The 72,089-nt window shown below is 38.5% G+C and overlaps 3 protein-coding genes and 1 pseudogene across 4 annotated transcripts; 2 read left to right on the forward strand and 2 right to left on the reverse strand.

The window, feature by feature from the left end:
• Positions 1 to 4,641: 4,641 nt before the first annotated feature.
• On the reverse strand, positions 4,642 to 8,473 carry LOC105048897 (uncharacterized; annotated as a pseudogene).
• Positions 8,466 to 9,813, forward strand: LOC105048873 (uncharacterized). The gene is made up of 4 exons (XM_010928346.4): positions 8,466 to 8,633; positions 8,718 to 8,891; positions 8,964 to 9,089; positions 9,604 to 9,813. The coding sequence occupies exons 1-4, from the start codon at positions 8,628 to 8,630 to the stop codon at positions 9,658 to 9,660; spliced, it is 363 nt and encodes a 120-aa protein (XP_010926648.1). The 5' UTR covers positions 8,466 to 8,627; the 3' UTR covers positions 9,661 to 9,813.
• A 22,965-nt stretch (positions 9,814 to 32,778) lies between these two features.
• LOC105048896 (uncharacterized) lies at positions 32,779 to 34,849 on the forward strand. Its single transcript, XM_010928378.4, has 4 exons — positions 32,779 to 33,097; positions 33,180 to 33,362; positions 33,448 to 33,573; positions 34,071 to 34,849. The coding sequence occupies exons 1-4, from the start codon at positions 33,092 to 33,094 to the stop codon at positions 34,125 to 34,127; spliced, it is 372 nt and encodes a 123-aa protein (XP_010926680.1). The 5' UTR covers positions 32,779 to 33,091; the 3' UTR covers positions 34,128 to 34,849.
• A 10,008-nt stretch (positions 34,850 to 44,857) lies between these two features.
• On the reverse strand, positions 44,858 to 60,205 carry LOC105048872 (type II inositol polyphosphate 5-phosphatase 15-like). 2 transcript variants are annotated; one of them, XM_010928345.4, is made up of 11 exons: positions 58,892 to 60,195; positions 58,124 to 58,376; positions 57,123 to 57,939; positions 55,300 to 55,424; positions 55,043 to 55,127; positions 52,417 to 52,582; positions 52,246 to 52,283; positions 51,892 to 52,159; positions 51,585 to 51,708; positions 51,143 to 51,503; positions 44,858 to 45,661 (listed from the first exon to the last, which is right to left on the reverse strand). In XM_010928345.4, exons 1-11 carry the CDS (start codon positions 59,892 to 59,894, stop codon positions 45,311 to 45,313), a joined length of 3,591 nt encoding a protein of 1,196 aa, XP_010926647.2. In that variant the 5' UTR covers positions 59,895 to 60,195; the 3' UTR covers positions 44,858 to 45,310. The 2 variants fall into 2 exon arrangements, with proteins under 2 accessions (XP_010926647.2, XP_073117327.1); XM_073261226.1 differs by lacking the exon at positions 44,858 to 45,661 and adding an exon at positions 45,816 to 46,341 and having other exon boundaries at positions 58,892 to 60,205.
• Positions 60,206 to 72,089: the final 11,884 nt, after the last annotated feature.

Below are 72,089 nucleotides of genomic sequence, written 5' to 3' on the forward strand. Positions count from 1 at the left end.
CATCACATCTTTAACATGTTGGACCCTTTAGAAAAAGCATGGGAGATGCATTGCAAGTTTATTTAATGCTTTAGAAAGGCAATTTATCATTATTACATAACTAAAGGGGGTGATGTTGATATTAGCAGCAGAAGAAACCGAGGGCGACTTCAAACTCCAGTTTTATGGGTCCCAAGGGCTTCGATTTTGGACCCATCTACAAAAGGGACAAAGGGAAAAGAAACTACCGGACACTGGCGTGAACAGGTGGAGATGGAGCATGGGTGGGAAGACTCCGCTTTAAGGTTTTAAAGCAGATATAGGGTAACCTTTTCTTAAAGTTGGCCATAAGGAGACTAATGGGGTGCTTTAACTTTCAAGGGATCAGGGCAGTGTGAAGCTAAGCAGCGTGGATTGGGACTGTATCTTTGGCACAAAGAAGGGTTCACCTTCCTTTCAGCCATTGGATCATCCACTGTATAAATCTTAAAGCACATTGAGTTCCATCATTCATCGATTTGAACAAATCTCAATGCAATCAGTGAACGATCTAACGGGGGATTCACATGAAGGAAGGTGAATCCTGCCTTCATGCAAGAGATAGAACCCCAGCCCAATCAAAGTTACAGCAGTATGAAAGAATTCTTTCCACCAACATATTCACATAGAACTCTGTAATCCTGCGCTTATACAATTTGGAGGGCACGAAATGAATTCAAGAGTTTTAGAAGGCTAAGTAGGATTTTAGACTTTCTAACTTTAAAGTAATTCAGCAGTGCAGTATATGTGCTGGTTAATCCTCTTTTCTATCCTATCCTTCTCTTTTTTTATCTTAAATCTGCTAGGGTGCAAACTAGATGTTGTTTGGGAAAGCTTTAATCCTTTCCCGTGTATTTTGTAAAGTACCTTCTAGAGCATCATGGTTGACAAGAATTAAGTTGAAGAGTAACTAAAGAAATAATGCAGATTTTGCAGCTATTTTATTGTATTTCTTGTACAAGCTAAGAAAAATAAAATTTGAGAGATGTGATTTCAGGCAGTAGGTACTAGTACAATTAGGGGTTTCAAAATATTCCTAATGATAACTATTATGATCTTTTTTTCTCTTTTGAAAAATAATGGTCATTTAATCATTATTAACATTAAATAATCAGAAAACAAGAGGTTCTTTACAAGACCTTTCATGAGGTGCAACCTACAGTCTAGATTTCAATTATAATGTTCTTAATACATAATTAACATTTAAGAACTTTAATTTTTTACCCAAAATTCATCGTAGCAAGGACTAAGAGTGCCAAAGATTTGTTTTGATAAAATCTGAAGTCTCTGGTGAAATCCTGGACTTCATCCAAAAGCCTCATCGAAAGATATTATTTAGGTTTTTTGATCTTATATAAGTATCCAAGATCTTTCCGATAAATAACCGATATAAGAAAAATATACGCCCATACATATCCTTATACTCTCCCCATTTTAAGTCATGATGTCCTAACCAGGCCAAGGGTCCAAATTCATGTATCTATTCATAAAAACTACGATCGGCCTATGGTCAGCTCAATGAATCCAAGCTGCAGTATCTCCTAGTTTATATAAATTATGGGTTGGATCAGTTCTGATATTATTAGTAATAATCCAAGACCTCATCCAAAAGACTAGCTGAAAGCTATTATTTAGGTTGTTACAAATAGTATCAAAGTAGACTTAACTCATAGTATATGTAAACTCGGGGAGTGGATCCTGTCCGTAACTTATATGGACTTGGAGATACTGCAGCACAGGTTTATTGAGCCGACCATGAGCCAGTAGTCATGTTTATGAATGGATATATAAATTTAAACTATTAGTCTAGTAAAGATATCAGGACTTAAATTGGGAGGGTATGTGAGAATTTGTGCAAATATATATTTAGTCTCACATCGATCATTCACTAGGAAGATCTTGAATACTTATACATAATTAAAGAACCTAAATAATATCTTTGGACTAGCCTTTTTGGATAAGATCCTGGGTTCTTATATCCCCGAGGCTATCAATGATGTAATCTTGGCCATGTAAATTCCTGTCTTAGTGGACTTTGGTGAGGATGATATTACTTTTTTTTGATATATCTTTAATAACATAATTGGATCAAAGGGATATTATAATGTAATAAATGAATATCTATTAACCTTCGTGTTTCTCATCTTTTTTTATTCTCTCCCCCACCCTCTCTCTCTCTCTCTCTCTCTCGGTTGGGCATAGTAGAGCTTACATCAAGAAACGATGTAGAGTCTAGGATTCATAGCATCCTAAATTCATGTTCTCTAAATTAGATATTGGTAAATTGGGATGATTCTTGTTAGGGGATAGAGATATCCAAAAAGACATGAAATTTTAACTTAGATTCCTGGGCTATAAGATGAGGTTATGGTTCAGATTTGAACATAGTCTGAGCTTATTTGATCTAGTTTTAGAAGTCATCTAATTTAGACACAAAAATGAGACAGGTCGAGTCCAACTGACTTACATGTATTGAAATTAATCATATTGGGCTAATAAAAGAATAATTGAACCTTAAAATTGTTAATTGCAATGGAGGGGAAACGGAATTGATGGGAAATTTGGAGAGAATTGGACCAATTAGTGAGTGGGCTAGATTGGGTGAACCTTGGTTAGCCCATTCAAGTCAACTGATATAATTAGCAAGAGATTTAATCAATTATACCTAGAATTGGTCAATTGAGGATGGAATCAAGTATTAAAGAGAATTGGATTTGAAATAGGAGTTACATCGAGATAAATGAATAAGGGTTTGAAATTATGGAAACCGGGTCAATTGATATAATAGTGTGTAATGCAATTTGATCAATTGAAAGATGATTGACAATCTTTGGCCGCTTGAAGAGAGGAAAAGAGGCTTAGAGAGACAATGACATACCAAAACTAAGTAGCTTTTGGTTTAGGATTATGATCCTTACTGATCTTATATTTAAGAGTGGAGACTCCGAGGTTTCTACAGGAAGGTTTCTCACCATAAGGCTATGAGAAGACTTCAATAAGCATTGAGAAGAAGCCGAGGTTGATTCAGATTCAAGATTCATATGATTGTAAACACACCACCATCCAAGTTATTCTACATTACAATCCAAAGACCAAGGGATCAACTTTGACTTGGTCTTGAGGACCAGGGGATCTGAAGGCAGCCATTAGAACCAATAACATCACAACTATCATCTAAACTCTTCCAATGGCATGCACTAGGTCCACTATCTGAAGGAAATTCCTTTTAGAAGCATGTCCCGAGATGAGATTTCATGTTTTAGAGGTTTGAAGATTTTTTTTTCCCCCTTAATCTAGTTGAATTCCGAGGACAACTGCTCATTCTTAATAATATATTGGATCCTAGAACCTATAAATATCCTCTACATATCGAGATATCGTCAATCAAACAATTTGCTTTTCTTGACTACACACTTACTCATGGTTGCTCTTAATATTTTTGCGCGTGGGTTATGCAGAAACTTTGCTAGATCTTGAAGCACCCTAGGTAGATTCTGAGGATTGGTGGTATGATCAATTAGTCCCTGGTTGTAGCGAACTACAAAGGAGCTGGTGGACTTCGACAGTGACAAAACCCTCTTAGTAGTGAGGTCAAGGCCTACTAGTTGTCCTTTGTTAGCTCTAGTTAATTTTCCTTTATATTTTATATTCTCTCTCAAACTTCTCGGTTTAGTTTACATCATTGTTTTAAAGCAGTTTAGTCCTTCATTTTTTACCCTAATTTTGTACTAAGCTTTTTTAGATTCCATTAAGCAATATCTCAACTTCTACAGTAACTTTGTCCTCTATTCTATTGTCCAATTTCTTTGAGCCTGTGAGGTCTATAAACTTAATAGCTAACAGTACATTCATCTACCCATCTACTCATGTGTGCGGTTCAACATTTGGCATGCATTTAGTGTTCATCATGTATGAAGTTTTCTGGCCTTTTTTTTTCCTTTGCAAAATTCCGGTCTAGACAGAATGGGTGAGATTCATCCACCTGATTCCTTTGTGGGATTGTAAATATTCAGTCAATTAAAAGCATCTGCCATTACTAATATTCACTCTCACCATTGACTAGCATTTTCAGTGGAAACAGAGGATTGTGAGTGCAATGATCAAAAGCCAGATTGCATTTGTCAATACATATCATTCTAGGGCTTGATTTATGTCTATTGTACTTCCCATGCTCTACACCTGCTAGCCCTCTTTGTTATCATGGGCCAAAGTGTTGAATACAGCCATGCTTAGTTCCTTGGAATTATAATCACATGCATGATTATATGCAAGGAAAGATATCAGAATCATTCACATAGGATAAGACTAATATGGTAGCCTTTAATCATGATATCTTAAACGAGTTTAAACTGATAACTTTTTGATGAACAGCCCATGTGATGATTATGATTGCTCCAAATCCCACGCTGACGATACAATATATCTCTTAATGAATGCAGATTCCATGAAGTATATCCTATAGCTACACTAACACCTTAGAAGAGCCTTATGTGACATGTTTATTTCTAATAATTAGTAATACAAGTACTTAATTTCTTCAGCTAATTCATCTTGATCTATAACTCACCCTGAAGCTATTTCAAACTTAGATCTCAAACTTAGCATTAATTAGCTCTATTGCCGCTAGAATCTGAAGTCTGCTGAGATCACTAAGTGCCCGAGGTGACAATGTTGACGATCACCCATCGAGGTAAATTTTAGGAGCACAACAGGTGGAGTGCTTGTAGACATGACCACTGCATGCCTTAGTTATGGGGCTGACTTGAAAAGCAAGTTTTCTTATTGAAAATCTTCTAATGCTCAAGTCACTTAAATTATATGAAATAGTAGAAAAGAGAAAAAAAAAAAAGATAAAGAATGTGATGGATACTCTATCTAGAGACTAATATGAGAGTCCTCCATCTCCTGTATTTATAGAGGAGAATGGATGACCGTTATCGAGATAGACCGAGCATGGGCCAGTTGCCTAGCAACGTGCTCTATCATAGGACTATTGTATGGTAATGGATTTCCATATTACACCACGATTATAACCATTTTAATCATGTAACCGCGATTGAATGGGCGCAACTGCTGTTGAGATTATGGATCTGACGGGATCATAACTTTTAGTTTATCATGATTCGACATGAATAAGATCAGATATAGGGATGATAATTTTTTCCCATCCGGTTAATACCCAACCTGAATGGGGCAGATTTTACCTAATCTGATTAAGAGACCGAATGCATATGTTTTTAGAAAAAATATTCAAAGTGGGTTTGGATTAAGTATGGATAATGATATGTCCTACCTCGAATTCATTCCAATAATACCCCTTGTTTAAATAAATTTTTATCTTTCTCCCTTTCGTTTATATCAGAATCTGCACCCTTACCCCCACTAGGTGATCCAGCCACCCCGACATCCAAGTGGCGCTACAGCGGCCCGATGGTCGATGGATCCCCACTCCCCCCACCCTTTCTCTCTCTCGTTTACATCAAAACCCACCCACCCCCACCCGGTGACCCGGCCACCTAGACACCCAAGCAGTGTTGCAACGGCCTGGTGGTCGGTGGATCTCCAATCCCTCCACCCCTTGTGGTAGCTCGATAAGTCCCCACCCCCTTAGAAGTGGTGGCCCACTAGCTAGGGTTCCAACAAAATCTTAGCCATCATCTAACATTCCATATTCGGCTGCACCAAGCCTCCCATCTCACTAAGACTTTGAGGACAGAAAAAACAAAGGAAACATTGGAGATAAATATAGAAAAAAATCAACCAAAATAAAAAAAAGATGGCAAAACTTAGGATAAATTACAAAAACCCCAATGAGGTTTGAATTTATTACAGTTACACTAATTATTTTTCAAAATCTACACTTACACCCCTAAAATTTAATGTCGTTAGTTAAACCATTTCAGAAATCTAAAATGATCAAATTGTCCTCCACTATAACTCAGTAAATGAAATTTATCAAAATTTTTTTACCATCTTCTCCCTCTATCTCCACTTATTTCCCCTTTTTTTTTGAAGAATAGGTTTCTTCTTAACAAATCCACCTATCCCGTGCGATTAATCTCGCAGAATTGTCTTTCTGAAATGATTTGGATGGTAAAGATGTTGTCATTCTTTTCGAAATCAGACACCCAGATCACCTGGACATAAGCCAAGGGCCCCTTGACAATGACCTCCATCACCTCGATGTCAAATATGATGTACTCGATGAGCTGATGACTGGAGAGTAGGGCCTTGAAAGGGGTCCGCCAGTACTACCTGGCATCGACAGAGGCGGATTGGAGGGTGAAGGGATCAAGGAGGGATATGGAGTTGGAGATCTTAGTGTAGACGACGAGGTGACCGAGGTTGGGGGCGACGCCGAGAGGGAGATAGATGAGGTCTTCGCGGCAGATGGGGTAGATCTCGACAGATAAAGTGTGCTTGCAATTGTAGATGTTGGTCTTGAGGTCTTGGGAGATGAGCTGCTTGTCGTAGTGGGAGTGAACGGGGACGACATCAGAGATGAAATCGACAAACTTGGCGACGTGGGAGCGGCTACCAAAAAAAAAAGTCGAAGCCATGATCGTTCTTGATGATATGGAGGGCGTGGGTGGCGGTGCCATGGTGGAGGATGAGCTGCTGGAGGAAGAAGAAGATGTGATGGTGGGCAACGTGCTGGTGGAGCTGGATGGCGGTGGGCCACTAGTCGAGGTCAGGGTGGGTGCGGGAGCAGGGAGTAGAGCTGGTGGTGAATGGTGAGGTCGACAAGGTGGGACTGCTTGAGGATAGTGCCACAGAGGACCTCACGGCAGACGCGGAGCATGAGGTGGAGGCGCTTGGAGTGGGGATCAGTCTAGACGAACTCAGCATGGATGAGGCGGATGAAATGGGTGAGGGGCTTGTTGATGCGGTAGAGGCAGAAGGCGAGGAGCTCCTTGGACTTAGGGTCGGCAGGGACCCAGGTGCGAGGTGGGGGGTGGAGGTATTTGGGAATAATGCATCCACTCATCTTCCTCACCCAATACCACTGGAGCATGACAACAATGGAGCGCCCAATGGCACCAAAGCAGGGGAACGATGGAGGTATGGAAGACTAGAGGGGAGAAGGAAAGAAGAAAAAAAGGATTTTTATCCCATTCAAATAGTCTAAACCTTTGGTGAACGGTATTTCTGTCATTTTCGAAAATTTTAATTACACGACACTTTGGTTCCATTTTCGATTAATGGTTCCCTAACGATCAGGACTAAACTGTAGGTTAAAGTAAACATCAGAGGCGTAAGCATAGGTTTTTCAAACTATTAGGCTTAACTATAATTTCGACTTAACCTCAAGGAAATTTTTATAATTTTTTCAAAAACTTAAAAGTAAGACCTTTTCCCACATAGATTGATCTTTTTTTTTTTTCTTTTTTGTTTCTTTTTCTTTTCATTTCATTCTTTTTTTCAAAGATCTGTGGGGAAGGAGAGCACCTGAGGGAGATCAGAGGGGTTTTTAGGTTGTGGCGGTGTGAGTTGATCCCTTGAGGTTTGAGAGCTTAATCTTGGTGGAAGCATGATATTTTATAAGGTTTGGGGATAGGATGGCGGATAGTGGTGGGGCAGCAACGGAGATGAGGAATGGAGAATGAGATTGATTCTGGAATATCTGATCCGATTCGATCCGAGATGGGTACAAGATGGATATTGATATGACGAAGTGGATATGGATATCAGTTGATCTGATCAATATCCAATCTATTGCCATCTTTAGTTAGACATCTTTGGGATTACATCACTTCAGTTTAGGGCTCGGATCTTCTGCTGTGCACGCGATGAACTATACAGTGCAGTGCATCGTGCGCACCATCCATCGCACAATGGATGGCTCCGTGCAGCTGTATGCGGCGAGCACCGTATTGACTGCTGTGTGCGGGCTTATACATATTATGTACCATACAATATGGTGCATAGCAGAAGATCCTAGCACTTCGGTTTACCTCCAGGTTAGGCATGCGTATATTCCAGACACCAGGCTCATTTATATGATCGAGCAAGAGTCACACCGTTAAAGATGGTTCTTTCGAATAACAGACTGGAATATACAAAAGGAAAAAACAAAATTCTCAGAATTCTGTGTAAGCTGACACCCCGGTTAAGGAGCCTGGCGGGTTTAAACCCCAGAGGCCCCACAGCTCCCCCCAACAATCAAAAAAGTCATGATAGCTTTTAAGTCTCGGGCCTGCTTACGGTTGTGCCTTAAATTCGAAAGGGCCATCGGTTCAGTGCTCACGTGAACGGCGCCCCCTACCACCCCGCAAGCCTAGAGTACTGGGCCCTCATGGGCCCTGGCCCATGCCTCCTCTTTCCCGAGTCTCCAGGCGTGACCAACAGAACTGCCACTGCTGTTTGCTGCCCTCCAGGCTAAACACCACCATATAAAACTGTGGAAAAGCTTCCACTTTATCAGCACGAGCAGACCAACCCTTTGGCCACCCATTCCTCCTAAAGCACGCAGATCACTCTTTTCTGTGTGCCCATTATAAAGGCACGTCCCATTCCTTTTAACCACCTATCCTTTCTTTACTCATCAGCACCACCAGTACTGGTTCCAACTTCTCTCACTTCCAGTTCTTTTGTTTAGTGCTCAGGAAATGGAGGTAAGGGAAGAGGTTGTGGAGCTGCTTTGCTTTGGTAGCAGTGAGAGAATGGTTTTTGTAATGGTGGTAGGTTTTTGGTCGCAGGATGTGAAGAACAGGCAGCAGGTTCCGGCTTTTGGGAGCTGGAATTTCTGCGACGAGGTCCCGATCACGGAGTGCTTCGAGACGGCAATGGGCGCTGGTTTGATCCGAGCCCACTTCTTCGTAGGAGATGGTGAGGATCTCTTCAAGGTGGTGCCACCACAGCAGCAGCGAAAGGTTGGTATTTCTTGCCATTTTTTAGTGAAAAGAAGTTGTTTGTTTGTTTTAGTGTTCTTGTTTGGGTTACAGAGGAAGAAGGGAGGAGGGGTGAGAGGAGGGGTGAAGCAGTATGACAAGGAGTGGAAGAAGCCCAAGCCGGTGGACGAGGACTTGTACAAGATACCCCCAGAGCTCCTGTACAAAATGCCAAAGAAGGCGAGTTCTCTCTCGAAAATAATTAATGGTGCTAGCTCCTAATTAACTCACGCTTGGGTTGCAAATTGTCAGGCCAATTTAAAGTTGGATTGGAATCAAGTTGAGGGCTTGGGCAACCTGGATCCACATCCAACCAAATTTTCTCAATTTATTCTGCCTTTACGCCATATTTCCATGGCCTCGAATGCGAGATAATTTGAGCTTGATCCACACTACTCTTCTTGACTCAACCTAACTCAAATTGTCTTGGAATGGAAGTATTGAAGTTTGGTTCATTTTAGTCTTGGGTCTTCAAATTAATTATTTTTTAGTTGGTATTTTGTTATCATATGACACATGGTTTGGCTCATTGCACAACATGACTTGCCCAAGTTGGGATTCTAAAGAAGTTGATCAATAATCTTGTGGCGTTCTTACTTGAGTTACGGGATTTCCCATTCAACCATGGCTAAAATTTGTTAGGCTTGTCTACTCGGAGCTTACATTTTTGTTTTGTTTTCTTGCTTTGTTGCAGAAGAAGCTGCTGTGGAATTTGTGGGCCGGGTGTCTAGGCCTCAACTGCATCGCTTAAGTGGGCTTGGGCTACCAAAATCACAGTGTTGTTCTATGTTTTGGTGGTGCATGTTGTTCCTAGTTTTTTCTCCTCATCTCTTTTTGCCTCCGAGTGATATATATAACAAGATAGTGTTCTTTTAATCATGAAATGGAAGAAGCCCTTGATTCCGCTGGCTCTTGGTAATATTTTGCATGATTTTTATTGGTGCATCTAACCAACCTCTAGTCATATGACAATATCAGAAAAGATCTGCATTGTAGATCCGCACGTGAAGCATCATTCCAGGTTAGATCGGATGAATATCGATCTCATATCAATGAATAGTTGATCTGGCTATATTTATATCCAATTGATATCGAAAAGGCATACCGACCTCCTTTAAGCATCACTAAAATCCTTAAGCTAACTATTCTTCATATGGATCAACCGACGATCTCTCTACAACCGGCCAATCTGTTATAATCAACAGCTAACAAACTAAGATGGTTAACCAAAACTACCTAACAAAAAAGATCTTCCAAATCAGATGGTTATCAATGGCGTAACAAACTCTATCAATAGCCTAAGAAACTCCTCAATATAAAGAGAAAAAAGAGACTCTCCAAAGATAAGTTAGAACTAGACTTTGAAGGTAAAAACTTTACTGGATCCTCGGGTCTCCAGTTTTTCCATTGAAAAAAACTTGAGTTCTCCCACTCTTGTTATGCCACTCAACTTCCCTTGGTCTCAACTTCTCTTTTTTCCACAATCTGTTCTCGAGCTGCGGCTAACTTAACCATCGGAGAATCCTAAACTGAAGGATCTTCTCTTTTGGTTCGTAGACTTCTTTGTAGGTTCTCCAGCAAATTTCATCACTTCGATTGATCACCATTGATTTCCTACTTGGTATTGGACCAACCTCGTCATCTTCATCTAGAATATCACAGCAACAATTCTAAAAACAATCAAGTTCATCAGGCCATAAAGAGTAGGGCACCAATGTTGTTGTTATTTTGAACTCTGCAATGCGAAATCACCATTGAGGTGTGAATGTAGAACCTCTCATGAACTATGGGAGTTAGGAGTGCCAACAAGTAGAGTAAGTTCATGTTAGAAAGGATAGGTGTCAACTAGTTCTAGTTAGTGAAGCCAATGGGCTAGGAACGCTAATGGCTTGGGTTTAAAGAAAAATTTTTTGTGTGCTGCATATGGTGCAAAACGCGCGCCACGTGTGACGATGACTCACACATGGGTTCAGCATTTTTTTTTTTTTTCTGCATGCTATCCGACCTCATATATATACGTTCGCACACCGTGTGCATAAAAAATTTTTTGGATTCAAATCTAATCTACATCTAGGTGTTGGGCAGGGTCGGTCTTTTTCTTCTATGATTTGTGAATTTTATGAATCATCGGATTAACAGTCGTGAAAAGCACCAGTGCAAGATAAGAAAAGGATTTAGTATTGATAACAGTAACTTTTTCTTGTAGTTTAAGAGTAGGATCGTTAATTTTAAGAAAGCTTGTTGATTTCAGCTAGTGTATTACTGAGATTTAACTTTTATGTACCTCATAATTTATTATGATTAGTCCAATGTGGGTTGCTCCAATCTCACATCAAAATCGAAGATGGGTCATGACCCATAATGATGTCGTCACTGAGAAGCATAATTTAAAGTTGGAATCTTTGTATGGATTTGTCGTAGTGTCTTTTTTTTTTTAATTGGTGCTCTCCACTCGCTCTCGCTGTTGCTTTTCGGTCTTCCTTTTTTTTTTTTTTCTCTGGTCTTTTATCATTCCGGAAGCTTTACGAAAGCTCAAGGGCTGCGTGGGTGGAACAGGGGTTGTATCTTTCAAGCAAAAGGAGGGTTCACTCCATCATTGTTGCTTCTAGATCTGTGCAGGAGGATTAATGGAGTTGGGAGTGCTTTGACGTCTGTGCAGGACACGATCTAACGGTCGTAAAAAGATCAATCACTCTTTGGCGCCAAAGACGCAACCGAACCCGTGTGGGTGTGTGTCACTTTGGCTCTTTTCTTTTGTATAGATTTACATTTTACTGAATAAAAGTTGAGAAGTATTTCCCTTAAAAGACCAAAAAAAAAAAAAAAAAGGGCCGTGCGGGTGCAAAGCTTTTAACTAACGCCAGAATCCTCTACTTTCATTCACATCTATATTGCGGTCACGTTTGCCAATGGAGAAAAATTTTCACTTATACTCGCATCATTTACTTGTGGGGTCTTAGTTTTAACTTTGACTCGTACAAGGCAAAAGGAAAAGAGGGAGACGACTGTGGGCGGTCTCAAGCTTAGATGGAAAACTTACCAAACGTGTAACCATGCATTAACAAAATCAGACATAAAGTTAAAAAGGAAATCTTTAATGCTCAAGTTTTTTTTTTTTTTTTTTAATGAGGCATAAAGTTAAAAGGCATAAATGCCACCCGTAATTTTATTATGAAGAAGAGAAAAGTGTACAAAAGATGAAGTTCGACAGGATTTACAGCAGAAAAGTTTGCCTCTGAAAAATTCAAGGTAAATTAGAAGCTTTTCCTCCCAGAGCCAAACATGAGATGAAGTTAGACAGGTTTTACAGCAGAAAAGTTTGCCTCTGAAAATTTCAAGGTAAATTAGAAGCTTTTCGTCAAAGAGCCAAAACAGAAATTCAAAATAAAAATAAAAAAACAGCCTCACCATGATGTATGCAAATCAAAACCAGCTGCAAATTTAATGTTCAACTTGTGATATATGGATAGATGATATTTTTTAAAAAAACCCGGATACTATTTTGATGATAGAATACTTTGTTGGTCAAATAAGATCTTTCGGTAGAAATATGTAGGAGATGTTACCATAACAAAAATAGCCATTAGCAGTATTTTTAAATACCGCTATAGATCATAAAGAATACCGCAAAATATTTTTATGAGTATTTTTGTGGTATTTTTTTATGTATTGTCTTAAGATAGTGTCGGCAATTAATTATCGATATTTTTAAAAAAATATTAATAAAAATTTTTATTTTAGTAGCATTTGTAAATATCTTTAAAATTTTAATTCTGTCACATACAAGTGCTTTTAAAATTTTAATATTGATATTTTTTATATATTAATAAAAATTATCAAAAAATAAACTATATGTTTTAGAATTAGAATAAAAAAAGATTTGAACTTATGATCTTTTGTTTGAATAGCAAACTCTTAACTACCAAACTACAACTTACTTTATTAGTATATAAAAATAGTTTATTTAACTTCATTAAAATTTATTCATGTCATTAAATAAGTAATACTAAGAATATATATATGTATATAATAACATATTTTATGAGATTGGTATGACTAAATCAAGCTCTATGTACAAATTAATAATTTAAGATTTAGTAGTAATTTTTTAAAATCTATAAATTATGATATTATTTACTGGCATATTAGTTAAATGCCATAATAGTGGTTCTGATTTTTGACACTTCAAGTTATATGTTGTAAAACAAAAATTTATAGTGACATTTATAATAAAGTATCGTTAATAAAAAAAAAATATTGAAAGATAGCAGTATTTTTATTAAAATACAGTAGAAAAAAAAATTTAGTAGTATATAATAAGAAATGCCACAAGCAATTTACTATGAAAAATTTTTAATTTTTATATAGGGCCAAGTAACCCAAATAAGATCTTCTAGTTAATCTTTTTGGATGAGATCTTGGATTGGTACAAATGGTATCAGAGTCGATTTAATTCATAACTCATATGGATTAGAGGATACTATAGTATAGGTTCATTTAGGTTGACCATAGATCAATTATAGTGTTTATGAATAGATTTATATAGATTTGAAATATTCTTTACCTGGCAAGGACGTTAGGGCTTAAAAGGAAGAGTATGTGAGAACTTAACGTGTATTTAATCTTACATTAGTTATTTGAAGGAAAGATCCTAGATACTTTATAGGATCAAGAAATCCAAGTAATACTTTCAGATTAGTCTTTTTAGATGACGTCTTGAGTTTTATAGGAAATGTTAGAAGTGAGAAATGAGAAAATAAAAAAAAAGTGGCATAGACAAGTGATTTGAAAAAAATATATTTTGATTTAAAAAATAATTGAAAACATTGTAGATGTGCTTTTAACTTATTGGTAAAAATTAGAAGGGTTTGGTCTCGAGCTGTTGGGGCCTATAATAGAAATAAGAATGGATGACTTTCATTTTAACTATTTGGTTAGGGAGAGTCTCATTTTAATTTCATTTTTAGGATGGAAAAATAATGGCCTAATCCTCCTTAAACCTAATCTCGACTCGCCCATAAAGATTTAAGTTTCCATTCTAATTTTGATATCAGTCATAAACTAAATATTTCAGGAGATATGGCCATTCTACGTCCATTCCGATTCCTTTTCCAATTTCAGTCATGAACCAAACACCCCCTAAGATAATTGGTTTTGTTGTAGATCTATACCTCGACCTCGACCTAAACAATCTCATCATTGTCGAGCAAGTTATAGCTAAACTATAGGAGATGATATTTGCTGGATTGGACAGACATGCCGACCTACTTCAAGCCGATCAACTTCAAAGAGCAAGATCCTACATTTCTTAGTCATGGCGACCTACTAGGTCAGCTGTTGTCGAGAAAGACCTACTAGGTCAGCTGTTGTCCAGGAAGACCTACTAGGTCAGTTTTTGCTGAACTATTAGATCTATCTACAGACTCTTCCTTTCTAAATCTAGAAAGTCCAGATAAGGTAGAATTTCTTTACGATCGGATCTCTCGTAAAAGAAAAATCCTCCTCCGAATCTATCCGTTTGATAAATCCAAAAATCACTAGGATTCTGAGTCAAATATGTTTCAAACTCTTCTCCTATAAATAAAAGCTCCAGGACTCTCCAAGGTACATAATTAATCGATTCTTAATTTTTTTCTCTCATCATTCTCTATCTCCTGATTTGAGCGTCGGAAGATCTACACCAGAGCCAACCCCCCGATGTGGACTTATTTTGTAGATGTTCGAACGAAGCTATAGCAGAAGATCTACATCAATCGCGACTATTTTGACGTCCGACCTTAGGCTGGAAGATCGGCAGCAATATTTGGCACTAGATGAAGGGCCTCTTTAATTAGTCTCAAGTTCTTATTTCAAGTATAATTCTGAGATCCTATTTTGAGAGGAGAGGGAGTTTATCATTGATCGTTAATCACCATGAGGACACGTAAAGAAGCATCAATTGCCTCATAGCGCACAAATGGTCAGCAGGCCAATAATGCCCCACTGACCAATGTTTCACCACCGCCACCACCAGTGAATCCCCCAACGGCACCAGCCGCACTAGCAGCACCTGCGACACCACTGGCACTAGCTATCTCCCATGACCAATATGATAGCCTTGTCCAACAGGTGCAGGTGCTTTCAGCTATAGTGAGGGGGTTGCAATAAAATACGAAGCCATTTCCTACCGCAGAAGACCCATAGCTTGCCAGAGGGAGGTCAGCAAACCACCATCCACATAGCCCAAGGGTGGAAGCTAGTCGCCATAGCCGACCATCAAGTCTACCTCATCGTCACACTAGGAGATCCCCCACTCCTGTTTCTATAAGAGATTCAACACCAGGTCATGCTTCCCCTCAGCATCGATGAATTCGAGATGACGAGATGGAAAAGAAGCTCAGGGAGATGCAACAATAGCTAGATGCACTCTGGGCTCCAAAACATCCAGAGGATGACTTAGGGTTCAATGTTGATTCACCCTTCACTCAGAGGATAATGGATGAACCTCTTCCGTGTCGATTCAAAATATCTCAGATGGAACCCTACGATGGAACAGCTGACCTGATGGATCATTTGGAGAATTTTTGTACTTTGATGCTTTTATAAAGGACCAGCGACACAACTCTTTATCGAGCTTTTCCTTCTACTTTGAGAAAAATAGCTCATCACTGGTACTCCAACCTACAGCCAGGCTTTGTAGATTCATTCCACCAATTGAGCCAATTTTTTGTTATATATTTCATCAGCAGTCACCGACAATGGCATAATTTGGATTTCTTAATCAATATTAAGCAGAAGGAGAATGAATCTCTTAAAAATCACATAAGCCAGTTCAACGCTGCTATCTTGAAGGTGCAAAATCTAGATCAGTTTATGGCAATGGCTGCGTTCAAAGTTGGACTTCAGCAGAATGACCTCCTTTACTCCCTTAGTTTAAATTATCCAAAAGATTTTTCTGAAATGTTGGAATGAGCAGAGAATTATACTCAGACTGATGAAGCTTAAGATCAGCAAGAGAAAAATCTTATCAGAACATCTCATCAAAGCTTCGGATAAGAGAAAAAGAAAGACTCCCGACGAGTGTAGCATCGACGTCCTGAACTTAAACCTCATCATTCTCAAACCCCATCTCATAACAAGCAATCTAGATCTTCTGCACCACCTTGCCGATCTAAGTCTCCTCTCCAAATATTTCATTATTTTGCTTCACTGAATACCCCTCGATCTTAGATCCTAATAGAGATAGGGCGGCAAGAAGACTTGCCTCCTCTGAGGAAGATGGTTACCCCGACACACAAGAGAGATCCAAAGAAGTACTACAGATATCACCATGATCATGGACATGACACTGAAGAATGGCTGCAGCTTAGGGAGGAGATTGAGGCATTAATCCGGCATGGACGCCTTCATTGATATGTTGACAAACGATAAATCTCGAGAAACCTACGCGACAAACCTCTTCAGCAAGAAAACCCCTGTAGAGATCAACTAGTTGCAGAAAAGATTCATATGATCTCTAGGGTACAGCTCGGTCGATGCACCCCAAGTCCTAGTCGAGCTAAAGGTAAGGAGGCAAAGAAGTTGAAGGTCGGCAAAGAAGTCACTTTCTCGGATGCTGACCTAGATGGAATAAAATGTCCCCATGATGACCTTATCGTTGTTTCCTTAAATATTGCTAATTATGATGTACATTGAGTCCTAGTTGATAATGGAAGTTCAGTTGATATTTTATTTTATGATACTTTTGCTCATATGAACTTGGATTCTGAACTACTGGCAAAAAGGATTACCTCACTGATTGGATTCTCGGATACTACAGTCCCAGTAGAAAGAACCATCCTGTTAATTACCATAGCCGAACAAGCTCCAAAACAAGCGGTTGCACAAATAAACTACTTTATCATAAAAAATCTGTCTGTGTGCAATATTATATTAGGTCGATCTGGACTCAACACACTTAAAGCTATAATGTCGACCTATCATCTGATGGTGAAGTTTCCTACTCTACAAGGGATCAGTAAACTTTGAAAAAATCAGCCGCTCGTGAAGGAATGTTATATGGCAACTCTGTGAGAAGCGACACTTGTGGAACAGTTGGTGGATGAGCTAGATGTACGGGATGAGAAAACTGAACAAAGAGGACAACCAATAGACAATCTGATATCAATACCCATTGATGAAGATCTGAGTAAAGTGGTCCAAATCAGCTCAAACTAATATGGAGAAGATCGTCTGCATCTCATCTCTTTTCTATAGGTAAACATCGATATATTTGCTTGGTCGACTTTAGATATACCAAGAGTGGATCCAAAGATCATGGTACACCAGCTCAATATGGACCAAAAGTATGTCTGATCAGACAAAAGAAACATCCTTTGATCCTAATCGATAGAAAGCCATACAAGAAGAGGTGGACAAACTTTTAAAAGCTGGATTCATATAAGTATATTACCCAGAGTGGCTAGCCAATATCGTCCTCATCCTAAAATCAAATGAAAAATGGTGCGCATGCATTGGCTACACCAACCTTAACAAGACGTGTCCTAAAGACAGTTACCTTTTACCTTGTATTGATCAGTTGGTGGATGTGACCTTAGGATATCAGCTCCTCTCATTTATGGATGTATTCACTGGATACAATCAGATTCGGATGGCCCTCGAAGATGAGGAGAAAACTATATTTATCACTGATTAAGGTCTTTTTTGTTATAGGATTATGCCATTTGATCTTAAAAATATAGGGATAACCTACCAACGACTTGTCAACAAAATCTTCAAGGGACAAATAGGTTGAAATATGGAGGTATATGTCAACGACATGCTCATCAAAAGCTGGATTGCCGAGCATCATATTACCGATCTTGAGGAATCGTTTGCAGCACTGCGGTAATTTTGGATGAAGCTTAATCCCAGCAAGTGTGTATTCGGTATCACCACCGATAAATTCCTTGATTTTATGGTGTTTCAATGAGGGATCAAGGTAAAATCAGAGAAGATTCAAGCTCTCCAGAAAATGAAGCCATCAAGGATGATTAAAGAAGTGCAACACCTGACTGGTAGGATTGCAGCTTTGAATAGATTTCTTTCTAGGTCGGTTGAAAGGAGCCTACCTTTCTTTAAAGCTCTCAAACAGGTAAAAAACTTTCAATGATCGGGGGAGTGCCAAGCCGCCTTCGAAGATCTGAAAAAATATCTTGGCTCACCTCCACTTCTTAGCAAGCCTAAATCTAGGGAAGTGTGGTACTTATACTTTGCCATCTCTCCCGCTGCAATCAGTTTCGTCCTTGTCCGTCAGAAAGCTAAGGTACAAAAATCAATTTATTACGTCAGTCGAATACTCCATGATGTTGAGACAAGGTATACGAAGCTGGAGAAGGTGGCCTATGCTTTCATGATATCGTTCAAGAAGTTGCGACCATACTTCCAAGCTCATACTATTGCCGTCCTCACTGATCAGCCCATAAGATCAATACTCCATCGATCGAAGATCTCAGGGTGATTAGCCAAATGGACCATTAAGCTGGATGAATTTGATATTAAGGACCTACCTCGACCGTCCGTCAAAGCTCAAGCATTGATTGATTTTATCCTAAAATACACTATCCCAAATGAGGAACAGAATGCTAAAAAAATCATCTCATCAATCGATGAATGTTGGATTCTCCATGTAGATGGGTCCTTGAACACCACAGGCACGGGAGCAGAATTGATTCTAACCAGTCCAAATAGAGTGCTCGCAGAATATGCTTGGCGCTTTGAGTTCCTCGCCTCTAATAATGAAGCTGAATACGAAGCACTGGTGATGGGACTGAGGATGGCAAAAGATCTGGGAGTGAAGCACTTTAGAGTTATTAGACTCACAAGTCATTGTCGGTCAGGTGTAAAGAGAATATGAAGCTCGAGAGCTGAACATGATGAAGTACTTGTAGAAGGTCAAAGATCTTACCTTCAACTTCGATACAATAAATATCCTGTAGATACCACGGACGAAAAACATGCAGGCCGATCTACTTTCGAAGCAAGCAACAGTGGGTGCGGCAGACTTAAAGAGGATCTCATATCTCGAAATTCTTGAAAAGTCGAGTATCGAGGAGCATGAAGCAATGCAAACTGACTTTGAGCTGAGCTGGATAAATTTTATATTATATTATTTACAAGATGGAACGTTGCCTACTGATCGAGACGAAGCTAAGAAGTTGAAATATCTTGCTGTCTAATATCTCGTCTACGACTAAAGTTGTATAAAAGATCATTTACCCTATCTTTACTTCGGTGTCTCCATCCCTTAGAAGCTAAGTATGCTCTACGAGAAGTTCATGAGGGGATCTACGGTAGTCACTTGGACGGCAAGGCCCTTGCTCATAAAGTGCTACGACATGGATATTTCTGATTGACCATGTAGAAAGATGCTACCGACCTGGTGAACAGGTGTGACCAATGCCTAAGAACTTCAAATATTCAGCACTGACCTTTACCCCTTTGGCTCCGATTACAATCCTTTGTTCTTTTGCTCAATGGGAAATAGACATCCTTAGACCCTTCCCAATGGCGGCAGTATAAAAAAAATTTTTGCTCGTTGCAATCGACTACTTCATCAAGTTGGTGGAAGTGGAAGCACTAGTGACTATCATTTCAATAAAGATTTATGACTTTGTGTAGAAATCAACATATGTCGATTCAATCTGCCATAAGCGATTATCACCGACAATGGATAATAATTTGATAATCCAATATTCAAAAAATTTTACAATGGATTGGGCATCAATCACAAACTAACTTCTATAGCTCATCCTTAGAGTAATGGTGAAGCTGAGGTGACGAACAGGACTTTACTGTAGGCATTAAAAGCTCAGCTCGATTAGGCAAAGGGATTGTGAGTCGAAGAGCTATACCAAGTACTATGGATGTATCGAACGACTCGGTGGCTTCCAACAAGAGAAGTCCATTTCAGGCTGGCCTTCGATACTGAAGTCGTAATACCACTTGAGATCGGCTTGCCAATCTGTGGGTGAAAGAATTTGATACAGACAATAACTCCTTTGGGCTAAGAGCAAATCTAGACTTACTAGAAAAAATGCATGAGCGGGCATGAATCTGGATGGCTAACTATCAATAGAGGATAGCTCGATATTACAACTCCCGAGTTAAAGAAAATTCTTTCTTAGCAGGATAGTTAGTTCTTCATCGAGCTGAAGTCTCCCATCCAATGGAGCGATCGAAGATTACCCCAAACTGGAAAGGTCCTTACCGCATTATTGAAATAGTCTGACTAGGAGTTTACCGACTCAGATAGCTAGATGGAACTCCGATCCCCAGAACTTGAAATGCGGATAATTTATGTATCTACCACCCTTAAACTGTAATAATTCTATATTTTTGAATCAAATAAAATTATTTCTTTGATTTTATTGAACTATGTGTTCTTTTGAAAAATATATGCTCTTTGCCCATGGGCAGAATGTGGAATGTTTGCCGTGCAGATGTCCAAAACATCGATTCTTAGCTACAGTTGAGGAACGGAACGTATTCTTCATCAACACCAACACGCGGTCTTTGACTATGGTTGAGGAACAGAACGTGTTTTCTATCAACACAATATGCGGTCCTCGGCTACGACCAAGGAACAGAATGTATTCTCTATAAACACAACATGTGATCCTCTGCTACGGTCAAGGAACGGAACATGTTCTCCACCAACACCAATACGCAATTTTCTATTATGGTCGAAGAACGAAACGTATTCTCCATCAACACAACATATGGTCCTCAGCTACGATCAAGGAACAGAATGTATTCTCTATCAACAACAATACGTGGTCCTCGACTATGATCGAAGAATGGAATGTATTCTCCATCAACATAACATATGATCCTTAGCTACGATTGAAGAATGCAATGCATTCGCCATCAACTTAAACAGACGATCCCTGATTGCGATCGAGGAATGGAATGCATTTTCTAATAAAATAATTTTTACTCATCATCGAAAGAATCGCCTACAACTAACAATTGCTATCCCGAAGAACTTAACGAAGATTGATAATTGATCTCAACAATTGGCTAAGTAAAGGAAACATTTTCATTGAAATTTTTTTTATATACAAGTAAAGATCAGCCCATTACAAAATACCTCGACGACAATCGAGGTTGCAAAATGGTATCAATCAAAGAAGCTCGAACATGCTCGAGTTGGGATACAACAAATAAAAGTGAAGCAAAAAACTTTATGCCTGGGGAGCAGGCAGATCTTCAACTTCAGCTCGGTCAGAAAGAACAATAATAGCCGGAAGTGGGGTTGAAACCACTTCCTCGACTCTCCTATCCTCCTGCTCCGGGCTGAAGAGATCTTCAACCTACATACCTTCATCTCCACCCTCGCCGACCTCCCCCTCATCGTCTGACTCCAATAGGCTGAGGTCGAAATCCGGAGCCATCTTCTTGACCGTCTCTTTGAGTTCGGCGATACCTTGCACATATGAGGCAACTTCAAAGTCTACTTTGATGTCACGAAACTTGACCAAAGATTTGAAGACCTCAACCACGGCAACCTTGGCGGCCTTCAACTCATCCTTATATTTTTTCTTTTCGATCGATAGCCGAGCTTCAGATTCAACCCAAGCTTTAGAGAGCTTAGATTCCAATCCCTTTATTTCCTCCTCCGGTGACTTAGCCTTCTCTTCAGCCTTAAGCTTTGCCAGTTGGGCATCATCCGCCCTTCTGCTAGCCTGGTCGGCCTTTTTCTCGGCCTCTCTTGAGATGCGCCAAGCTTCATGCATTGCCTCGGTATAGTAGTCTACATGATAGGTGAGATAAAAAAAAAGTATCAAATATCAAAATTGATAATGATCGAGCAACATGGAAAAAATCATCACTTATCCAAAGTATGAAGTCGTATACATCATGCATACAGAATGCACCGCCTTTAGTGTTGAAGGCTTCGACGTCAGTCGATGGGAGGATCGACTGGATCAAGGATCGAGCAACTCAAAAATTGTTTATGCCCACCTTGATGTCCTAGGCCTCAGTGCCTAAAGAAGCTCCCACTGGAGCAGAAGACTCGACCTGTACGTCAGTCGATCGTGAAGACATCTTCATGAAAATTTGGGGCCTACCCAAACTCCTCTGTGATGAAGATGCAGAAGGTCGGGGGGTAGGCTCCCCTGAAGCAACTGATTGCAGTGGCACCATTGCCCTTGCTGGTATCGAGATTCCCTCCTCGGAGTTTCATTCGGCCTTGAGGAGTCCTCGGTAATGGGCTGAGCAAGAACAGCCTCACTGCAGCCGCACTTTGGAGTTGGGGCCGTGCTTGTCTTCTTTCTCTTCATTGCCCGATGAAGAGCCTCGACATCCTTGGATCCATTTCTACATGCCATACAAAGTCACTAAAAATGCAAAAAATGACGAGCTAAAAAAGATTATGAAAAGCAACTCACTCTTTAGATTGGCTAGACTTAATCCGACCCTGAACAAAGTGTCCTCGGTAAGAAACTCAGCTAGCAAAGGAGGAGTCTGACTAAAGATCCACTTTAACACCTCCTCTTCAGCGTCAGACAAAACTAGAGCCCTAACCGCCAACCCATAAGATCTACCTCATGATGTAAAGAAGTTTCAGGATTACTCGATCGAGATGAAGAAAAAATGCTCCTTCCAGTTGTGAACTGAGGAAAAAGAACCTCAAAAGAGATGACATCCCCACTGAGGAGAAATATACCACCACCTGTTCTCTGTGGGATGCTCCTTCAATGTGAAGGAGGTCCAAAGAAGACGGGAGGTTGGCTCGACCCCGAGGAGAAGGCAATAAGTGAAGGAGCCTATGATTTGGTGCCATAGTTCGATGCGACATTACAAAAATCTATTCTGTATAATTTAAAAAATTTCACTATGAGGTAGTGGAAGGGCAGCCGAACTACGGCCTTACAGAGCTTCCTTGTACAGACCAACCCGACTTGGATGAGGAAGAGCTATTCTTTCACCTGAAAATGCCACCTCCAGTTTATACTCAAAAGAAATTTGGCATTTTAATCTGAGGATTTTTAAGTCCTCAAAGGAAAGTACAAAATCTATCCTATATAGATTGAAGTTCGAAACCTCGGGTCTTCCTGAAGAACAAGCTATGTCAGATACAGGGTCTACATTTCTAATATTATCCCCCAAGCTTAACGTCTCAGGGGTAACACTCCTAACATCATCGCCCGAACTTGATGCTTCATAACCCACACTTCTAAAGCCATCACTTGTGCTCCAAGTATCGACAGAAAAACTAGAATCACTCATGGTTGAAAGAAAGAGGGACTGACCTAAAAAAGAAGTGGCCGAGCAAATGGAGGATGAGGAACGGAGGAAGACCAACTAGCTCGGCTTTACCTAAGCAAGTTTGCAGAATCATCAAAGTGTCAGAGTTCTCCCTTTTGAATAGTAGAAGCAATAAAAAGGAAGTTATCATGGTCTTACTTATAAAACCCTAGAACGGCTCCAATCTTTTGACGATTTACCTCCCCCAGTCGATGTTCAACAAGTATCGTCTGATGATTGTCCGTGGATCTGAAGAATCGACACTCTAGATCTAAAGATGGTTCGCCTCAGTCATTCGATTCTAGATGTGTGTCTTCAGTGAATGATGATCCTCTCAGCCTCAACCTTGGATTAGGTACTCTCTTCGACCGACCTATTTGTAGCTCGACCTTAAGATTGGGGGGCATCTATTGTAAATCTGTACCTCAACCTCAGCCTAAGCAACCTCATCATCGTCGAACAAGTTATAGCTAAGCTACAGGAGATGGTATTTGCTAGATTGGATAGTTATGTTGACCTACTTTAAGTCGATCAACTTCAGATAGCAAGATCCTACATTCTTCAGCCATGGCGACCTACTAGGTCAGCTGTAGCGAAGAAAGACCTACTAAGTCGGCTGCTACCTAGGAAGACCTACTAGGTCGATCTTGTTGAACTGTTACATTTGTCTACAAATTCTCTCTCTAAATCTAGAAAGTCCAGAGAAGGTAGAATTTTTTTGTGATCAGATCTCCCGTAAAAAGAATGTCCTCCTCCAAATCTATCCATTCGACAAATCCAAAAATTACTAGGACTTCGAGTCAAATATATCTCAAACTCTTCTCCTATAAATAAAGGCTCTGGAATCCTCCAAGGTATGCAATCAACTGACTCCTGATTCTCTCCTCTCATCGTTCTCTATCTCCTGACTTGAGTGTCGGAGGGTTTATACCAAAGCGAACCCCCCGATATGGATTTATTTTATAGGTGTTCAGGTGAAGCTATAGCAGAAGATCTATATCAACTGCGACTACTTCGGCATCCAATCTCAGGCTGGGAGATCAGCATCAACAGGTTCCATAAGATACCTCAATCCCTCCCAATTCTCCTCTCTGTCTCTCTCTCTTTGGTAAAGAACAGTGCATTCAAATAATTCTTATGTGAATACGATCAAGGAAGTCAGAAAAAAAAATATCCCTAAGAGAGCCTGGGATTAGCCCTCCAACCCAAAAAGACTCTCCTAAGTGCTCTGTAGCATAGGCTGCCACCTAGTCGGTTGTAGTATTCGTCTCTCAGAAGATATGCCTAGTTACACATGCATGACAACCTGATAATAGCATAGATATATCCTACAGAAGGGGATGAGCATGACCTCCTCAAGTGCATTCCTGTATCTAGGTCAACGCCATAGTCGAGTCACCCTTAATGATAAAATGGTTGGCCCCCAAGGTTCACCTGGCATGCATGATCTTAGCCTAAGCAGTATGTAGCTCTACCTTAGGTACCATAGGTGCGAAGAGATGGATTCTCCTAGTAACTATCAGTTTGGAGTTAGGTCTATGGATCACAAAGTCCACACCACCCTATCTATCTTTGGTACTGCCATCAAAATTGACCTTCAGGTACTTCGAGGGAGGGAGCTCTCAAGTGATGAACACCTATCAGATCGCTACATGAGTAGGATGGGAGTCCCAGATCTTTGAGGGCCTGAGGGTCATATCAATCATCTCCATAACTAGAGTTCGAGCTCTCTCTAGAATAAATCTCATTGGGCTTCTCCTAGATTCAAATACCAGGCCATTCCTGGCTAGCCAAATATGATAGGCCGTATAAGTAGCATAGGTCCCTACCGCACTGGGGATAGCACCTCCCACACTCCATAAGTACTCCAAGAATGCCTGATAGGAACTACGTTCTAGATGAATTGCTGATGCAGCCCTGTAAGATACCATACCTACCTGGCTCTTGGGTACAAAAATAAAATGTGCTCCATCATCTCATCTTCCAATCCACAACATGGGCAAGTTGGCTAGATCTCCATAACTCAGCCCCTCAAGATGGATCTCGTCAGAAGCCGACCCCAGATGACCTTTCAAAGAAAGAGGCTCATCCATGGGTGTACTCCCATCCTCCAAATCCACCCAATATCCAAATGTCTGATCGGCCCTCTCAAATATAAGTGATAAAGATCCACCATCACCGTCCTCGGGGAGGAGTGCCTCCAAACCCTGACATATAGTCGATCTGAATAGGAAGGGCTAGCACTCGCTCCCTAATTTGCTCCTTAAAGAGATAAGCCACCACCACTGGATCCCGTCCACTGCCACCTGCACCGAAGAGATCGCACACTCCCATGGAGTCTGTCACCTCATGATTGATGAAGGTTGGCCATTGGCTGAACAGAAGATCATCAACCCACTGATATCATAAGATCCGCACAGATCGACCATCTCTTATCAGCCATCTCATCCGAGATATCACCTTCGAAGCATGCACACATATCTCTCTCCACACAAAAGAGGTGCCTCGTCCAGCCCGAATCTCGTCGCCCATAGTCCACGTCCCATATCTAGCCCTTATTATTGTGCTCCATAGGCTCTTCAGCTCCAACAAAAATCTAGCCGTATGTCGAGCAATCAGAGCGTCTTGTCTTGTGGCTGGAGACTAAATACCAAATTCTCCATCATTCAGCAACTGACACACCACCTCCCATACTAGCAGGTGCACACTACCCCCACCTCCCATACTTGAGCCTCACAAAAAACTTTGAAAAGCTGCTCCAACCTTCCCACCATAGTCCTAGGTAAAAATGAATTTGAAAGGAGATAAACTAATATGGAACTAAGAACAAATCTCACCAAAGTAACCCTCCCCATCATGAAAAGGGCACTGGCTTGCTAGCCCTCAAGCCACTTTCGGATCACTGTCTCCACTCTACAATTTACACTCCTTAGCCTACGACCGGAAAAAGGAACACCCAGATACTGTAGAATCCTACTATGCTCCCCAATCCTCAAACTATCTCTAATCACATGCTGAATCCAGGCTGGCATCGTGCGGCTGGCATCTCTCTCGTTTCAAACATTCCTTCATATGCCTAACCCTATGAGATATATAAGGTCTTTCGGCATCCAAACAGACTCTTATATAAGGAAATAAGTAGAATATCATAACTAGGAATGGTTTGGAAGATGTTCAAATTTAAGATTGGTGTGTTCAAGCATATTAACTAATCGCAAAGCAGATAAGTAGAGGCCCTATGCTCATTTCATATATTTTTCACTTTAAGTGAAAAGTTAAAGTTAGTTTTATGAGTTTGTTCATTTGCTAATTTATTTTGTCTGAGTGCCTTTGGTCGAGGGGGAATCTAACCTACCGAACTAGTAATTTTTTGTCCGAAAAGTAATAGCACTGATCCCTCCAATCAAATACACAAAAATTCCTATCCCGCAAATAAAAAAAAAAAAATGGTTGCATTCCTCTGACAATACTTGGTCAATTCCCTTATTCCTTCAGAGTTCAGTATTTCCCCAAATGCACAAAAAGCTTAGTGATTGTTGTATCAAAGATAGATTCATTTTGACAGATCAGGCACTGGAAAGAAGGTTACTCCCAATTATGTAATCTTCTTTTACCATAACACCCCTCTCTCTGACTTAGCTGTATACATCCCCATCAGTGTTGCCATCTTAACTTTCTAATAGAACATATTTACTCTTGTAAAAGTCTTCAGTCTTCTTAACAAAACTTTATACTCATTTCCACATGGCATGCATCTTAATTTTATGAAATAATGAATCAATTCTTCAATGTAAACAAAAATTCAAGTGGATTTTTTTGGGGGGCTCACTTAGCTTGATGCTCAAGTAGTATAGTAGAAGTCAGTCTCGTGCTGATATGTTTAACTGTTGATAAGCGGATCCTACGCTACAATATAACTCACCAACTCAAGATTATTGCCCCACACTGGGAGCAAGACTCAAGTGGATCTGTATCCAATACATGTACAAAGAGGATGAGAGATGGGAACATAGTACTAAATATAAACCATACCTTGGTTTCATCTTCATGTGCATCCATACCATATTATAGAAAAAACTGTGAGAAAGATTTAAGTTCCACAATCAAGGAATGTTCTCTTGATTTGTCCATCAACTATTGTCAGCCATTTATTGGCACTTAGGGGGTATTTGGTTGGGGCGAGTTGAGGCTTAGAATAAGAATAAGTGACTTCCATTCTACCTATTTGATTGAGGGAGTCCTATTTCGATGCTGATTTCGGAACGAAATGGAAAAAGCTCAATTCTCTTAAAACCTAATTCCAACTCTCTCCTATGAATTTAAATCTTTTTTTTTTATTCCATTTTCAGCCATAAATCAAATGCTTTGGAGGATATAGCCAATCAGATTCCCGTTCCAATCCATAAATATTTCGATTCCGATTTTGATTCTGATAGGCATGGCTATTATCTGGATGAGCTTGGAATGGATATTATTACTTTTTAACCCTTTAATATGCTCTAAATAAAAATATTTGTATAAGTCAAATTTTTTGTTTTATTTTAATAAAAGTGGATTCCATGTAAGGCTAGTACAATCAATTAAAATAGCCTATTAATATCGGAAAGTAGACGTTGAAGTCCTAATTAACTAGTGCACTTGATAGATTAGAAAATCAACATTTATAGATAAAGAGCTCCGGTCTCTTTCTCCACTTGGATTAAGAAAAGGCCTATAGAATTTCTCATTACTAACTTCACATAAAACGGAGTAGAAATAGAGAAGACAAATATGCTCGATGAGCTCTGATAGATTGTTTGGAAGTATTGTAGCCATTGTTGGTTTAAGATATCCTCTGTGATAATCTGATTTAAGCATGAATCTCAAAGCAGTCCTAAAAAATAAATAAATAAATAAAGACTCCCGATGGGAGTCTTCTTTCCCATCGAATCCAACATAGATTAGATTCTTAGGGCTGCCAAAATCCTAGGAGATGCTCTATATATAACCCTCTCCCCCCTCCAAGGCGCTTCATTGGTAATCATCGTGTCCCTCTCTCTCTTTTCTCCCTTTTGATTCACGGCCTCTCGTGCTTACGCTTATCAAAAATCGAAGATATTGGCATCATTGGAGCTACAGTAAAGCCCCATCCTTTCTCCCCTTTGTTTCTCCTTCTCCCCATGGCCCCAAAAGATCCCTCACCAGCCTGTACTTGGTCGGAAATCAATCAAGCTCCACTTCTTCTATTTTACAGCCTTGATTTCTTTCTTTTCTGACCACTAATGACGCTGCCACTTGACATTGGACTCTTAGTTGAGTTCCACAGCCTCCCTGCAATGTTTCCTGGTGAAGTCACAACCATCAGTGATCAATCAATAACCAAAAATGAAGAAAATCCAAGAAGGCTCAGATCTCCTATTTTTCATGATTTTTTCATAATTTTCTTGATCGACCAGTCTTGCCACTGGCCATCCACCACTGCCGTCGTCAGGCACCTACTACCGTTAACCATTGTCGGTCTTCCGGCCACTAGCCACCACCCCCTTCCATCCTCTATTCGGTGAAAGAAAGAAAGAAAGAAGAAAAGAAGAAGAAGAGAAAAAAAAATAAAAAAAAAAGAAAAAGAAAGAAAAGGGTTTTCTCTCTCTTCTCTCTCTCTTTCTCTCTTATGTCTCTCTCTACTCTCTCTCTTTCTCTCTCTATCTGATCCATGGTCTCAAATATGATCTTGAAATGACCTTTCCAAAGAAATCTAGAATCGCTTTGATATTCGTGTAGTCTGATGTCGAACCAATTATCTTGACTATATCAAATATCTTTAAAAAATTATTATTAATAAATCATGTTGATTGATTTTGATTTTGATCTAATTCATGCTTCATGATTTTTTGATCTAGTCGCTTAGATCTAATCTTCGACTAGGAGATTCTGAATTGCTCCGATGCTCGGACAGTCTATCTAACCGACCATCCAATCTATAGTCTTCTAATCTTATAATTAAATTTATTAAATAAAAATTAATTATATTTTTAATATGTTAATTAAGTTTGATAAATTCATCTAGCGAAGTTTGAAAGACTCAGATAGAAAAGATAGGTAACTCTGATACTTCTTTCTTCTTTTTGAATTATTAATTATTTTATCATAAAAAAATTATTCTATATTTTTATATAATAAGAATCGAGTATATGCATTATGAAACTAATGATTTATTATAAAATAATGATTCTATGAATATTTAATATGAATGACTTCTTATGAGATATGAACTTCATATTTATGAAATTTATGTTTTACCATGAAAAGAATGATTTCATGATTGTTTTATTTTTAAAAATTACTTATGGATCATGAGCTCTATAAAATTATCTAATATTTTATTTATATATGATTTAAAAAAATATAATTTGATGAAATATAATTTAAAAATATTTATTTTAAAAAATATAATAAAAGACTCTCATATAGCCATACATGATCCTACCAACAAGTAATAGTAGTTGACATATGATCTTGCTAGTAGATAATAGTAGTTGGCATACGACTCTACCAGTGGATAATAGTAACTAATATACGATCCTACCAATGGATAATAGTAGTTGGTATATAATCCTGACAATGAATAATAGTAATTGATATATGACCCTGCCAATAGGTAATAGTAGTTGGTATTTATCGATGATGGTTCTGTCACAGATATAATAATGATCTTAGTATTTAGTCTAAAAAAATTATTAAAAATTATGATATAATAAAATAATAAATAATTCATGACTTTATCTATAAAGTTAACATGATTTATGAATTTATAGCTTATGGCAAAATGGCATTGAAAACTATGTTTATGTAAATTACATGATTTATACATATGCAAAAGCATCCTTGATTTATGATATATTGTTATTATGAAAGTTTTATCTTACAATGATAATCATCTTCTCTAAATTATTTTTTTGATATATGTATAAATTAATGCTTGACCAAATAAGAAAATATAAGATTTATTTACTGAGCTGATATAGCTCATATCTTTTTTTTTTCTATTCAGATGAATAAGATTAGGAATGAAGGATGATCTAGGCTTAAGTGTCTATGGTAGCGAGCTTGTAGATGTTATAGTTAAATTTTAATTTATTATATAATTATGAATTTATAGTCATTGATAAATTTTAAGATATAGGTTTAGTATTTAATTTTGGATTTAGATGTTCTGAACTAATCTTAGTTTATTTGCTTGATGAATGATCGAATTGAACCTCTTATTATATTTTATTTATGATGGATTTTAACTGATTATGATTGATTGGTTTTGTATTATCAAGGGTAGCATCCTTCGATAGCATGGCCATTATATTCTAGATTTGGGGCGTGACATCCTCTAATATTAGTATAACTTATGATTTTGCTCGGTCACAAGAATAACAATCCTATGCATCACTATGTATATACTTATATACTATGAAGAGAATGATGGGAAACTGTAGTTGTAATGTACTCGATTATTAGTTTTAGTGTTAAGAATTTGGCGTATCATACCTTTCTTTTTTACATCACACACACACACACATGGAGTTTACTTTAGTGCTCCTAAATTATATTTTATTAGATAGGGGTACTTAGGAAAGTTTAAATTAAAGGTCACCAAAATCCTCTTTATCTTGCTACCACCTTTCCCTATGTCGGCTACCTCTCCATCGTGTCGGCTGCCTCCCGCACCAGCCCCCTCCCCTGCCTACCTCTTCTCCTCCTCTCTCTCGTTGCATCATTCCCTCGCTATCTTCTCTCTCCATGTCGGCTGCCTCCTACTCCCCTCACCGCCACCTCTCCCTGCATCGGCCACCTCTCTGCCATGTCGACCCCCTCCCACACCAACTCCCTCCCCTCACCACCTCTCCTCCCTCTCCTCGTCCTGTCTTGTTGCTGCTTCTCTGCTTCGGCCTCCTCCCTCTTCCCTCACCATCGTTTTTCCCCTATCGACCGTCTCTCCATTGCATCGGTCACCTTCCGCGCTAGCCCCCTCCCCTCATCGGCTCTGCGTCAACCACCTCTACATCAGCCGCCTCCACCTCCCCTTACCACCGATTTTTCCTGCACCGATCGCCTCTCCGCCCTCGGCCTCCTCTTCACTGTGTCAGTCGCCTCTCGGTAGCCCCTTCCCTTTATCGCCTCTCCTCCTCCTCCCTCTCCTCGCACCGTCTCCTCACCACCTCTCGCATTGATTGCGTCTCCTCCTCCCTCTCCTCGTGCCATACTCCTCCACCTCATGCTATCCTCCTCCTCCTCGAGTGGTGATCTCCTACGATTTTCAAGCAATGACGGTCCCACGATCTCCAAGCAGCTCTTCTCCTCCCCGGACGGCTCTCCTCCTCTCTCTCTCTCATTTTTGTCATTGGTGGTGGTGCATGGATCGCAAGGACCCTCGAGGCCATCATGGATCACGCTGTCGATGTCCTGCTCCTCCCCCAAACCCTATCTTCCGATCTGGCTACTTGGATTATAGGACCCCACCTACACTATTCTTTGCCGGCCATGACGGACACCCCCCTCCTCTACACCATAGCCCTCAGAGGACGACCTGCACTGCCGTCCTCCTATTCCAAAACTCAAGAGACTTGCTATTTCTTTTGGTACAAAAATATCCATATAGTTTGAATTATTTACTATACTAGCCACATACATGATAAGTTAAAATCAATTGCTGATGGATAAATCAATGCCATTCATCTTAAATCAGACAGTCATAAAAATGCTCATGATAAAAAGATTAAAAAAGACTTTGGAGCATTGTAGCAAAAAAATATCTCCCATGCAGCACAAGGGTACAAATGTCTTTTGAAGACGACCTTACAAATCCTTCTTTTTCAGTTATTTTCTCTAAAAGCTGTCTCCCTACTCGCATTTCCAAATTCCGTTACTTTTCTTTCCTAACCTTTTTTTTTTTTTTTAATAAAGCTTTTCCCTACCTTTGCCTCCTAATTCCTTTTGTTGCAACTACTTATACCATCCCATCTGAATATAAGTACTTGTACCTCCTTGAGCGACTTCTACCGTATGTCAATATAGTATAGATTCAAGAAAAGCTATGAATAATTATAAACATCTTGTGATGCCATAATTTCATTTTATACTGTCCTCATAGATTTGGCTTTATTTTTTGGTCTTTTGTTTTTCTAAGTGTTTTAATCAATTTCACAAACCCGAATGAAATCAAAATATTTTGGTATGAAACAGAATTACTTAATCAAGCAAGCCTTCATGGCATTCTAGGAAATGTCTCCTTCAATATAATTGACAATCCCTGCTACAAAACGGAATAAAAAAAGCCAATGCATCAAAAGTAGAACAATAAAAAAGGTCCATGCATCAAAAGTAGATCAAACTAAGGGGATGGCACGGCCGAAACCTGCTGCTCAGCAAAATCGTCAAATTTCTATCTACATTGACAAACCCACACCCTGAAGCTGTTAAATCTCGGAGTCCATGCGGCTCCCTACACATAAAAAAATGTCACGAGACCATGCAAGATCTAGGCCGAGCAACACTTTATGCCTTGTGAGAGCTTAAATTCCAAAGACCTTTGTTCCAGTGCTCACGTGAACTGAGCCTCTTCTCTTCTCTTTTCTCATGGAGCATGGCCCATCTCTTCTCTTTTCTCCAGTCTCCAGGCATGGGCAGAAGAAATGCTCCTCTTTAGGATGAACACCACCATATAAAACACTGTAAAAGATAACACTTTATCAGCACGAGCAGACCGTCTTTGGCCACGCATTCCTCTCAAAGCAAGCAGAGGACTCTTCTATCCGTCTCCATTATAAAGGCACATCCTCACACTCTCCTCATTCCTTATTAGAACCACCTCACTTTAATTATTAGAACCACCACATTCCTTATAGCCAAATTGTCTCACTACATCTTTTGTAGGTGCCAAGTTGATGGAGGTAAGAAGAAGTTTTGGAGCTTTTTTTGGTTTGGTGGCAATAAGTTTGTCTTAGTAATGGTGGTGAAATTTTTTGATGGTAGGATGTGAAGAAGAGGCGGCAGATTCCGGCGTTTGGAAGCTGGAATTGCTGCGACGAGGTCCCGATCACAGAGTACTTCGAGTCAGTGAGGGTGACTGGGTTGATCCAAGCTAACTTCTTTGAAGGAGATGGTGAGGATCTCTTCAAGGTGGTGCTACCGCAGCACCAACAGCATCAAAGAAAGGCAAGTATTCTATGTATTGTTCTCATGAGTTAGTTTTTGACAAATATAATTCTTGTTATGTGTGTTAATGTTGTTTGGTTTACAGAGGAAGAAGGGTGGAGGGGGAAAAGAAGGGATGGAGCAGTATGAGAGGGAGAGGAGGAAGCCAAAGCCTTTAGCCGGGGACTTGTACATGATACCTTCAGAGGACTTGTATCAAGGACCAAACAAGGCAAGTGTTCTTTTTGAAATTTGATACATGAGATGGGTCCGAGCTTAGATTGAGAAATGTTTAATTTGCATGTGACCCGAACCATTAAGTTCTTCTAACCAAAACTTGACCGGTGTATCATAGGATATGGATCGACAAGCCTAACCATACTTGCATGCCTCTTGAACCAACACGACCAAACTTGAGTGACTCAAATCAAATTACATTTGTGCTCAAAATTTTGGACTCAGGTCTGGTCAAGTTTGAGATGCTAGGTTAAGCAAGCTAGGGTTGTGTGTTGATTGGATTGAAACCGAAGCAGCCCACGTTGCTAGCATCCAGAACAGGAAACAAATAATAGCATGCACATTGAGTTCTACAACTTTCTATGGAACTGTTGTTCAATAAACTTCTTGAGTTTTTTCTTTTTCTTTTTTGTCTAACTATGGCCAAAAATTGTTAGCATGTACCATGGAACCTCAGGTTGGTTTGTTTTATGCTATTATTTTTTGTTGCAGAAGAAGGTGCTGTGGAATTTGTGGGCTGGATGTCTAGGCCTGAACTGCATTGCCTAAGTTGGTTTGGGCTATGGAAGTCGACGCTTTTCTTATTTGTAGTTTGTGCCTCCAATCTTTCATCCTGTAATTAGATATATTGTAAGATTAGTGGATTTTAAAGAGGAAATGGAAGAAATTACTGACATTTTAGACTGTCAACTGGTACTACTTTTTATGATTTTAAATTATTAGAAGTTCGTCAATCAATAAAGGCAACTGTATTTAGCCTTATTATAATTTGTCTCATCTCATTTTTTCTTAATCCCATTTTTTTTCTTCTTATGATGAGTCTACCGTGAGTTGCTAGTATCTTGCAACTCTAACCTAACATCAAAAGTGGGGAGATAGGGACATGATGATGTTGCCTACAGAAGCAAAGTTCAAAGTTGCAGTCTCTGTGTCAATATCTTTTCATTCTCTCAGCTCATTCTGGCTACTTTGTTGCAATTGAAGTGGCTTTGGATCTTTCCTCGTGGAGAGCTTTTTATAATTCTGGCGCCTGGTGCTTCAGGAAGGACTACTGCATTCCATCACTGCTCCCTTCTCTCTGCCTGGTTCTTTGAATTGGGCTGTGTGTTGGTACAATTCATAGGTTAGGTGATAAGTATGAGGAATTATATTATGTATCGACCATGTGACCATACATGCCATCAATTATAGCTGCTCATTTCCATGAATCCTATTCATCAAATATTTATCTTGATGTATTGCTATAGAAATGAGTGGTTGTGGTTATTAGCATGCACAACTACGTGGTGCATATTACGTAGGATATAATTTCTCTATACATGAGTGATAAATGTGTGTTAATTGAGATTTGATCATTCTCCAAGGTCCACATCAGCTTTTACTGCCTGCCACATCACAAGGAGGGAATTGACCATCTCAAATGCAATTGACTACCTTTGTCTAAAGGTGAAGCAGGGCCGATCCTGATATTTTTTAGACCTGGGGCTAAATAAAAAAATGAGACTTTCTCTATTAAAAATTAACATACTTTAAACATTAATTATCATTAAAAAAATTAATTTACGTACAATAATTTTTTATAGATATATTCGTTAAGTAGCATATAAAACCCATCATTAACCTATGTAATTATTTTTTTTATTATAATATTATAGAAAGTCATTCTTGCACCCCATTGGAATATCAATACAGGGCCTGGGCCTGGGCCTTGGCCTGGGGCGGTCGCCCAATTCGACCTGCCCCAAGGCCGGCCCTGAGGTGAAGAAGCTGTCACTGGCAAAATCTTTCACCTCTTCTATTCTGAGTCACTTTTCCTGGTGAACCAACGCTTTAAATTATGCGCTTGGTAGCTGGTAGGTTTCAAACTTGGGACCTCATACACCAAAGACAAATGAAAAGGAGGATAGCAGGCAGCGGTGCAAAAGTTAAAGTTCCATGAGGTGTTAAAGCAGAACTTTACAAAAGCAGGCCTATAGGAGTTAAATCAAAGGAATTTTCCAGGTTTTTAAGCTTTGATATAGATGAGGACACTTTTTTTATAGATAAAAAGGACTTTTTTTTTTCTTGTTAAAGTAAGGATAATTGTATCCATGAGTTTACAAACGTTATGACATCATGTTAGCTGGTAATAGCTTAAGCTAATAACTCCTGGTTAAGATGTTGTTTCTTTCTTCGTGGACCTGGATTAATTAATTTACCTAAGCGGAGACATCTATCCATTTTATACTTTTCACTGTGCATCTGTAATTGAAAATTTAGAGCCACTCATACAATTGGGTTGGGTAGCATCCGTTACGGTCCGATCAGCCAGACTTATGAGGTCGAAACCTATGTTCAGTCCGACATGAAGGTATTGTCTGCTTTGAGAGCCCACTGGGATGTACCTCGTATGGTATGGATACACCCCTCATGGCTTTGTCTTTCTGGACCCGTGCCAAAGCGATCGGACCCAAAAGGCACCTACACGTAGGAGGAGGGCTGCCAAGCCTTATAAAGTAAGGTGGCTTGACTGAACAACCGATGTGGGACTAAAGTCTATACTCCCTCCGCAACAGTGGCCCTCCCAGTCAGGGGACCAAGTCTGTTAGGAAAAGATCTGCATGGGCCACCAGTGTTATGGTCCGATCAGTCAAGCTTATGAGATTGGAACCCGTATCCAATCCGATGTGAAGGTATTGTCTGCTTTGGGGGCCCATCGGGACGTACTTCGTGCGGCGTGGGTGCACCCCTCACGACTTTGCCCTCCTGGACCCGTGTTAAAGCGACCGGATCCAAAAAACACCGATACATGGAAGGGGGCTGCCAAGCCTTATAAGATGAGGTAACCTACTAAACAGCCGATGTAAGATTAAAATCCACACTCCCTCTACAACAGCATCTTTTCTCTTTCAAGGGCTGATTCTAATCAAAATTAAAATCCCCAACTAGGACTGTAAATGATTCAAGCTGCTCATAAATAGCCGAGACATGGTTTGCTTGGAACTCATTCAAGCTCAGTCCAGTTAGGAAATGGAAGCAAAGCTCAAGCACATCTTAGAGCTCAGTACATAAACCGGCAAAGTTTGAACTTTGAATATATATATATATATTAAGCTTAGTTCGACTACCAGTGGCCTGTTTAGTTTCCTAGCGGAACCCAAGCAGCCTAATACTTTGCTCATTTGCACCCTTGCCTCCACCCTCTTGCTCAAGTGGCAAACGATGATACTATTTGAGCAAGCGCTTGACCACTCAATAAATTAAAAAAAAAAAAAATGCCAAACAGTATATAGCATGGAGTGTCCTTAGCGTTTATATCCTTGGCCTTCCATCAGAACATTCTGGGCAAGTCCTTCATCAAGCTCTCTATAGTCTTTTCTTGCCACGTCCATCCACTGTGAATCAAAGCAATTAATGAAGGCAATATGTTGCGACCAATCTCCTATTGTATCTGTTGTCGATGAAGAACATCTGCAAAATAAAATTCACACTGATCAAAATTATGTCCGACGAAAATCCTCCGATGCTTAAGTCAGTAGGGAGTGGTGAACAATAGATAAGTATTTAGAGTGACAGAGTATCAGCCCAGAATTGCCTTAATAATACTGTTCATTTACCTCCCTTTTATAAGTGATTCAGATATAACCATCGAGCATGTTGTCCCACTTTTTATGGCATTAAGAGGTAGTTATCTCGATTATCGAGCCATAATCATGAAGTTAGTGAGTAGTTTATGCTCACTAATGATCGTGGCATGTAGTTATTACCCACGATTATAGTATCGTATTTATATATTTGGCAATCGGCTATTTGACAATCGGTCATTAAGATGGTCAGTCGGCCATAACATGAAGATGATCAGTCGGTCACGAAGACGGTCAGTCGGCCATGATATGAAGATAGTCAGTCGGCTATGAAGATGGTCAGTCAGTCATAATATGAAGATGGTCAGTCAGCCATGAAAACGATCAATCGACCATGAAGACGGTCAATCGGCCATGACATAAAGATGATCGATCGGTCATGACATAAATATGGTCGGTCGGCCATGAAGACGATCAATTGGTCATGACATGAAGATGGTCGGTCAGCCATATCATGAAGATGGTCAGTCGACCATGAAGATGATCAATCGACCATGAAGACAGTCAGTCGGCCATAATATGAAGATGGTCAGTCGGCCATAAAGATGGTCAGTCGGCCATGAAGATGTTGCTTCAGCCATGATGACTCAAGTTCAGCCATGATGGTTCTGTTTTGGTCAGATGACTCTGGTTCGACCATAATGACTCTGCTTCGGTCAGATGACTCTGATGAGAGCTGAATTCTGAAAGTTTCTTCCCTTCTAGAGCCTCCCCTCTTGGGATCTCTTAGCTCTTCTTATATAGGTATGGAACAAACACCGATCTTGAATATGAGAGCCGACATAGAATTGGATAGAGCAAATCTGATTATCCCAATATAATATAAAATATTTTTCAAGTTGTTTAGTTGATGCCAAGAGTAGTGAACAAGCGCCATCCCAGGGGTCACATATCTCTGCCTAGCAACTAGATATTCCAACACAAGTATTAGATGGTGCATTCTCTAGTATTTGAATCTGGATAATTATAGTGCACCCAATGACATGTAGGAGTTGTTACCGAAGAAGATGGCTAGTTCGTTAGAGACGAGTTCAGGAGGCTGTCATGAAGACTATCTAACTAATCAGGAATTCAAGAATATGCAAAGCTTCGATGGTGAAGCCAAGGCTTGGAGCTGGTCTCCCGAGACATGTAGGTAGATCATGGGCATAGGGTTTTAGTTATTTTTGATCATTTCATGGAGTATTCATGTTTTGTTGAAGGGAGTTGGGCTCTAGAATATAAATGGGAACGAGTGACTCTCATACTAACTATTTGATTAAGATAAGTGCCATTTTTGTCCTGACGGAGGAAATATATAAAAATGCTTCAATTCCTCAAAATCCAATCTCTAATCTCTCCTAGTATCCAAAGCTCGTTCCAATTCCAGTTTCGATACCGATTTCAATTACCAACCAAATGTGTTGACGGATATGGCCATTTGATTCAAGAGATCCCCAAACTCGATGTAGATAATTTTTTTGGCGACTACAGATAGGATTGGACAAACTCTAGCAGCAAGATCCGCCATATCAAAAAGTCAATTCATAAGCTATATATCCGGAGGCCATAACTTGATCATATAATATCTAATTTTGATGATCTTTTTTTGAAATTGTATAATTTTTCAAGATCTATGATATGACACTGCTTCTATTAAGAGAACAATGCCCCTAGCAATTATGATAAAATTCTTTTATTTGGATCCTGAAACGGACTAGTCAATCTGAATATTTTTCTTTCGAGTAAGACTTTGATCGAGCATAGCTTCCAATCCAAAAAAAATTTGATAAAGTGATAGGAGGTAATTAAGTTTGAAGAGTTTTAACTTTTTCTAAATTATTTTTACTAAACACATCTATTTTAGAGAAAAGAGTTCCATTAGAATACAAAGAGTAATCCAACTTTAGGGGTACCTCATTATTATAAATAGTGGATATATATATATATATATATATATATATATATATATATATATATAATATATATATATATATATATATATCATTTTAATCAATAAAGAAAAAAAAGAAAAGAAACTTGAGCCTACTTTCAAATTTTTTTTTCTATATTTTTTTTGAAAGATCCGAATTGAGCAGATTGAAGAAAATCTTTCTTCTCCTCAATTGGATCACCATTTCAATTCCCATTCTAATCCATTGTGATTCCAACTTCGTTCACAAGCCAAACATGCTTCTAATGTGCAAATGGAGGTGCATCAATTGCATGGAGCAGCGGTGAATGGTTTCTTGTAGTACCCTCCTCCTTCGCTGGGCTTCAATGTCGAATAGGTAGCTATGAATGGATTCTTCTGTTACTTGATCAATCTAGCATGCAGGAACATTTACTTCTTTCCAGTTCCCACCTAAGAGTGGCTGTAATTTCTTTGAGAAACATTTCATGATGGGAGGTGGTGAAGAAGAAAAGAATAATGAGAATTTAATTGCCGCTCCCCCCTTTGACATCATTGTAATAAAAAATTTCTGTTGACTAAAAGTGTAACTCCCGGTCCCTTTTTTAAGTTTACCGTAACAGTACATCCTTTGACGTCATTTTATTTTAGAAAATGCCTAGCTTATCCTTTGCCCTTTATCTTTTCTTTTTCCTTCGTCGCTCCCATCCTCTCAAAGCCCTATCTCATCTCTATGATCCAGATGCTGCCTCCCTGCCGATGAGATGATGGAGCTGTCGGTCGCCACCACCACCTCTGCCTCATTCTCCGTCATCTTCTTCGATGGAGAGCAGGAAGTCGAGATTGGCACCGTCGCCGTTCATCCCTTCCTGAGCTTCAAATGTAATACCCCAATCCCGTTTAAACCCCCCATCCGCACGACTCTTCGAGCATCCAAAAAAAAAAAGAAAGAAATGATAAAAACTACCACTGGGAGTCTTTTTCCACGTGAGTCCGTTGAAGAGAGAGTTGAATCCGAGAAGGATTCGGCCTCCCCTCCTTTCTATAAACTTCTTCTCCCCCTCTGAAGCTAGCCATGATAATCACCGGCCCTCCTCTCTTCTTTCTCTCTAATTTCTTCTATTGAAGCCGCGAACGCTCTCATTGTGCCTACCTCAAATCCTCGTCGGAGACACCATCGGAGCTCGAGGTAAGTCCCTCCCTTCTTTCTCTCCCTCTTCCCTTTCTCCCCTTGGCCCTAGGCCTCATCGCTGGCCACTGATTTTACCAAAAATCACCCTCAAAGCCCATCCCTATTTTTTTCCTTATTTCGCCCCTTTTCTTTCGGTTTTTTGACGTTAGTGGTGACTGCCAACCATCGGTTTGGGTTCTCTAGGCTACGCCGTCATAGTCCTATTTGCCGCCGACCATAATACATCGACCATAGCCCCTGGTCCGAGAAACAAGGGTTGTGAGAAGCCGTGGGAAGAAGAAGAAGAAAATAAAAAGAAGCCGTGGGAAGAATATAAGCTTGTTCTTTTCTTACGTTTAGTTTAGCTTATGTTATTCTTCCATTATAACAATGGCCTCATCTGGCCGTCAAGTTTTGCAAATTGGAGAGAAGCTCGAGTGAAGCTTAAGTTTTTTCTTCCCTTCGCATGGCCTCATACGTCCAGCAGTTTTTGTAGAATGGGAGGGCTTTTGTAGTTTATATATTAAAAAAATCATTATTTAACGAAAAGAAAGAATTTGAGCTAATGAAATACGATGTGTGAAGAGGTGTGGAGCAGCTGAAAGCTTCTGGCATACCTCAAACAGTTGTTAGTTAAAACTCCCCGGGGTAGCAAATTTATCTCAAGGCAAAGAACTGTTACTATCAAATCTTCAGCATTAAAAGGCTCACATCAGGGTTCTGTATTAAGAGAATTAGAGAGGAGCCGCCTCAAATCCAATATCCGAGTCAACCATATAACACGGTCACATGGACCTTAGAGCAGTGCCCTAGAAATCATTCAAGGCCAAAATAATGAACAAATCTATAAGAATATTGAAAGAATTATATTAATTATAAAAAATTAATATTAAAATTTTTATTTAATATCAAAAAATCAACTAACTAACTACAGACTCTATTGTTCGAACTCCACACCCACTCCGACTAATGTGCATCCTGCAACTCTAAAGAAAAAAGAAAGTGTGAGTTTTATAACCGAGTAAAAATTTTCCATATTTATACTATCATGAATATGAAATATCTTTAGAGTTCATTTTTTTGAGGGTGAAAGATTTATCTAAAAAATTATATTTTTTTATATAAATATTTTTCAAACAATATTTAGATAAAAAAATAATTTATTCATATTATTTTATGCATTGAAAAATGACTCGAAAATCAGTTATCTATGTTCTTTTGCATTATTAGTTTCTTAAATAAGTTGCTAAGATCTATACATATTTCTCATAATATCTTTTATTATATAAATATTATTATATATAATAATATGATATAATATATTATAATATTATTATAATTTAATATTAAAAATTATATTATAATATTATAATATTATATTATATTATATTATTGATATATTATAAGATATTAATATATAATAATATATTATATAATTATATTGTTATATACTATTATATTATTATTATATATTATAATAGTATATGTTATATTACATTAATATAACATAACATAATCTATATTAATATACTATAATATATTTTATATAATATTATTGTATATAATAATATAGTATAATATATTATATTATCATATTATTAAAATATATTATAATAATATAGTATATTACATTATATTGTAATAATTTACAATAATATACTATATTAAAATATAGTAAAGTGTATTATATTATAATATATTATATAAATATTACTATATAAAAAATTTATATTATATTATATTATTATTATGATATATTATATTATATTATTATAAGATTAGGGATATACTAGGAATGAATCAAAAAGATTATTTTTCTATTGACAGAAAAATAATTTAGCCACTCTTTAGATAGATAAGATTTTTTTTCATTTCATGGATAAATGCTATTCATAAAAAAAGTAACTTATCTATTTTGAAAAGCATATGAACATGTGTAAGTTGATCAATAAAAAAATTGACCTACTTTCTTATGATATTTATCCATAAAAGAATAGCCCCTTAAGCTAATATTTAATCAATAGAAAAATAGTAAGATTCATACCTCAACAATTAGATAATTAAATAATACTTAATAGATCAATATATACCATAAAATATACATGTGTAAGCCATGTCGACATACACATCAAGTTTAATAGTATAGCTATTATATTGCATACATATCACCATAACAAAAGTTTTGCGATATGTGTCACATATATCACCAAGCAATAATTCAATTCAACAATAATCCAGTGAAATTATTTTTCATTATCTGATTAACATAATTGGATCGTGACTACAAGATTTCAATATTGGACTAGATCTACCTATGCTCTAGCCCGTAGCAGGCCAAACGCATACTACGTTTTCGCTCATGGCCGGCAACCACATTTTAGCTCATAGCTGACGTCACGAATACCATATTTTACATGTGCCGGCTAGTCCAGATGTCATTCAATTAGGCATAGTTTATCATCTTAATTTTATTTTAGCACTATACTAGTCACAACCATGTTCCAGCCCATGACGGGCCAAACATACAATGCTTCCATCCATAGCCGACAACCATAAAATCACATCTTATGTCATATTTCACATATGACTAACTAGTCTACATGCTCTTCTTTTTTCTACTCTTAAAATTATACAATAATTATATTTATATTTCGATATTCGACTAATTACAGTCATGCTCCAGCTCATAGTAGGCCAAATACAATGCTGCACCCCAGTCCAAGGCTAGCCTAACATATATATCTTATTTTTTGCATGACCAATCAGTCCAAATACTGCTCAAGCTCTATCCATATTATTAAAATCATAATCTGAGTTTTAGTATCAGAATAATCATGGTCACGCTCCAGTCTATGACAGGTTATGATCCAACATACATACTATGTTTCTTATCTAACCTCCAATTTAGATGTTGCCCACAACTCGTCAATTATATTAAATAATATTTTTTTTATTCAATATGATATTTATAATCAAGTACTAATTAATCATGAATCATACGACATCAATTCATCGATACATATAAATGAATCAATATATATATATATATATAACATACAATCATATAAATATATATATAAATTTAATTTTTTATAATCATAAAGACGATTGTGTTAAAAAACTATTAACGCAATACAAACACTGTCTGCTCCACTCAAGCGCAATATTTTGCTTAGCATCATTTTATCCAGACAATTATTCACTTATAGAGTCAGATGTCATCATTAGAATAATTGTAAAAGTTTAAAATTTTTAATAAAAAAATTATAAAAGATTAAGATAAATGGTTGTCCGACGCTAGCTCCAGACTCCTGATCATACGACACCGATCTGAAACCCTCCCATCAAATCTCACGAAACAACTTTGGACCCACTGCTAGTCCACTAAATATGTAAAGAGAGAGAGAAGAGAGAAAAAAAAAAAAAAGAAGGGGGGGGGGGGGGGGGGGGGGGAGAAAGTCGAATATTTTTTTCCTCTCTCTTTCTCTCTCGTTTTCTTCTTTTCTATGGAAAACAAGGAAGGGGATGGACTCTAGGCTGGCCACCCCATGGTGGTGAACCCAACAGCAATGGCAATTGCAATGATCAGACAGCAAGCGGCTGGTGTCAGTATGAAGAAAAAAAATAGAAAAGAAAGGAAAACAAGGGAAGAGTTCTAGGCTGGCCACCCCCCATGGCACCAGCCCTCGACAGCAGTGATCCTGGTGTTTGGTGATGGCGGCCGGCTCGGTAGAAGAAGAAAGAGAAGGAAAAAACGTACAAAAATAGGAAAGCTGGTTCTTCAACCAAATCCGATGATCTTCAACAGCAATCGAGACGATGATGAAGCTGTCAATGATGACCAAGGGACTCGGATAAGACTATGGAGGGGAGATCAGGCTGGATTGACTGCCGAATCGGCGGCACCTCGTGGAGCACAATCAACGGAAAATCAAGAAAAAGCTCAAAGGCTCCGGCCACGGTGGGTTGGGATTTAGAGGCGAGATCATTGGAGGGAGGAAGAAGCCCTTTTATAGACCAATCGCCGATGTCTGATGGTCTTTACAATTCCAACTTCTGATGGGATTGAAGAGAAGAAGCAGGCTCCCATTGGGTGTCCTCTTTGTTTTTTTGTTTTTTTTTTTTTTTTTGTCACACCAAAATTAGTGCAGCTTATTTTGGGCCAGCACTTGGCTCTTGGGCCGGGTCATTACTGGAGTTTCTCGATATGAATGTTTCTGATGCAGACATGTTTCTTCATATCCTCTGATTCTCACCAACCAACTTGTCCAACTAATCGAATCACAAATCTAGTCCAACTAATGCACCGATATTGTGTGTAAAACGGGGGAAGAAACAGAATTCAAAGATTGGAAACAATTTGAAGGCAAGCACAAATAGAATACACGGCACTTGCATTGATATAAGGCATTTAAAAACCTAATTAGTTTTGATCTCGGCCACGAGAATGGCATAAATCATTATGAATTATCCCTTTTCGAAGTGGTTAGCATGATCATTATGAATTATACCTGTTCTAAAGAAGAAAGCAGAAATTCTATCAAAAGAAGAGAAGAAAGCAGAAACAATACACATGGTAACTAGCACACTCAAATTTCACCAAGTGACCCCTCATATAGTGAAGCCACAATATTATTTACATTTCGGAAAAAAACATTTACAACTTTTGGCCAATGCAACAATGGCACATTGTCGGTGGCCTAGCATGACAAGGGACTATACAAAATTACACCTGTTTCACTTCTAGTTCATGGGAAACTCTAATAAGCATACTACAAGGATCCTTCTTGGCTCAAAAAACCCTTTCTAAGAACTATCTAAAGAATATTACCATGTAATTGGCTGGATAATTCGATCATCTGGATTTCTTTTTGGAGTAATGTAAATTAGAAATAAGAAAGTGATGGGTATGTACAGAAAATGTTGGGAGAAAGTTCTCATGTGATTTGGAAAGAAGAATAATCTTGGACCCTGTTTCTGTTCTTTCCCCATTCAAAACTCCTGTTTTAGACAGAAAAGTAGTTCTACCTCCCGTCTTTGCATTATGCTAAGGACACCGCATGTGGCACAAGTCACAAGCCACATCTGAAGATCCTCCAAACTGTGCAAAATCAGCCCTGTGTAGATGGTTTGATTGGTTTCTTCTGGAATGGCGTTTTGTATCAGTGCATGTGGTCTTGGATGAGCAGTGACATACATGGATCCGGTGGCTTGTGCTTTCAGTTGAGCCACTGCCCATTACCTTAACCGATAGTACCACCTCTTTGTCCCGGGTATCTTCACACCACCAGTTACGTGGGATTCCATCAACAAATTCTTCTCGAGTATAGAAATCCTCATGATGCACAGCAACTTCCACTGTTTGTCCGGGCTTGATTACACCAACGGCGGGGTGGGCCTACATAAACCAAGTATTGATAAAGAACTGACGATGCTGAAAGCCGAAAGGTAGCAATTGAGAAACATGAAGGGGCAATGCCAACATGCAGAAAGAAGTAAACTATATCCAGATCGTAATATCACCTTCCGCAGCAGCATTCAAGAAACCAAACTGACCAAGAGCTAGAGCTTAAATTTAGACAGGTGAGCAGTTCTATCACTTAATAACGTGATAGTTACAACATACGAATCATTTGGTCCACAAGACAGTACAAGTAGAAAACAGATTCTATGTTCTGTCAATTTGTAATTTCAAACCAACTGCCATATAAGCTCATCATGTTATACATCTATTACAATTTTGCTTACTGTTGATTATCACCTAAACAGCATTATGAAATGTCCCCTCCGATTTACATATTGAACACAACTATACAGGTTGAAGTGCATTTTAAAGGTAGGTAAGTTTAGGCAAGATCTCAATTGTGCAGTGCCAGTGGCATTTAAAATTTTATTAAACGTGAAACTGATTTCAACCTGGTCTCACGACAAGGTCTTCTTACAGCTGTCATAGCAGAAAAGTTCTATGAGCAATCAAAAACTTCACAAATCTCCATATAACTTGATGTTTCCAGCTTGGCAGTATTTCTTTTTTTAGAACATCGGTAAGGTCAAAAATAGCCTATACGAAATGTCGATCTGCCAATGATAATTAATGACAATAAGCACAAAAAATGCATCATGATGTGTAAGCATCTAAGTATAGAAGCAGTACTAAGCTATTAGTATTGGAGAGGGCAAGAATCACAAATTTAAAGTGGTCCCGTTTCTAATGAAGTCAGAATATTTAGTATAATTGTAAACTTTCTGATGTGGTACATCCAAGGTTGACTTCAACAACAGAGCTGGAATGGTCTGTCATCAGTGCATCCCATGTTATAACTAAGTTTGTTGTACCGGTACTGGTTAGTAAATTGCTACAGTATCTATGCATACTGTACTAATACAGCATTTTTGCATGCCTAGCCATGGCAGTACTTGAAGCTAGGTGTTATTGGTTGGTGCACATGGACTTGGGTGGAATGGTGCAATTTTGCTTGGTTCAGAACAGCACCCATATATCAAATGAACCTCAGTCCCATGCCAGTATGGTACGATACGTATGGAGTGGCACAGGCCAGTATGGCAGGCCTTGATTGTAACTATATATATCAAAAGCTATATAAAATATTTTCAAGATCCAAACTGTGAATGTCAAGACAAGAACCTAGCAATAATATCTAACAAGATCTTTGTGACATGTCCACAGAAACCATCATTGTTGGTCACATTACCAAAGAAAACTACATGCAAAATAGCAAATTTTATCTAGAATACTACAAAAGAAAAAAAATTTCATATTTACTAGCACATGTAATTTGGACAAGTATCCAATGCAACTGACCAACTCAAGGAGTCTGAGAAATGCGATTAACAGAAAAAAGTGTATAGATTAGTAAAAAGAAAATGCTATTTGTCTCCTATAACACAAATTAACATATCCTTATAAATGAATGTTTTAGTTGGTAAAAAGCCTAAATAGAGAAACAAAAGCTCTTGTATGGTTGGTTGTTGAAAGAGATTCCTTGCAAAATAGTCTAGTACAAGAGTTTTCTTCTACTTTCATAACATTATATGGTCAGAGATTAACACAGAGTACAAAGCCTTAGCAGCAAAGCATGTCAGATATGCAAAAATCTCTTATTAACACATTTTAATAGGGAATACACCTTATGATTTAATCAAATTGCTATAAACTCTCAGCCGAGAATTGGACACATTTGCATAATGCTTCAAGTGGGTCCAACAAATTAGGGAACTTGTATAGAATAACAGACTAAAGATTAGAAACATGTGCACAGTAATCGGTAACCTAATGTGAGGAGAAAATGTGGGAGGATCCATGTGGACGTGTGTTTAGTTTCACATTGATTGTGTATTAGGAAGACCTTGGATACTCATACAGGCCCAGAGTATCCAGGCCCAAAGAACATAAATAACACCTTTCAACTAACCTTTTTAGATAAGGTCGTTGGTCATTACAAATGATATCAGAGCAAACTCAACTCAGCACTTGTGTGCCTAGCGGACACTACAGTATGGGCTCTTTTGGAGCTAGATGGTCATAGTGATTGTGATTGGATTTCACTAGATATAGCAAGAATTAAATTAGGGAAGACATGAAACCTGTGCGAGCATGTGTTTAGTCCCACATCAGTTGTGCATATGGGAGATCTTGGATGCTTATAGAAGGTCAAGGGACCTAAATAATACCATCTAGCTAGCTTTTCTGGCTAAGGTCCTTGGTCGTTATAAAATGTGACCGGAGAAACCGAGAAAGACCAAGTGGAGTAGCTGCAAAAAATGCTTTTGGAGTGAGGAAGACAGACTGAAATAGCTTAAAAATACAGAGCAAAAGAGATGAAATTTGAGAAATAGCAAGCTTTGCATCATCATTGGGATAATAAGCTAATGCCCAAAAGACCTCAAGGACCTCGTAACTCCTAATTATTCACCTTTATATCTTTACAACCAAGTGGCACCTCACCATTTGCAAAAGTAAATTAGGGAAACCTAGAGTCCTATACATATGTCAACTAAAGGCATATTTACAGTATTAATATATGTTGTGCCATGGATGTTCACCTACTCGAGGATGTTTGCATCCTGGAGAGACCATTGAGAGTTACCTGCAAGACTTGATTCTCATGCTATCTTTTTTGAGGTGCCGACAAGGGCATTGATGGTACAAGGGACTTCAATAGAACATAGAAGGTTTTGAGACAGTAACGCATATGAGAAGGCATAGAACATATACAGAAATTTCCTGAAACTACAATGAAGATGCAAACACAAGGGCTTGTATTTGGTAATATCATAATAGTACTCATGATGTCTTGGGAGCTTTGATATTGTTTGGAACTTGAGATCAATGAAGAACTCATGGCAATGCAAGATAATAAAACAGTCTCTTCTCGATATAGCATGGTTTATGTAGCTAATACCAAAACAAGCAAGTAATTTTTCATGTAGGGAAAATGCAGTCTGGAAAACTGGCATGAAAACCTCAATAGAAGTCCACTAAGGTGAAAGGTACAGATGAAGATGTGTCGCCCTCCTATAGTCTTGAACCCTGATTAGTCCAATGTACTCTGTCCTAAAGAATAAGCCTTTTTGATTACAAAGAATTAAAATTAAAATTGAGATAGCAGTTAAATAGAGCAGACCAGCAAAATGATACTTGTAACCACTTCGAACAAAAAGGATTCCTGGCAATCCAAGAAAGTAATCTCAATATTACAATAGCAAGGTAGTTTACACCCAATTGGTGAGTAAACACAGGACTTGATAACCACTGATGCAGGGAATTCTTCCATGCTTTCAGCCTTGGTACTGTAATAATAGATATTTTCTTTTCCTTTTGTTTTCAGATGGGATAACTATCTCCAAAATAGATGCAAAAAAAAAAAACAGTATTAGAACATTGATTAATAGAATCACTAGAAGACTCCGCACAAATAGAGGCAGATGACTCTAGGGAAGAGAAGGGAAAGACAAGCAAGATAGAAGTGGCCACAGAGTTGGCAGGCTATAAGCTGCATAATGAACAGCGAAAGGAGCACCGACTAGCTAACCACAACAAGAGATGGCAAGGTAGACTTGAAATGCTTTAATGTAACTATTCCAAGCAAAATCCTAAAGAGATTAGCCTAGACTTTGTAGAATGAAGTTTCACAAAAGCCTCTGCCAGCGCATAAAAAACAAACTTGTCAGTGAAGTGCATGCAACTATTTCCCTATGGCTATGCTTGTTTTGGTACAAGTACCATAGAAGAGAGAAGGAAACATCAAGATTAAAAAATAGCAAAAGCCCTAAAGGCCCTCCATCTCAAATTAACAGTAGTGATGTTGCTCTAGATTAGTAATGATGGAAACATCGTTACCAGTAATCAATGCCAGTCAAGTAGACTGCATTGCCATGCCAAAGAATTAGGTTAGATGTAGTGAGCATGGTCAGGGTAGTCCTGAATGAATCCAGCAACGAGGACCACACAACAAAAGACCAAGATCGAGGAAACAAGAACCACACAACAAAAGCAATTAACCAAGATCGAGGAAGTTGCTTAAGCTCATAAATGGCATAAGTGGAATTTCAAGAACTATTGGGATGATGCTGATGGCTTGGAAGTTTATATTCATCAGAAGGCTAGAGGCTTTTTATCAAACTGAAAGGCATCATATCAAATTGATAAGGGGCCAACTGCATATAGGTAGAACTATGAAGAAAATTCTGTGATGTTTACATACATCACAAGGTCAGAGGCTTTTTACACTCATAAGATGCAAAATCCAGCTTGTCATATGCACTGCATCAGATATGTTCCTAAAGATTCCCATAAAATTGGTGTTTTGGACCATAGGATTCAAGGAGCTAAAATAAGGTTGGTAGTTTAACGCAGACTATATTGAGAAGAAGGTGAGTTTTTCTGGTTTGCTCCATGTCATCCCTCAAACAAGTAGGGCCTAAATATAACCGGATCCAACCTAGGCCTTGGTAGGATAGTTGGACAAGCTTTAGGCAGCTGATTACTATTTTGTGGGCTGGCTAAGCAATTAGACCATACCGAACCGATCGGTACAGGGTATACCGAATTGGACTAGTCAGCTACTAGCACAGATTGATATTACAATTCAGTTTGATATAAAGTCGTTCTCACCCCACTGGTCTAGCATTTAATTTGTGGCTTTGGCCCTCCCCCTCCCTCGAAACCCTAATGGCATCCATCCCTAGTCAACTCGACGACAATGCTGCCACCACCTACGAGGTCCCCCGGATAAGTTTCTCTCTCCCTTAATGATGACGATAGCTTCTTCCCCACACTTGGCTTCTCGCTTTCGCTCCCTCTCATCCCCCCCTTCCCTCCCCGGGCAACGATGACAACAGCCTCTGTCCCTCCCTTCCTATTTCTCTCTTCATCTCTCTCCTTCTCCTTGTTTCGATATGCCCCAAAACAACACAATATAGATCTGTGCCATGCCAAGCAGGTTGTCAATTGGTATGACCTCTAATAACTTTTCAGTAGATATTGGTCTTACGTGTAGCTAATGGAGGCCAACTAAGGCCTAGGAAGCAGCCTACAGCATCCTAGCAACCATTTTTTCGATCACTAATTACTTCCCTCAACTCTCATCACTACGGCCTACTATTGAACAGGTGATGCATAACCCTTTATGATCCATTATACATAAGGTCCAATGTCCTCCTCTAGCTAACATTTTGATTTTTCTTCAGCCTACCAGTAGAATATATGGTGGCACCACTTTGTGACAGTGCACAAGGAATATCCTACTAATGGATTGTGAGTATTTGAGACCAAACAATGAGTTAGAGCAACAATAAATATTCATAAAGCATGATCTGGAATTGAGTTATTTTAATTTCATGAATCAGAAAAGCATACCTCGAGCCATAGTGGAAAGCCAAAGGAAGCTCTTGTAGAAAGCTTCAACGAATTTCCATCATCCTTTATAGTGGACTGGCCTTCACAAATGATTTCAAAGATAGCTTTGTTTTTCTCACATTTGTTAGTGATTCGGAGGATAATATTATCTTGGTTTTGCAGGATTATGTTGTTTGTGCTAACAATAGTTTCAGGAACTTCCGAAAATTCTTCAAGTAAAGACCTTATTTTCTCATTTGATGCAATTATTTCCCCATATTCTTGCCTCCTTATCAGTTCATCTACATGAGCAATTTCAACACTGAATATACACCTGACTGGTTTGTGATCACTGTCTGTTACATCCATACAAGCTTCATACCTGATAAATGAAGATGCCATAAGAATTGACAATTCTGTACGCATTTTATGTTAAAATTCTTGCTAGAAAATTTAAACTTACATTGTAATTGAAGAAACTACAGGGCATTCTAATGAGCATTCAGCCACTGAAATAGAACGGCTATCACGATATAGTATTCTGTCACACCAAGCAGGAATTCGCTTCTTCTCACCGGAATCATATCCTTCAATGCATTGATATGTAACGTAAATGTCAATGCCTGTTGTATATGTGTCTCAAAAGAATACATAACCTATATAATTATATATTGATAAGCTTATTTAGGCCCATGTGCCTTCTTTATATCAGTGAATGCTGAATAATGCACAGAACAAATTTATGACGAATATATTATGCATTGGCTTACCTGAAAGACCTGCTTGATGCCTTTCAAACTTGTATGTGGGAGGAAACTTGATTTGCCCTTCACGCATTCCTTGAAAAACTTTGCCTGCTTTCATTTCTGCTCTAAGCTGATCCTTATCTCTAAGCCAGTCAAAACATCTTTGTGAAACCATGTCCCTTGCTTCATCATAACTGATACCAAAAAGGCGATAATTGAAATCACCAAGAAATACAACCATGTCCGCTTCTGACAACTCAGGTTTTCCATCATCAGATTGAGATCCCATGGCCTGTCATTGCCTAGCTATTGTCATACAAGCTAAACAGAATCTTTATTTAAAGAATCATACAAAAAACTACAAGATCTAGTACATACATTCACTCCACGATGCAATTGAACAGATGTAGCACCAGCTGCAGCACATACAACAAACATAAGTATATTACAGTAAAGCTGCAACTTTTGTAACTGAGGCATGAATAGACACATTTTATATGTAAATCAATCATGCATAATATGAGCTTGCAGACAAGTTCGGTACCAAACCTGCAGATCCGTGAGGTCCAGCAGATGGCCGGCTGAATGCCATTGTTTGATAAACATGATTAAAGTCAGCATTGCGCCGGCTAACAGCTTCCAAATGTGCAGCAAAATGACAGTTCACAAAGCACATTGTACGATCATAGACTCTCATCCTCAAACCTACAGCACCCTGCAGACAATTGTTAGCCCGTGTATCAAGTTTATCAATAAAATGGACTACAATAAGTCTAGCTGAAAAATAGTTATCTGCAGTCTTGTTAAGAAGAAAAGGCACCAAGTAAAGAAGAGCTGAACTCATCTCTGCATATCGGGTAAGCCAAAAATCTAAAACCAATTGAAAATTGAGCATATGTGAATGGAAAAATAATGCTGGCTGTAAGGCAATGAATTCATGGATGATAATATGTAAGAGTAACAAAATGTTATTAAATAATTTTGATATCGTGATATTTAAGGCAAATACCTATAGTCCTCACTTTCTCAACATATTAGCCACACATGAAGCATAGTGAGAGTAAGATATATAATTTGAAAAGTGCTTTCAACTTAATCACAATAACTCATAATATAGAAAATGGAATTCAAAAAAATTAATAAGGTGTTCTCTTTCTCATTGATGAATAATGAGAGGGCACCACCTATTAAGGTTTTAAATCCCATGGGACAAAGATGTCCCGATTTTTCCATAGAATGAAATGCGCCGCCGTCTTGCCCCGTTCTAATACTTGGGACAGAGGACGTCCCAAGACATCCCGATTGAAATGCTGGGATACTAGTGGGATGGCCCTATCCTGAGACATGGGATGGTACCCATCCTGATGTTCCGCTGGGACCTGAATCCCACCAATCATCTCAGAGAAATGATGTGAAAGCTACCAAAGACAAAAATAAGGGAAAATGCCTCAGTTTTGAACTCAGAATACCCTCCAAAAAGAAGTGGGCTGCCACCACAGGTATACCACAGTTTTCTTTATAAATAGATCACTATTTAACTTAAGATTCTCTACTATAACCATCTGTAATCTCTACTTTCTTTTCCAAACACAAAGTGTAATGAATGAGAAATCAAATAGACATCCATAACTAGCAGAATTCCCAGTCAACAATAACTAGCCATCTGCAGATCAGCTGCTCCAAACTATCTAGCTGATAATAAAGATAGAATCAGATGCATGTCTTGCTCAGTATAGAATGTATATGCAAGATGGATACTTGTGATATGAACCAATTCTAGCACCCTGGCAGTCATTGAAAATATTGGCATGAATAGAAAGAATGCAAAGTTTTCTTCTCTGCTATAGAGATTCTTTGAGATTAACTTCCATGCTACAATGGTTTCTGCAATACAAGGAAAATAACAATAATAAAATTTGTTTATTGAAGAGCTTCAACCATTAAAATGACAATGTATATCAATATACTGGCTCCCAGTGCATGAAGAAAGGTTTTATTCGTGCTAGCTTTAGAACAGCTAGCATCGTCAATTCTATGATGGAACTATAAGAAACAGAAGTCATCTATACATCTACCAGAATTTGCATAACATATGGAAAAAAAGAATTCTTCCTCCCTTTTGCTACCATGCTAGTTTTGCAATTTTCAATATTCTAAAAATCTATACATGGAGAAAGAACCCATAAACTTTGTGGATTTAGACAGATAGAAAAGAAAATGTGCTAAATTTTGAATTTTTCAGTGAGCTGCATCCTCACACATTCTCTCATTTTCACTTTAACATGTAAATTTTCCAGTTAAGTATGGGACAGCTTTATCTTAGATCTAAATTTCCAGTACAAAGTTAAAACATTTCTACAAATGGCGAAAGATTTCAGCCATGGTCATTTGCACGCCAAAACGAAATCCTTTTCTCATTTAATCATCTAAAGGTCCTCAGTTTTTCTTTTACTTATATGTGGAGGGAAAAAAATTTTTTTGGCTAATAGAACAAGCTTCCAGGAAGCATTATCAAAAAGAAAACCCGGATTTTGCTGTTTTGATTAGATTTAGAAACATTTCAACATCAGTTCCAAGAAAACTTTAAAAAAAGGGAAATTTTCAACCATTTGTTTGTCATAATATAAGCATAAATTATTTTATTTTTCATGAAAAGTTCCTAATTTAGGAGACAATTGTTAACGAATAAGGACAATCATATTTGTTTACATTAAAATCCTCAACTTGCATTAGAAGAGATTTTGTACTAAGAATCTAGCTAGGAATATGGGCTCTTGTTAAGATAGTGATACGATGATTAATCAAGATAAACAAATCCTGCAGGTGCCATTGCTCAAACAGAAATCTCCATTATCAAAATCAAGAGATGATTGCTAATTTTGTGTAAGGATCCATTAGAATGCAGAGAAGATAAGTCTTCATGATTTCAAAGAAAACATGAGAATAATTAGAATGACTGCAGAAAGGTGTACGAGAATGCAAAGGCAGCAATATTCAGTTGGTAAAATACCAGCTCCTCTTATTACTATATCTCTCATATGCATTTTTTTTTTTTGTTCAAGAGTTGCAATTCTGGAACTACCAAGCCATTCAGCTGCCATGCATTGCTGACAAAACTAAAAGCAAGAGATAACTTGAAAATGCAAAAACCAAAAGTTTCAAATAAAACAAACACCTTGTTTCCAATTGCACGCCCAAAGCCGCATGGTACCGCCGCAGCATCAACATCACCAATATTTGGCCTAAGATTTTTCCTAGCCCTGAGAAAATTATAATTTAATAAGCTATATATGACAAATTTACAAAGATAAAAGCACCAGCAAACTGATGTCTAAGGGATGCATTTGCAATGTTTAAACCAAAAACAAAAACTATAAAACCAAAAGTAAAAATAATAATCTATAGGATGATTCCTTCTTAAGATATTTATACCATGCAGCAATAAGTAGTCCTGCCAACTGCCTAGAACCAACACGTTGAAAAGATGTTCCCTCATCTAAGGTTTTGCCTATAGTATCCAACCACCACTGCCCATTAGCACTTCCCTCGAGTCCTACCTAACATCAGTTAAAATGCCATAAGTGCAAACAATAAAGAACATTCTTCAAATGAAATATGAATGTTACGAGGACTGCTAAAACACCATGTTGCATGAGAAATAATATTCACCAATGATGTAAACTTAACAATAAATGTTTGAACAAAACATCACAAAGAAAGAGTCCACACTTACCATTTCATTAACATAATCCAGATAATCACCTTATATTTCTAAATTCAAGAAGAGACTAGAGAGCGACCTAAACTTATATGTGTGTGTGTGTCTATATATATATATATATATATATATATATATATATATATATATATATATATATATATATATATATATATATATATATACAGACACACACACATATACATACAAATATAAATACATGCATGCATAGCTCTGCATAAGACTTTATGGCAGAATGATCCATTAACCAAACCCCAGATAGTAGGAACAAGGTACAAAAGTTACTGTTGTTTTCATACCTCATAGTTAAATGATAGACTTAATGTAACAAAAATTTATAGCAGGATTACTGCAGTATATATTTTTCCTATCAGTATGTGGAAGAAGAAAAGAAGAGTGACAAATATATGTCTATAATTTTTAACAAGTTAGATATGTTCACTAATTAAAAACTAGATGTTTAAAAATAAATAAATTACACAAGGCAAAAGCATTTTTATGTCGGAAGAAGGATGCACAACAAAATAATGAAGAATATATGTCCATATTTTCCCAATTTATACTCTTCCCTTGATTAGTTTATTTTGTTTAGAGCACATACAACATATTAAGATAATATTTCTTTCACTAATAAGAAAAAGAAAAGTATATGTTTAACTCAAATAAATAAGTGGCAAAAAACAAAAGTATTTTCATGTCACAAGAATGTGGAACAACAACATAATGAATATGTTTTCCTTTTTGAGTGTAAAGAACAAATCCATGGTTTGAGCACCAGGAATGAAATAACCAAAAGATTGTTATAAAATGACAAACTAATGCTTTGTTTCTACTCACTTTAAATGGTTTCAAGTGATATTTAGCTTCTACACCATGATGCTTTCTATTAATGATAAAGAAAAGAGCCATTTTTATCAGACACTGGCAGAGTAAGCTACTTTTGAATGCAAAGAAATTTATACATGATTTAGACACATGGAATGAATCAATCACAAGAAAGATTTTTATTACTACTTAAGAAGCAATTTTCTTAGAACATTCAAGTGTACTACTTGAAATTGTGTTGGGAGAAACTCTTGCAGAATGTCTCAAAGTTTCCATGCTGATGAAAGAAGTCCAACAAAACGTTAGCTTATGCACATTGTGCTTATTTTGTGTAGAAAAAAACAAGTCTAATATTCACAATATAGCAGAAATATCTACTTTTAAAAGATTAAACAGAAAGGTTTTTGTTAAAAAAAGGTATGAGAGTTGGTCATGAGCATTCTCAATCCACAACATATTGACAGGTTGATCTTAATTCCAAAGGCCTGGCAAAAGCAATCAGAAAAGAAGGCTTCAATTAGGATGAAACTGCTCAAAAAATATAGTAACAAAAAAAACCCAGAAGGATGGAATAAGACTTGTTATATGTGCCTGTTTTTTACTAGTTATGATGAAAGTCATCTTCTCATGCTGGTCACAATCAGAAAATGGACAGAAATTGTGATAAAAGAATGATGCTTAAAAATCTTACAGTTTCTTTGGCAGCAGCCATTGCAAGAAATCCAGCACCCATTTCCACCTCTTGCAACCCGATAACAACTAATTCAACCTCTGATGCCGCAATACCCAACCATGACATGAGTGAATCGTGAGATGCCCTTTCCTGTCCAACATTCCAAGTTCCAGCAAAGATTTTAAAATTTTTATATCTTGTATAGGATAACTCCTTATTGGCCAACTCTAGTCGCAAGATATCATCAAGAGGTCCAGGAGACATCAGGTTCCATCCACGAATCCCACCATGATGAGCAAGCGTGAAGATATACGAACTACCAATGGCCATCTTTATAACCGGACTGCTATGTGCAACCCATGATCCAAGCAAATTTCCCTCAAGATCCAAAACCTGAACAATGCCACTCACATAGCCCACCCAAAACCGTGTCCCAAATGCACAAATACACTGAACAGAAGAAGAATGATGCTGAACCTCTTGTAACCGATTCCCATTTCCATCCCACTGAATAAGCAAGCCATTTGTGCATCCACTCCAGATCATTCCGTCCATTGCTAATGTCAATGCTTCTGTTCTCTTATTGTCTTCCCCAAATGTTCCCTTGACTGCAACCCTGCGAACAGCATCAGCTGCTCCCATCAGGGCATTTCGAGAACGTTGCAAAAAGCTAACAGAGCCTGACTTTTCCTTCTTCGATGTGGAAACAAATTTTATTTTCATCTCATCCTCTCCATATGAATCCTGTACTTGTTGCGCCTCAATTTTCTCCACCCGAGTGTCAACCTGGCCATCTATGCCAAACACTTTCAAAAGATCCCTTGTCCGAGCATCCCTGTAGCATTGTACAGATCTACTCAAGAAGATTTTGACATGACGAAGAAAGAAAATAATTTACCTAAAATTGTGACTTAACAGAGATATTGACCCACATAAAAATAGACCATTTTTTGGCAGGCAAGAAATCTATATATTTTTTTAACAATCAAAAACTGAAAGAAAACTCCTGAAGGACATACCAGAGTGCAAAGGATAAGCTACCAGCAGTCCACACTTTAGACCTAGAATTATCAGATAACATATATCTCACATCTACGGCAGGCAAGTTGCACACACCACCCACAGTGACAAGGCTCCTTAGGTCAACATATGCCCTCTCAACTAATAAAGCAGCCATATGTCTTTCTTCCATTGGTAGAGAGAGGGATTTTTCAATGGCATCCCAAGGCCAGGCCTTTATAACCCCACCTTCAGTACCTGACCATATTTCTCCTGGATATACACAAATTACAAGCAACAGCATGATATCCATCAGAACAGCTTGCATAACTATATTAAAGCTGCAAGTCTAAATGAGACCAACAGAGAAGATTCTCTTTTTCTTTTGCTTTTTCTGAAAACGCTAACGAAAACTGCAGAAATATGAGAATATCATACATATGGAAAACTCATTTAATCTAATAGACCAGATTGATTCAAACTCCAGAGAATGATGACTTCAAATGCCGATAAAAATGCTAATTTTGTGCCCAAGAATGCATAAGGAATGGTCATGCGTCATACTTCACTAATAACCATAACCTTAAACTTTCGTATTTTATGAACACTCCCGAAAATTCAGATTCATCATAAGTTACCATTTGTTTCCTCATTTTCTCCAACCACTGCGAATTGATTCAGTCATACATCACTTTCACTTATATATATATGTTAAGGCAAGACAAAATTAAAGCTAACAGGAGGAGGAAACGCAGTGTTTTTCAAATGTTGATTCATAGAGTGATTACCAAACGAAGTGATGACCATGGAGAGCACAGGAGACCGGCTGTGCGCCTGCCACGAAAGCCCTTCTCTAAACTGAGCAGCACTCCCTCCATCGCGCGGAGAAGTCTGGACCGTTGGCTGATCCATCCTCCATGACCGAATCTTCCCATCCTTGTGCCCACTCCAAATCAACCCGGTTGCCGCATCCACCGCCAAACACATGGTGGGAGACGTGTGGCAGGACTCCCGGAACGGCGCGCTCTCCTCGTCCCCTCTCCTCGCGGGCCCGGCCTCGCCCCACCCGTCGAACACGTTGTCCAGATTCCACACCCGGAGTCCGGACTCGGCGCCGGCCCAGAGCTGGCCGTGGGCGCAGGCGATGGTGCGGAGGAAGGAGCCGGCCTGGGTCTCCCGGAGGGGATGGGGGCGGAGCTCGAGGGCGGGGGGGCGGCCAGGGTGCATGGCGGCGCGGAGGGGGACGCGGAAGATGCCGGTGTCGCCGCCGCTGCCCATGAATTCCGGCAAGGTGCCGGGGGCGCCGCCGTACTCGGACATGGCGCGCTCGAGGGTGAGGGAGCCATCGCTGTCGGAGAGGGAACTGCCGCCGCCGGAGCTGAAGGGGTTGCTGAAGGAGCCACCGACGGTGACGAGGCCGTGGTGGTGGTGGTGGGAGGGGGGGAGAGGGGGGTGGCGGGAGTGGTGAGCGGCGAAGCGAAGGTCTTCGACGGAGTTGGAGTGGTGGTGGTGGGGGAAGGAGGTTGGCGGGGAGGAATGGAGGTGGTAATGGGGGTAGGAGAGGGATCGGGGGGCGTCGGGTGCGGAGTCCAGGAAGGGGTTGGAGGGGTGGTGGTCGTCGAGGCTGTGGTTGCGGCGGGCGGAGGAGGCGATGGCGGCTTCCTTGCCGAGGGGCTGGCTGTAGCTGATGCCTTTTCGCTGCGGCGGGTGGCCCGTCGTCACCATCTTCGTCACGGTGTCGGCAGCGTCCTCGTCTTCCACTCCACGGTCCTCCATCCCTTCTTCTCTCATTCTTTCTTCTTCTTCTTGAATTCTTTCTTCCCGTTTACTTGTTAGTTATTGGTTTTTCGGTAAATGTTTTGGGTTTGGAATTTGGAGGGGGGGGGGGGGGGGGGGGCAGAGGGGATTGACGGGAGGAGGAAGGCGTCAGCGAAAGCGAAAGGAGGGAGGGAGGTGGGTAGAGGAGAGGGAAGTGGAGAGCCACGAAGAGAAACGGGGAAAAGAGGAGGGGAGGGTGACGCCGAGGATGAGGGCGACTCCCACGGGGGAGTGGATGAGCGATAGCCAGGTGGGAGGGAGGCCATTTTTATGTGGTCCGGACGCTTTCCCGGTGCCGGCGTTGCATGTTCGTTAGCTTCCGGTTTTGCTCAGTTTTTTTGGTTTTTTTTTTTTTTTTTTTAAATCCAACCACTGATACAGCACAGATGTGGCTGATAATTTATTTTTAAATTGATAATTGATTTATAAAATATAAAAATCAGAAAATATAGCTTTGATTTTTTGTAAAAATGGAATGAGGTAACCACCGGCCACGCAGACTACATCAATCATTGCTGCTAGCCATTATTGTCCACCACTATTAACCCTTGCATGCCGTGACCGTCACTTATTGCTAGCTTTACTTGCCGCACTGATAACAACCGTCACCATCGACTGCCAGCCACCGTCCACTACAAGCCATTGCAACCACCGATCGCCACCACCATCTGCTGCCGATCAACATCATCACCGTCTTTACCAGTGTGCGGTATTTGAAAAGATGGCAACCATCCCAAAAAATAAAATAAAAAATATTGACAAACTAATTGGCTCGCACATTCGACGTAAGTAAAATGAGAATGTTGCGGTAAGCATTGGTTTTTGTGACTCGCTTGGTAAATTATATATTTTTCACTTTTGATTAACGGTTTATCTTTTTACTTTTTCTTAAGAGAAAATGAATAAGTAAAAATAATTTATAGAAAAAAAAATGTATATATCTCTTGATGGAGACAAGGGAAGTAGTGTAGTCTACCGTAGAAGGGTGGAAAAATAAAATAAGTGTCCCTATAGATGAAGGGAAATTATGGCTTTGGAGATGATGAACCACTCATAGAATTGAACTATTAAAATTAAGATATTTTTATTTTATATTAACTATTACTAAATATTGTTCAACTACTTAATTTAATTTGAATTTATTTTTAGCTATTTCTATTGATAATATATATATATATATATATATATATATATATATATATATATATATATATATATATATGTATATGTATGTATGTATGTATGTATGTATGTATGTATGTATGTATGTATGTATATACATACATACATACATACATACATACATACATACATATACATATATATATATATATATATATATATATATATATATATATATATATATATATATATATATATATATATATATATATATGTATATATATGTATGTATGTATGTATGTATGTATGTATGTATGTATGTATATGTATGTATGTGTGTGTGTGTGTGTGTGTGTGTGTGTGTGTGTGTATGTAGGTATGTATGTATGTATGTATGCATGTATATATATATATATATATATATATATATATATATATATATATATATATATATGTATGTATGTATGTATGTATGTATGTATGTATGTATGTATGTATGTACATACATACATACATACATATACATACATACATACATACATACATACATACATATACATACATACATACATACATACATATACATACATACATACATACATACATACATACATATATCTATATATATATATGTGTGTGTGTGTGTATAAAAGACTCGTGTATGAACATGTGATAACTCTTCTAATATAAAGGAATTGAGGACCCTATATGAAAGTTACAGTAGTTTGTATCATAGCAGTAGAGATAAAAATAAATAAATAATCATGGAAGTTCAAGGCTAGCACCTATTTGAGGGGGTGAAAGGCTATGTGCTTCATTAACGGGCTTTCCAATAAGTCAAATTAAATAGGGTTAACTTTGATTTTCTTAAAAGTTGTTTGTCTAATTTTTATGTTTTTATCATCATTCATATTCAAATAACTCAAATTTGTTCACTCAAAAAAAATAAAAAATAAAAACTCAGATCTGTCAAAAAAAGAAATCAGTAAGTTTATTCTCTTACCAGGGAGGGCTCATGACACGCTAGATTGGGGATGAGTGATTTCTTGGATTAAGAGACTATAATAAAATTCTTTTTGACAAAATTGGTGCAGGAGTTCTAGTCAAATAGGAAAACTTCCTTCCAATTTTATGTGCATCTTTAAGAGTACCGTAGCTAAAGGGGGCAATATCAATGGTACAAGCAATAAAAAGATCACATGTTGTTCGAGTACCTTCATCATATGATAACTTTGCCCATATGGTGAAAAATTTGAGCCCTCAAAGAATTTTATATGCGTGCCTAAAAACTACTATTCTTAAGTTTCAAGCTAAAAGCTGAAATGTTATATCGGAAAGTAAATGTTTTAGTTGTACATATCATATATATATATATGCTAATTTGATGCAAAATGCTTGAGCCGCTTTTCCTTGATGAATGCGGTATATTTAATTATTAATTTGTTACTTGATCAAGAAAAATTATGAAGTGCATGCATTAGTGTCTTTTTTTTCTTTTGTTGAAGTATCAGGTGATTTGGTCAAAATTAGTAGATTGAATATTAATAGATGCCAAAATTAACATCCTCATTTGTTCTATTTAGCATATTCATATTTATTTTAAACACACGTGCGTGCTCTCTCTCTCTCTCTCTCTCTCTCTCTCTCACACACACACACACACACACACACACATATATATATATATATATATATATATATATAGTTGGATATTAATTACACCTATATTTTCTATATTCAAATATATATATAAGTTGCATATAATTTGGATATAAATTGAATTTGGAGTGGAATTTAATAAAGAAACCTAATATAAATAGTACAATCATAGAGGGTAGAAAAAATTCATCATCAAGATCTAGAGGTGCAAATAAGTAGAGCTACTCATTAGTTATTTGAGTTTGGCTCAATTTGACTATTATCAAGCTCGAGTAGCAAACTACTCGATTCAAAAGATCATGAACGAATTCGAGTTTATATATTGTAATAAAATTATTTTTATTTATTATATAAATATATATATATATTATATGAGTAAGCAAAGACTCAAATTTGAACTCGAATGTGATGACTTTATTGATATTCGATTAGAGTTGAGTTGATCTCAAGTATTACTTTTTCTTTATCAAGTCAAGCTCGAGATGCAATATTATGGTTTAGTCAATTTCAAGTTAAATTTCAAATCTAAGTATTTTGAATCAAGTTAAGCTCGAACCTCTAGCTATTTGACTAGACACTACTTGATTGTACTTTTAATCAGTATCACATGTGATATATAGTGACTATAAGGATCTAAGTTATAGTTATTGACTTGCATATAACTTGATGTGGCCAAGTGTCTGAGTCATTGAACCAACAAAATTTATCTTAAAATATATTAAAAATTAAAATTTATTTAAATAAAATATATAATACAAAACTATCAAAAAATGTTTACATTCAATAACTTATTTATTTTGTAGTTGCATCAAAATTCACTAAAAATTTTTGAATTATCCATTTTTTAATGTACATCAACAAATTTAATATACAAAAATTGAAATATGTTGAATTTAGTGATATTTTAAAAATTTTAAGAAAAAATCTAAAAATATGACAAACATAATAAAGAAAATTTATTTTTTATTTTTATTAAGATGAAAAAAGTTTAATCTTTATGAAAAGATAGTAATATTTTATGGGATGAATAGGTTTTGAGTAAGTGTAATTAACTGTAACTATATAGCATGATGTCATAGTGATGCACGTCAACTAAAAGTGACAATTTCAACCAATCCATCGGATATCGAATCCGAATGAGATATATTTTATTTGATTTATTTAAAATTTAAAATAAATATAAATTTTAGATAAAATATTTAAAATATATATGGATCAGACGCAGATAATAGTATGCTCCATATAGAATTCAATCTTAAATTTTAATTTATATTTTATTTTTAAAATTATAATTATTTTAAAATATTTTCATCTGGAGTCTTTTATCTAATTTGATTCAATCTAATTCAATCTATCTTACCTCTTCAATTCAGTTTGATCAATATTATTTATTTTATTTATTTTGATTTAATTTGAGATAGATATAGGATGGATATATATTGTAATGTTTTAGTCAACGGATATTGACTGATTTAATATGTTCCGCGGTCATTCTTAATGATAACTTGATATTGACGGATACATCTTCTTTTGCAACGGCAGCCATTGCGTTGCAACCCGCATGAATCTCAAGTACTCTGAGCTTTTTTTCTTTTCACCCACCTGCACCGATCGGGAAGCTACCGATGTTTGATCCAACGGTGGATTCGCGCGAAGGAAGGTGGATCCTCTTTTGCGGGAAGTTTACAACCCCTTCGGCCTTCCCGGCACCCGACAGGTGTCGTGGTACCCGCGTCATCCAGCGACGACCCCGTAGGGTTGGTGGCTGTCCCGGAAGGAGGCCTCCATCATGGCATCATCCGCATGGGATGAGGACTGAGGAGGAGCGGTCCAATTATTTAACAAGTGTTAGGTCCGGAGTCCAACAACCAAAGCCACCTGTTAAGCCATCGGCCAATGGACGGCTAATTACCGGACCACCACATCATTCATGTAACGAGAAATGGCAGCTACATGGACATGCTTCAATTTTTTTATATTTTTTTTCTCATAATTCATCTGCATTCAGAAGTCAAAAAGAAATCAAACTAGAGAATGATCGATGCAGCGCATGCACCAACTGGCTGACTCATCACATGTACGTAAAGTTGCAATGTTAGGCTTTTGATCACGCGTACGTGGACCTGTGATAGTCAACTTCTGTGGATGGTGGATTCCGTTGGAAACAAAAAAAAAAAAAAAAGCGGGGATATGCTTTTGAGGTTATATATTGGATGTATGTTTTGCAAGGGATAAAAAATTCTTAGTTAACCATCACGTTTCATTTTAATCTTAGATTTTTTTCACGCCAATATCAAGTTAGCACTTCAATTTTGGATCATTGGATGGATAAAATTACGCTGATAAGTGGTAGAAAAAAAATATACTTAAAAAAATCTTACGACGTATCGAAAAATCATCGAGAAAAATATTTTGAAGAGTCTTTTTGCATGAAATATCTCTCGAATTTTTTTCGATGATGGTCATGTGTCAAAAAGTTCCAGATAAATGTAGGATTTCATCAAGAAGATGTATGGTTGGTTGATCAAAATAAGATTGAGAAAAATTATATGTTTCGACATTCTCGCATGCTCTTTAATTTAAATAAATATGTGGATTAACTTGTCTAAAAAGTTAAATTCTGGTACGATGTGGATCTATGATTTTTTTCTTTTGAAAAAAAAGGTTGCCTTGTTAACTTTCTTTATGCTTCTATCCAAGCGCTAAGTATTATCTGCAAACTATAGTCTGGAGAGAGGAAAAGAAAAACTGTAGCTATGGCAGCTTGCTAGAATTGTTGATTATATATATATATATATATATATATGAACAAATTTGGATAAATTGGATTGGATTTGGATTCAAAGTAACAAGTGGTATAGAGTCAAAGCTATCAAAGTTCCATATTTCTAACTCTAGGTACTTCTTAAATCCTCATATTAATCTCTATCGAAAAAAAAAATCCTCATATTAAACTTAAATTTGGAATTTACTATGCCAACATGCCTTTCTCTATCTCTACATGATACCTCATTGCCTTTTTATCTCATTAATTCTAACTTTCTAATTTATGAGAAAATATAATTTTCCTCTCTCTATAAGATCTATGCCATCTACCTATATGCAAGTTACATACCCAAGAAATTTTTTTTAAACCAAGCAAATCCCTCAGTCTCACAACTCTCTCCTCACCTTTAGGTTGCAAAAAGGCAAGAAGACTTTGGAATTCTTGTTCATGACCATTGATCTCACCTCTATCCCTCTACAAGCAGACTGCCTTTTCTTATTAGAAAAGGAGAAAATTAAGAGCCTTGGAGAAAGCATGCAAAATTTGAAGCCCAACTGTAGGGATCATTCTCCTCTCTCTCTCAAACTTTGCTTTCTGTAACATTTTTGTACTTCTAATAAAATACTGATCCAAGCCATTGGCTGCCTTACACAAGCCATCAAAGAGTGCAAGAAAATTTACTCTATCCTCCTAGCTGGGATCTCCAAGTAAATATCCGGAAGTAGGATAATGGGTACAGAAAGAGGTGAGGGAGTTCAAAGTGCATCCCAACTATCTCTTCTATTGGTAGATGTCTGATCAGAATATCATCTTCCAGAATCTTTTCGATACTGCACATTGCAGTAGAAAGAAAAAAAAAATAAAATAAAATAATCAATTATATAGATCAGCCAAAAAAGAGCTCGTCTCCATAGAGCATGCAAACTTTACTATGAGAAAAAGAAATATTATAAGAAGAGATCTCATCCTCAACCCTCATACATCCAATTTCTCCCTCACAGAAAGTTCTTCCTTACAAAAGCTCTCTCTCTTGGAAGACCCCTTTGAACTCCTGAAGTGACACTGTCCACTATCCAGGAGTCCTGCTCTTTGTTCTCACAGTGCCCTCATGTCTCTCTCTTCCTCCATGGGTTCTCGATTTTTCTGAGCTTTTCTCGGATCAACGCCGCACTACACTACTTCTCTGTTCCACACACAGGCCTTTTAAAGACTAAAAAATGAATTAGATTAGCATAAGGAGTCCTTAGATCATCTGAAAAAGACCTTGGAACCATTGGATCGAAACTGGAATCAACCCACGCTGTCAGATCGCACACCGATCCACGAAACAGTACCATGGACATTGAGAAACTCATGAGAAACACTGCATAGTCCACGGTGGATCGAGCTACTGGCTCCCAGGGGCGCACTTGGGCCTAGGCCGCACCCCGCGCATCCGGGCCTGGGTCGGCCGCACGCCCGTGGGCCTGGGCCTGGGCCGGCCCACGCGCCCGTGCGCCTGGGCCTGGACCGCGTGCTGCGTACTGGGCCGTGCCCTATCGCGCCCAGCCACGTGAAACTGTGCCTGGTGTGCGCGCTGCCGCCGCTCCACTGGCCTACCGCCGACCGTCGAAGATTCTTCATCACTTCGAATTTCGTGCCAACTTCAATCGCACATATCTCCTCTATCCGATCTCCATTTGAGGTGATTTTGGTCTCGTTGGACTTCATTTTTCATCGCGGACCTCTCTATGGGCTCAATATGGATCAAATCTCGAGGTATCAAATTCTAGCAATCTCTATCTCGACTCGATATTCGACCTCCTTCTAACTCCGAAAGCTTCTGGATCTCCTCGCCCCATGCCTTGGGGTAATCACTTGCTGATTATGGATGGATAAACATGGGAGTCGAGCCAGGCTTCTCGATACCATCTCCATCGTATGCTATGCTCCTCTTGATCTGAGACCTGCTCGGGACATCATCCTGCGGCAATAGGAATCTCACTTTGCGATATCACCTTTCATCCTCTCGAGTTTCCTGTTTCGTGCTCGATCCATCTCTACCTAGAGCTTCACCTCGCTTTGAGCTCCTCCTAACTCTCGAAGCTCCCTCACACTGGGCTTCCCGCTAGGTAATAATATCCTCTTCTCTCCTTTTTTTTCCTCCAGAACAATCCTATCACTGCATGACAACTTCAAGATTCCTCCACCAGTTACCATCCTATAGCCTCTCGAATCCAGTCTACTCAGTGAGATAAGATTTCGTTTGAAATTATGTATGTATCGGACCTCCCCCAATCTTCTTACTGCACTATCATGTATCCTCTAGCTGACTGTCCCGATGCCTCTGATCGCATAACATGATCCATCCGATAGATAAACAGTGCCCTCACTGTTCTCCAAGAAGTCAAACTGCTCCTCTCTACAACATATATGATAGGTGCATGTAGAATCTAAGATCCACTGCTGGAAAGAAGTAGATACCTCATCAGATATCTCTAGGACATCTCCCTCTGAATCGCTACTGACTGTCGCTACAGCAGCCATCGTCTGATCTTTGAGTTGAGAGCAATCTCTGGTTAGAATCTCCAACTCATCACAATGATAACACCTAATTTTTCTCAAGTCCCTCTTGGATTTAGACCGCCCTCGTCGCGATCTCCTATCGCTCTATCTACCGCCTCCTGCTCCTCCAAAAACCATCAAAACTGAGCTACCGCCACTTGAACTTGAAGCTGGGTTCTCCCTCTTCAGAACCTCATTCTGGAGTATTGCCGCGGTGACTTTGTCCATCTTGATAGTGCTCTTTCCCACTAGAAGAGCAATCACCAAGGACTCATACAAAGGAGAAAGCGACGCTAGCAAAACCAGCACCCTGGTCTTCTCCTCAACATTCTCGCTAACGCTGAGGAGGTCGGTGAGGATCTTTTGGAAGTGACTGAGATGCTCCTACATGCTCTGTCCCTCAATCATCCGCAACTGGTAAAACTGCCTCCAGAGGAAAGAGTATTGGTGAGAGATTTTACCATATACAACTCCTCAAGCTTCAACCACAACACCATCGGAGAAGTCTCGCTAAGCACATGAATTACCACCTCATCCGCTAGATACATACGGATGGTACTCATCGCCTGCATCTGTAGCCGTCTCCAATTCTACACTTCTATGATGATCAGTTTCTCCTCGCATAAAAGAGCATCTATCAACTCTTGTTGGATGAGCACGTCTTTCACCTTTACCTGCCATAAGGAGAAATTGCTCTTTTCATCAAACTTGTTGATCTCCATCTTGATTGATCATGTCTTCTCCATCTTCAATCTTGCTCACCACCACTGCAATCTGTGTCCTTGTACAACCTGACTCTGATACCACTTGTTGGTAGATGTCTGGTCAGGATACCACTTCTCAGGACCTTTTCAATACTGCACGTTGTAGCAGGAAGAAAGAAGAAATAAAACAAAAATAATCAATTACGTGAATCAGCCAAAAAAGAGCTCACCTCCACGAGGTATGCAAATTTCACTATGAGAAAAAGAAATATTACAAAAGGAGATCTCATCCTCAATCCTCGTACACCCAATTTCTTCCTCATAGAAAATTTTTCCCTTACAAAAGCTCTCTCTCTAGAAAGATCTTTCTGAACCCCTGAAATGACCGTTGTCCACTGTCTAGGAGCCATGCTCCTTCTTCTCACAGTATCCTCATGTCTCTCTCTCTTCCTCCATGGGTTTTCAGTTTTCCTAAGCTTTTCTCGAATCAACGCCGCACCACACCGCTTCTCTGTTCCACACACAGGCCTGTTAAAGGCTAAAAAACCAATTAGATTAGCATAAGAAGTCCTTAGATCACCCGAAAAAGCCCTTGGAACTGTTAGATCGAAACTAGAATCAACCCACGTCGTTAGATCGCACACTGGTCCATGGAACAGTGTCATGAACCATGAGAAACACGTGGGAAACATTGTGCGATCCATGATGGACCGCAAGAAACTGAGGGGAAGCAGCCGCTCGATCCACAGAATCCTCTGTGCGTTGCTCGGTCTACGGTGGATCGGGCTACAGACTCCCAGGGGCACACGTGGGCCTGGGCCATGCCCGCACCCCACGCACCCGGGCCTGGGCCGGCCTGTGCGCTCGTGCACTTGGGCCTGGGCTGCGCCCTGCCACACCTAGCCCATTTGAAACCGCGCCTAGGCCGCGCACCACCGCACGCGGCCGCTCCACCAGCCGCCAGCGGTCCTCCACGACTTCGAGTTTCGTGATCACTTCAATCGCTCATATCTTCTTTGTCCGAACTCCGTTTGAGATGATCTTGATCTCGTTGGACTCCATTTTTTGTCGCGGACATCGCTGTGAGCTCAATGTGGACTGAATCTCGAGGCGTCAAATTCTAACATCTTTCTCTCTACTCCTTAACCTCTCTCCCTCTCTTCTCTAATTTCTAGTATTTTTTGGAGTTATTTCTTACTTATTTTTCAAAAGAACAAATAGAAGTAGCTTAATAAATTAATCAAAATTCCACACCCAACCTATGTGGATGGAGGTGATGGTTCGATTGCAGGTTGAATCAATTAACCAACACAAATTTTGGACGAGATCTTTCTTTTGGGCATACTCATACCATTAAACCTCTTTTGATAGTTAGCCCATAGTGGTTTAGTACAAAATATATAAATATTTTTGAACAATTATTGCCTGTTAGGAATAGTTATTGTCTGGTTTAATATGGAACATAAAAGATATTTTGTTTAAGAATATATGAAAGACATTGAACATTTTTTTAGGAGAATATAGAAAAGATTTAAATATTTCAACATCGACCTAAATACCTGCACTCAAGTTTGGAGGCATGTAAATGGTTTAGGTCGACCAAAGACTTGCCCCAATCTTGACCAGTAAGATCCTAGTCAGATTCATTTTGAGGACCCATGGGCTAGGTTGGTAAAAGACTAGACTTGATTTAAAATCCATGTAAGGTTTGGGTTTTGTAATTTGTAAAACAACTCAAATCAATCTGGCTCATATGTTATGTGTGCCTAATTTAAATCAATAAAAAATATGTCTAATGTAAATTGGACCAAATCTGATCTATAACCTCTTTTCCTTCTCCCCAAATGTACTTTATAAACTTTGAATAAATCCTCACTGAAACTAATCCCTTTTTGTTCATTCCTCACCTCTTTTCCCCTGCTCTGATTTATGTTTAAGCATTCAATGTCTATGCTAGTTGATTTTTATTTGCAATATTGTCAAGTGTATTAATATTTATTCTTTTTTGATACACACACACACACACACACACATTTTATAAACTCGTACCATGAGAATAAAAATTTTTCGAGTCAGTTAAAAATTGAACAAAATTATTTTAATTTGGCATTTCTTTAGTTTTATTTAACAATCATTAGTATTTTTTTTTATTATCAACTATTATATTCTTATAAATAGCCATAAAATAATAGTTAAATTCTTGACTCAAGTTGTAGACCAACTTGACCAAACTCCCCTAACTTGAATTCGAATATTTTGGGTTGGATTATAGTATGAATACTCCATCTCACAAAAAAAACAAAAAAAAAAAAAAGAAAGAAAAAAAATGAGCGACTAGGTCCAAAATCTTGTCCATGGGCCTGAACTAAGTTAATCAACCAATCAATTGGGTTTGGGTCCAAAATCCAGGCCTAAAATTGAAACAAGGATGGGTTGGGGTCAAGTACCCCTAGGCCAACTTGACCCATTTGCAACCTTCATAACTTGAAAGTTGCTGAGGTTTATTAACAATGAAGTTGTTGTAGTTGGCTATACTGAGCTATTCTATTTGAATCCCGTGTAAAAGTTGAGAGAAAAAACTTGGTACATTCCCAAAAATTTTACACAAGTGTTTGTGTTATCAAACAATTATTTTTTCTTTTATCAAGAATAGGAAAATAAGTTTTTCAAAAAAAAAAAAGGGAAAAGAAAAAGAATAAGACTATAAGTTCATAAAGAACTATCATTTTCCTAATTAGGTCAAAACTTCTGATTGCACCGTCCCAAATCTAGGGTGGCAATTGTGACCCTAACCTAGTTACCTAACTTAACCCAACTTTCTAAACTCACATGTTGGATTCATGGTCAAGTACAATTAGCCAACCTTGAACCACTAGCTATTTGGATCAAGCATTGAATATTTTAGCATGCACAGACATATATATATATATATACACATATGCATATATATGTATGAATTTATATATGTACCGTTGCGGACAAGGGCTCCATCCGTCACATAAGGTATTATCCGCACTGGTCTATGGGCCTCACAGTTTTGTCCTTTAAAAGGCGTCTCACGTAGAAAGAATTTTTTCTTCCTTATAAACGCTAGTCCTCCTTTACTCACAATCGATGTGGGACTATTGGTGCCCTCCATATTATTAGAACCACAACATAACCCCCCAGTCAAGGAGGACTCCAATGTGTACAGTCCGAGGAGCCACACAGTCAGCCAAGGCGAACCTCAGTTTCAGAAAATCGAGGTGGACCTCGACCCCTATTTGGAGCGCCATTGTTGCGGATAAAAGCTCGGTCCGTCACATGAGGTATTGTCCGCTCTGGTTCATAGGCCTCACGGTTTTGTCCTTTAAAAGATGCCTCACGTGGGAA

The sequence above is a fragment of the Elaeis guineensis genome, chromosome 7, assembly GCF_000442705.2.
Source record: "Elaeis guineensis isolate ETL-2024a chromosome 7, EG11, whole genome shotgun sequence".
NCBI lineage: Eukaryota > Viridiplantae > Streptophyta > Magnoliopsida > Arecales > Arecaceae > Elaeis > Elaeis guineensis.

Bases quoted from the DNA above. Each gene is read 5' to 3' on its own strand.
- LOC105048873 (XM_010928346.4), top strand. The intron at 8,892-8,963 runs GTTGGTATTTCT...TTTGGGTTACAG, and splicing joins CACCACAGCAGCAGCGAAAG to AGGAAGAAGGGAGGAGGGGT. The intron at 9,090-9,603 runs GCGAGTTCTCTC...GCTTTGTTGCAG, and splicing joins TGTACAAAATGCCAAAGAAG to AAGAAGCTGCTGTGGAATTT.
- LOC105048896 (XM_010928378.4), top strand. The intron at 33,363-33,447 runs GCAAGTATTCTA...TTTGGTTTACAG, and splicing joins ACCAACAGCATCAAAGAAAG to AGGAAGAAGGGTGGAGGGGG. The intron at 33,574-34,070 runs GCAAGTGTTCTT...TTTTTGTTGCAG, and splicing joins TGTATCAAGGACCAAACAAG to AAGAAGGTGCTGTGGAATTT.
- LOC105048872 (XM_010928345.4), bottom strand. From the start codon at position 59,894: ATGAGAGAAGAAGGGATGGAGGACCGTGGAGTGGAAGACGAGGACGCT. The intron at 55,425-57,122 runs GTAAGATTTTTA...AACTGATGTTAG, and splicing joins TGGCTGCTGCCAAAGAAACT to GTAGGACTCGAGGGAAGTGC. The intron at 52,583-55,042 runs GTGTTTGTTTTA...AATTGTCTGCAG, and splicing joins GGCGTGCAATTGGAAACAAG to GGTGCTGTAGGTTTGAGGAT.